This window comes from Peromyscus maniculatus, chromosome 6 (genome assembly GCF_049852395.1).
Source record: "Peromyscus maniculatus bairdii isolate BWxNUB_F1_BW_parent chromosome 6, HU_Pman_BW_mat_3.1, whole genome shotgun sequence".
NCBI classification, from domain to species: Eukaryota; Metazoa; Chordata; class Mammalia; order Rodentia; family Cricetidae; genus Peromyscus; species Peromyscus maniculatus.
This window is the reverse complement of record NC_134857.1, coordinates 46,141,123-46,213,211: the sequence shown is the minus strand read 5'-3', so window position 1 is coordinate 46,213,211 and position 72,089 is coordinate 46,141,123. Positions and strand designations below refer to the sequence as shown.

General features: G+C 41.9%; 1 protein-coding gene across 2 annotated transcripts; it reads left to right on the top strand.

Moving 5' to 3' along the window:
- The first annotated feature begins 36,369 nt into the window (after positions 1-36,369).
- Positions 36,370-58,631, top strand: LOC102914280 (vomeronasal type-2 receptor 1-like). Of its 2 annotated transcripts, none has more exons than XM_042280261.2 (6): positions 36,370-36,715; positions 40,011-40,302; positions 43,058-43,927; positions 51,741-51,971; positions 55,972-56,095; positions 57,649-58,631. In XM_042280261.2, the coding sequence occupies exons 1-6, from the start codon at positions 36,477-36,479 to the stop codon at positions 58,629-58,631; spliced, it is 2,739 nt and encodes a 912-aa protein (XP_042136195.2). In that variant the 5' UTR covers positions 36,370-36,476. The 2 variants fall into 2 exon arrangements, with proteins under 2 accessions (XP_042136195.2, XP_076430307.1); XM_076574192.1 differs by having other exon boundaries at positions 36,411-36,706.
- The last annotated feature ends 13,458 nt before the right edge of the window (positions 58,632-72,089 follow it).

Below are 72,089 nucleotides of genomic sequence, written 5' to 3'. Positions count from 1 at the left end.
AACCCTCAGACTCTGAAATTTTGTCTTTCATGTCAGCATTTACTCTCCAAAGTTTGGAGTGTCACACGAGAGAAACGATGGCTCCAGCCAGCGCTCACTTAGGAGTACACGGGACTCTGTCTCAGCACATCACTTAAGAGTGAGTGGACAACCTTTTCACTCGGCACAGCCAGTTTCCAATGGAAACGCATCAGGCAAGACAGTGATCCTAAAACAAACCCATTCTATTTTCATTTTGAAAATACTATAAGCTTCAAGAACTCGTTCAAAGGTTAGTTGACACTACTCCTTTGGTCCTGGCAGGGTCAGAGATCATCTGCCCAAGTTGCTGATGGGTGACATACCAGTCAGGTACTAACTAAACCCAGCCTCTCTGATTTTCCCACACTAAGTTTTTCATAACCCCCAGAAGCTCCTAGCTTTCAAATTTAGAAATTCTCAAAGCTCCCTTTCTCTGGGTTATCTGAGCAAACAACAGAGCAGAATGCAGCACAACTGGAATCTGCAGCTGACTTGGGGCTTTGTCATCACCCCACAAAGCACACTTCAGGTTCCTCCAGAAGTTTCCAGTCCTGGCTGTGCAATAGGGAAGTGTCTTTTCCCATGATAGCAGAAGCTGGCTGGAAAAGCAGTGTGTCTTTCAACCTTCCATCATTGACTGAAATGCTGCAGCGATGGGACCTGCACGCAGGAGAAGAACTCTAGAGTCAGTGGATCTCAGGAGGAATCCCGCGTCTTGGCGGCTCTCTCTCCATCTGACAGCAACAGGGAGCTCCTTGAACTTCCCACTCACTTGGCGGGATGCCCTGGTGTGTTGTGATGTTGTGGGTGTTTCATTTGAGGTGGTGAAGGGGAAGAAACAAACAGTCCATGGCCGAATCGTAATGAAATAAGAATGTATGCGTGAGACTGTCACATCACACACCCTCCATCCACCCACAGGAAACCTTGTTCTGAAACTGTGGACTCACCAAGCTCAAATAAGTGTACACTGCTTCTTAATACCAATTTTGAAAGTTCCCACAATGAATTCATTTGCTGTTTTTGGAGGGGGCTCCTGCTACAATGACTGGGAATTTCCATGTGTATAATTGTAAATACACCTGTAAAAGTAGCCATAACTTTTAGCACCAAAGGAAGAGTATTAATTCTTATGAGAAATTCAAGAATCCCACATCTTACTTTTTGCACGATGATGTAATACTTAACAAACCCAGTGATTCTGAATTGTATATAGGGTAAGTCTTAATGTTTTCTACTTATGCAAATTTATCTGTTTAAAAGCCACCCAAGGGGCTGTGGATGTAGCTTAGTTAGTAGAGTGCTTGCCACAAGGCCACAGCATTCACAAGGCTGTGGGTTTGATCCCCTGCACCACATAAAGCTGACATGGTAGCACATCCCTGTAAATCTCAACACTTGGAAGAAGGAGGCAGGGAGAGCAAAAGTTCAAGTCCACCCTAGGCTACGTAAAATCCTGCCTTAAAATAAATAAATAAAAGTAACTAACTTTAGTTGATGCTTGCTATGTTCTAAAAATTTTGGTTATAATTTAATAAGTTATAAAAGGTACAGAAGAATTGTCCAGTAGAAATATCCCATAGCTACATATGTAATTCAAAATTTTCGAGTAGCTATATTAGAAAAAGCAAAAAAATCAAGGTGAAATCAATTTTAATAATACATTATTATATTTAACTATAGGCACAATATTTCAATGTGTAATCCTATATCACATGATTCACAGATCATATCAATGTGTAACAAAAATTACTGAGATATTTTACCTTCTTTTTTCATAATGAAACTTTGAAATCTAGAAGTAAATATAATATTTTAAACTTAAAGGAAATTAAACTGGAAAGCTAAAATCTCATCAGAAATACATAATCTATACTCAGATTTCATAAAATTCATGATTGAAATAGTTCAAACACATTTCCAAATTGTTTCAGACTTGCCTAACTTAATTGAGCAGGCTTTTTATGTGGTGGTATTCTAATTGTACTGAAATGTGATTTTAATTGTATGTTAATAAATAAAGTTGCCTGGGGGTCAGAGCTATTAGAGCCATAGACAGAGCGTGGTCTTGGTGGCGCACGCCTTTAATCCCATAGATCTCTGTGTGTTCAGGGATACAGCCAGCATTGGAGACATACGCCTGTAAGACCTAGAGGGCTGTACATACAGACAGTGATGAGGCAGTCACGTGTTTGGGTTTACAACCAATGAGAAGGCAAAATACTATGAAAAGACAGACACACAGGAAATAGCTCTCTTTCGGGAAGCTAGGACCACCGCAGGAGGAAGGATGAGATTTTAGCTCTGAGCTCTGATCTCTTGGCTTTCTCTTTTACATTGGTTCTGTGTTTCTTATTTAATAAGACGGTTGGTTACATCTACATTTTTAACTTGACTAAAATTCAACATTAAATATTTTGCTCCTCATCTGTGTCTGCCACAGCCCAAGTGAGTAGCAGTCACATGGGCTGACCTCTGCCTTATTTGACTTTGCAGGCTTAGACTGGGACGTCCTTGTCATCCTTTAAGCCACCACCGACCTCCTTAGAGTAGATTCATTTTAATGGATTAGAACTTTCGGCAAAGTAAATATTAAGAATTCCCCATGCTTATGCCATATCATCCCTTCACTTAGACCAACAACAGTAAAGTAATGACATACTTTCACTGATGTTTCTCTTCCTCCATCCACCAACTGCTGTCCAGGGTGATACTATCTACATACCAGAGAGGGAAGAAGCTTGCAAGCCAGGAGGAGAAGACAAAAGAGAAGCCATAATGGGGCCCGGAGCAGGGGCAGAAAGGAGGTAGAGGCTGAGGTCTCCACAGTTACAGACCTGCAGAACTTCGACCTCTACCTTTTCAGTGGAAGACTCCTAGGAAAGTTTAGATGTTTTCAGGACAAGTAGAAAACATTTTCTAAGCCTGTAGAAATGATTACAATCAGTTATGCCTGGCAAGTGGGTTCCGGTTTTTTGTTTTCAATTTCCATTAGTTTGTTTTTTGTTTGTTTGTTTTTTGTTTTGTTTTGTTTTTTGAGAAAGGGTTTCTCTGTAGCTTTGGAGCCTGTCCTAGAACTTGCTTTGTAGACCAGGCTGGCCTTGAACTCACAGAGATTCACCTGCCTCTGCCTCCCAGGTCTGGGATTAAAGGCGTGTGCCACCACCGCCCAGCTAATTTCCATTAGTTTGAAAGCAGCAGCTGAGCTGGCTCTGAGCCAGACTTGAAGCACCCTTTCTTCCTACCTGCGTGAGAAAGCATGTTTCACTTCTCCATCAATTAAATATGCTCAACCATTAAACGAGTTGATATTTGAAATATATACAAGGGAGTCTGTGGCTAAAATGCCCTCATAAAGCAGGATAGTTTACTATGAATGATTTATACTATGGATTCTTCTTCTTCTTTTTTTTTTTTTTTGCTATTTTTTCATGATCATTCATATATGGTGAGTGAATATATGGTGGGGTATGGGAGAGAGAGGGGCAGAATGGTTCACGCCTGTGCCTGCTTGCTACCTGGGGCCATGGTGATATCCAGACCTGGGCTGCTGCCAAGGGCTTTGTCTGGGTCCATGGCCCTACTGCAGCTATGGTCTGCATTGATGTTTGTGGCCCCTGTTACTACTGAAGACTGTGAGGATGCTCAGGGTCTGGACCACCACATGAGGCCATGTTGGTGCCTTAGAGCCATGCTACCACAGGGGCCATCCCAATCTGAGTGGCCTGCACTACTATCCAGAGCCATGAAGACATCTGGGCTGTGCTGCAGCAGAAGGTCCTATTGGGGTCCAAGGGACATGCTGCTGCCAGGGTCATGCCAGTTTGAAGGGCCTGTGCTGCCATCCGGGGCCATGGTATCATCCTGGACTGAACTGTCACTGAGGACCATGTCTGGGTCCATAATCCTGCTGCACCTGGGGTCTGTGTTGATGTATGTCCATTGCCTGTGTTACCATGGGGACCCATGTGAACCATGTTTTTTTTTTTTTTTTTTTTTTTTTTTGATTTTTCGAGACAGGGTTTCTCTGTGTAGCTTTGCGCCTTTTCCTGGAACTCACTTGGTAGTCCAGGCTGGCCTCGAACTCACAGAGATCCACCTGGCTCTGCCTCCCAAGTGCTGGGATTAAAGGCGTGCGACACCACCGCCCAGCCCTGAACCATGTTTTGAACCATGCATTGAGTTATGAGGGCCATGCTAGGCTGGCCCCATTCCTTACTGGCCTGGAGAGAGCCAGAGAACTCCTCACCAGAGAGCTGACTCAGCCTCTTGCCAGCCCTGGGATAGCAGGCCTTGATCATCCTGCGTGGGAGAGCTGGTTCTGTCCCTCACCTGATGGGGGTGGTCCCAACAACCTGGACTGACCAACTCACATATCACCCCGGCACATATCCAGGTCTTTGAGTTGGCCCACCCCAGCATCTACCTCATCTATGACCTGATAGAGTACATGAAGGGACTGGTCCTGCTGAACCATAGCCACAGGGTGATCACCATGGTTCTGTGTAACAGCAGGATATCCAAGAGGAGTTTCAGTGAAGGTCCAGTATTGATGGTGTACCAGAAACCAGAGGCCTGACCAACAACACATTATACAATGAACGTTTGTGAGTAAAGCTGTTTGAACAAGAGTGTACTTCATGATACACAGCAGCTCCCAGTGCCACTGAGACGAATGAAGAGGTAGTGGAGAGGAGGGAAAATAGAGGAGGAGTGAGGGGTTTTGTTTGCTTTTTAACTAATATTTTTATTTTTACTTTGTTTTTTATTATTTCTCTGTAAATTTTCCTTTGAGGGAAGACACTACAAAGATGAAAGGTGGATACAAAGGGACTGGGAAATGAGTGGGATTGGGGTGCATGATTGAGCTTCCCAAAGAATAAAAAAATTATGTTTAAAAAAAATTTCACACAATATATTTTGATTGTCTTCTTCCCCTCCTCCACCTCCTCTCAGATCCTTCCCGTCTCCTACCCACCCAACTTCATGTTCTTTCTCTTTCAAAACAAATGAAAATCTAAACAAACAGAAAAGTAAGACAAAAAATACACAATGAAACAAAAGGCTACACAATAAAGCCACAGTCCATTTTGAGTTGCCCAACTACTTCTGGGCTCGGATCTTGCCCTTGAGTGTGGTTGATATACCCACACTCCATTAGAGAAAATCTCCAGTGCCAAGAATGTGTCACACATCTTGTTGAGTCATTGTTCAAAGAGATCCTATAGACCACTTCCCCCTCCCCACCCCCACCCCCCCAAAATCATAGGCTATTGCCAAGGCTAATGGTTACTCTCCACAACCTACCTGATAGACAGGCCCTGTGACTGAAGATACCACTTACTTGTATGGTCAAACACGGAGAAACTGAGCTTTACCCATGTTGACTAGCTTTCATGGTGCCAGAAGGTACACTCTGCATGCTATCAGCGGAGAAAGGTAATCACCAATACCACCCAGCTACAAATACTACAAATAAAAGCAACCTGTCTCTAAATTATACTGGTGTAATAGTTGTCATATTTACCACTGGAAGAATGGACCACAAATATGCAATGAAACCCACTTTAAGAGCTTATTGATAGGGGATGAGGAAAAAGGGAAAAAGTAGGGTGCACAGGCCTGTCTGGAAAAAAACATGGTGGAAGACAGGGTAGGATGGTGGGCCTGCTTTTAAAGGTAGCTCAGCAAATGAGGCTTATGTAGCCATACCACACATGCACATAGATTACGTGGCAACATTGTGCATGCACATAGATTACACAAGACATAAGGCCCTGGGGTGACTAGGCATTTTGCCTGAATGCTGATGGTGCATGGCAGTTGTGGGGAGCCCCCCCCCTCACCAAGTGGCTAGAGGATACCAGAAATGCTAGTACCTGGGGTGACTACGCATTTTGCCTGAATGCTGATGGGGTGAGCACAGTCGTGGGACCCCAGAAGTGGCTGGAGAATGCCGGGAATGATAACAGCAGTGGTACAAATGTTATGGGAGAAATCAACCACTTTTTAAAATTGACTTAGGGCCTACTCCATGAGATGGAACACTACTAATATGGCCAAGAACCTGAGACAAGATAGGCCTTGAGCTCTAGAGGAAAACCTACTATTATTATTCTACTAAAGGAATACAGCAATAACATGACTACAAATGACATGTTTCTATGCCCATAGATCAGTGTTTTATGCCTCATCAGAGAACTTGTTTGTGAAATAGATAGTAATTAACCCAGGGATGATAATTAACCCACAACTGGACAAGGTGCAGAAAGTGAGGAACTTTGGAGCACTCAGTACCAAATCTTCCCCTGAAGTATCAAACCTTTCCCCTCAAGTATCAGGGATCTATGAGAAAGAAGAGAAAGAACTACTCTAAGAGTTAGAGGTGGTGGATGATTCCAAGGAAACAGCATCTTCCAGATATAACAGGACTGATACATACATGAACACACAGAAACCATGAAGCACACACCAGACTTACATGGGTTTAAATAATACGACTTACAAAGTTTATCAACAAAGAACTACATAGATGCTATGCAAAAAATGCACACACTGTAAGGACAGCCCCTCCTATAGCGCACAAAGTAGGAAATGATTTGCCAAAATAAAATTAGTTTAAAATAAGCAAATAGTGAGTCTATTTCACAATATCGAATCATGTAGCACAGTTCTGTTTCAAAGGGGAGCATATACTACATTTCCACATCCTCTCAGAATCACCACAGCCTTCTGCATCATGGATTAAAAAAAACATAAATGTTATCAATAACTGAATAACTGCCTTTCTGGTGAGTTTAATGCTTGTTTCTTTAATGGTTGACTATGTCTCATGACCTCAGTAACTTCAAAGAACCCTCTGGAATCATCGTGGGCCAAAGAGTTAGCCATTATTCACAGGGGACGTTGGAGCTAAGCTCTCCTGGCTCTAAGAGAATTTTGACAACCTCAGGCTTTGCCCATCCTCTCCCTTAACCCACTGCCATCATTTTAAAGGGATGTTTTCAAAATTATTTCTTTCAGATGCAGCCCTATGAGTAGGCAATGGCTTTCCGCATTTGCTACCTGATATCTGTGGATTCTTCCAGTTCCTAGAACAGAAGGTCTGGTGACTTTAGTCAGGATTCAGGGGCTGGAGAAATGAGCAAGGACATGAGGAACACAGTGGAGGGTTTGCTTATGTAACGCTGAGGATTAATCACCATGGTGGGAGTACACTGTGGAATCCATGCCATCTGTAAATGATCCCATGTGATAGAAGCCGCACATCATGCTATGCAATGTGGATTGCATCAATGCAGAGTCTATTTTGGGAGAGCGTCCTGAGATGCTTCATAGATATTTAGCAGCAATAAGCCCCTTATAGATTTGCTGTGGTTCCAGAAAACTGGAACTGGGAATATTTTATTAGAGGCCATGGTGGGTTGGTGGGAGAAACACTAGAAAACATGAGCTTGTATCTGATCTCCATGGCATGGTGGAGACACTGAGCAGGCATTTTACCCACTGAAGCCTCATTCTCATCTGTAAGAAACCGTCTGGATATATCTATGCCACGTTGTGTACAGAGAATGAAAGACAATAATCTGTTTTGTCTGGGCTGCTCTTGACCTTGAAGTTTTGTCCATCTATCACTTTCCATACATATAATTTTATTTTGCTATGTGAGAGATTACTCAATCAAAGCATGTTACTATATGAATCATGAAAGAATCTAATTTTGCAATTAAATATGCTCATCAGTGTATCCATGCTGACTTGCTCTTAGGTTCCAGATTTGTGCCCCAGCTTCTCAGTTACCTGTATCTCAAACTTTGTAACCCTAAGACGGACTCCTGAATCCCATCCCTACCGGTCTTGGTTACTTTCAGAACATCTGACAGAGGCAAATTAAGGAAGGGGGAGTTTATGTTGCCTCCTCACTTGAGGGTACAACCCACTGTGGAGAAAGAAGCTGCGTGAGGAGAGCTCGAGGCAGCGGCATTGCTACATCTTCAATCTTCAGGCAGGATCCAGAAGTGACTAATACAGGTGTTCGGCTCACTTTCTCCTCTTTATTCATTCTGGGACACAGGCCACATGGTACCAAACACACTCAGGGTACATTATATCTTCCTACCTCAACTAATCCAGTCTAGAAAATTCCTCAAAGCCATGCCCAGAGGTTTGTTCCCGGGTGACTCTAGATCTTGATAATCACTGTTAATCACATGCCACCCAACCTGCCGCTTTCCCCTCTCAACTGACAGCAAATTTCAAAACTTTAGACTCCTCTTGGATTCTTTCCCGCTTCACATAGGCATTCTCTTTCCCCTTAAAAGAGTCATTGGAATGAACTTACAAAAGGCAAATTAGCAGAAAAGATGCAACTTTTTTGTATTGAATAAAAATTGTATTTAGATATTCATTGTTGTTAATGGATTGAGACTCACACCAAGATCTACAAAAGGATTATTCAGTCATTAAAATCTAATATGTACATGGCATATAGCTGACACAAAGCATACTATTAAATTATTATTAAGAAATTTTTTATTCATTTTATACACCAATCACAGATCCCCCTCTTCCCTCCTCCTGCCTCTCCAGCCTCCCCCCCCCAACCCACCTCCCATTCCCTCCTACAAGAAGGTAAGACCTCTCATGGGGAGTCAGCAGAGCCTGGTACATTCAGTTGAGGCAGGGCCAAGCCCCTCTCTTGCCTCAAGGCTGAAGACACACCTTTATTAATGGGAAGAAATTCAGAGCACAGAGGGCCACACATCGAGTACACGGCTCAAGAAAAAGATAAATATTGAAACTTTAAGTACCCTCTTCATGGATGAGCGGGAAGAGTGACTACAAATTTTTAGAGAACAGTAAATGAGTTTAGGAGGCTTCAATAGACTTCAAAAGCACACAGCTGTCTGCCAGCCCCTTAACAAGCAACGTGTTAGAAATGGTTCTCTTTGAAATATTTACAAGGACCAAAATACAAGACAATGTGAATATGGAAGAAAAAAGAAAAGCATGGCCAGGCTTGTGGAAGAATTCATTATTTCTTCCTACAGTCTGAATTAGTATTCTCTGATCAAGGAGCTTTCAGTAAGAAAACAGAAAACAGTCATGCTTCTCTTCTGTGGGTCCAGTGGGTCGATGCGAAATTTTTCAGAAGCCTCAGTCGGCACCAGGAGATGGAGGAAATGATTTGTTTTGCCAATGCTGTAACAAAAGTGCCTAACAGAACATCTTCAGTAGAAGAAGTACTTGTTTTTGATTAGTGTTTCAGGTGTCACTCCATCATAGTGGACAGAGTGTGGCAGAGCTAAGCAGTTCACACCATGGTGGACAGGAAGAAAAAGTGAATATACAAGGCCAGAGTGAGATCTCACCTACAAGGATATGTCCCTTGTCACATACTTCCTACTAGATAATCCCTCCTAAAGTTTATAGAACCTTCCAAAGACAACATTCCCTTTTCCAAAAGAGTGTAAACAAGGATGTTAAAACAAAAACGACTATGCTAACTTAGGGCCAGAATGCTTGTGGCCTTGAATGAACTGGTCAGCACCACTCTTTCATCCCTGAACGCAAACAATATAGCTCATATTACAATTTCATTTACAAATATTAATTCTTTTAGATAAGTTCATATTTTTACTTAAATTTCACTTCAGCTTTAAACTTCGCTTAATCATTAATCCTTGTTACAAATTACATCCCATGAGAAATGCAGCTTGGTAAGCCACGGAACCATACATTATAGGTACACCTAAGCATAGCTCTCCCCCTTGAGAAGCCTGCAACCAAAGCCTTCCTTGCATGCCTTCCTTTGCCTGTGGACTTTTCTCTACAGAAGCGCAGGCTTGAATTTAAAGCCACTCTTACCTCTTATCTCGGCTTAATAAACATCCAGAAGCTCTTTTGTGGCGTAGTCAAGGATGAAGCTTCCCTAAATGGAGGTCCCTGGGGAGCAACTCCTCATTTTACTGGTAGCAGACATCTGTTGCTGGCATTACCTTTGGGACCTCTGAAGCATTGTTGGTGAGTTTCACCTGACAACTGCTTACAGCTCAACCTTACTCTTCTGGCTTGTGCTTCCTTTTCTTTCTCTACTCCTACGCCAGAGACTCGCCCAATATTTAATGAGTACCTCTTGTCTTTCATAAAACCAAGGAAGCCACTCAAGACCCTCTTGAGATGAACCAAGTCTTAGGTGACCTCCAGGGAACCTAATCTCTTTAATAGGTACATTTTAGCATCTAAAGCACATAGAGATGCACATTTCCTGGAGGAGGTTCGAATCTTCTCTTTCTAGGCACTAACACTCTCCAATTGGCTCTTCTTCTCCCTTCTAACTTACAGAACTTTCGTAAACCTTACAGCCTTGCTTACTGAAACCTGTGCAGCCTCTCCACAGCCCTGCCTGCCTTACAACACTCTCATAGCCTCAGACATTTCCTTTTGTTAATCCCTCTGGTGAGATAAGAAATTTTGAGCCGAATTTGAAGCAAGCTTTAATTAAATACTGTCCAGGATGATGGATTGTGGCCAGGTCCATTCCAGAGTTCCCAGACAATGGCCACGAGCTATGTTGGCCAGTTGCTTATGAAGGCAAACCCACAAGGCTATGTACTTCCTGCCTTCATCCAATGGGGCCAAGCATACATTGGGATTTACTTCCTGCCTGTGAACCTCCTGCCTGCATGTGATCAAGCACATCTGGAGCAGTTGGGTCAACCAAACTTGTTCAGGGAAGTGGAAACAAACGGCTTGTAATCATATACGAACAACAGCCATCAGCACCTCAAGAAGCACCTCTCCTTGGCCAAGGGGCTTGCAGGCTAGGGGTGTGTTTTTTGTTTTATGAATCTCTTAGACACAGTAATTAAAACTGAAAACACATCTTTGGCTCTCACACTTTCCTTGGGCTTTCAGACCCTACTCCCTGCTTCTAGATTGTTTAGGGAAACAGTCTGCAGAATTAATAAATGAATTTGAAGCCCGTGGTTCTCACTTATCCGACCACTCTGGGTACACATCTCTAAAACTCAGGAGACAGACAGGACAGCATTCTCAAAAGCGGCTAGGATTCCTGGAGGAAAAATATCCTCCTGAGCTGTGGAGACAGCCAGCGCCTGGGAGATGACAACACAGTGCTGGCCCACGAGATCTAGCCAGGAAGGGGAACACACAAAAGAACACCTCAGGTTCAAAGGGGAAACTTAAGGAGCAGCCTGTAGCACGAATCCTAAGGGGTCTTAATAAAAGCCTGGAGCCAGGTATTGGGGTAAATGCTGAAGGATCAGAGAGAGATAAAGGATCTAGCCACTAGAGAGATTTCTTAACTCTACCGAATCCTCAGGCCAAAAGGGACTGAGCTCCTGTCTCCTCCCACCTTAGATTCCTCTCTTCGCCCAGCCATATCACTTCCTGTCTCCACCTCCCTAGTGCTGGGATCAAAGGTGTGTGCCTGGCCTCTATGGCTAACTAGTGGCTTAGCTCTGCATTCTGATCTTCAGGCAAGCTTTATTTGTTAGAGCACAAAAAAAAAATATCACCACAGCAGCCCACATTTTATCTGAACTTACATTTTTCTCCTTTCCCTTTTCTTTTGAGACAAGAGTGAATAAAAAGCTAGAGGTAATCAAGTGTCTATCTCTAAGAAATAATTTTATGCTGCATTATTCGTAGTTAGAGGCACACTATAATGCAGATATACCTAAAAGTCTACTTTTTGTGCAATTCAGATTAGCCACAGTATATAGAGAATGGAAAAGCTTAGATTAAGGGTTATCTAAAGTGACAGTACAGAGGGGCTTACCTCTTAGTCTGTTCCATGGTGTTTGTTTGTTTTTATCATGCTGTGCGGCTGCTTCTAAGGACAGTGGTTATTTAAGGTGGCTATCTCAAGCCAGTCCTAGCTGCAGTACAGAAACTTAAGAGTTAATTGCAAATGGCCAGACACTAGGAACGAAAAAGCACTTTGATGGCGGTTGGGCTGTCTCCCTCCAGTACTTATTCTTGTGTTCTGTGTTTTTTAACAATTCTAATCACAAAAATTACAAGCTTTCTTTAGTCTGAGTTCCTGCTGGGCCAGCACACTATCTGAGACCTTTGGAAGAGAGCCTTGGACGAGGACAGATACAACAGTTTCAGAGAATTCAAACGTGAGTTCTTTCATTTTTAAATGTCTACTCCTTATTGATAATTATCTTACAGAACCCATTACAAAGGCTTGGGCTTCAGCTCTTACAAAACAAGTTCAAACAGAGAAGGTTCCAGCTTGCAGGAATTTATACCTCATACAATCGAATGGATTCAGGTCAGAGTCATCTCAGGAAACAAGTTTTGAAAAAATCACAGAAATGAAATTCTTTGTGCAAATTATGAAAGTCTAAGGCTGTGCCCTCTAGAGCATAAGCAGGTAGGCTGACCATTCACAGAGACTGGAGCAGAGAGGAGATGCTCATGCCTCCAGCCCTCTTTTTCTGTATCAAATATCTGATATTTAGCTCTGTATTTGGCCTGTAGACATGAAAACAAGCGGTAGAAGTCCTGACTCTGGTATGTTACTATGTATAACTGGCATATAAATGTAATAACATATATAAATGCATGGAATGCGACCTGGAACATGCTTCTGAATATTAAACGCTGAAAACAGCAGATGTTTGTTCTTAGGGTGTCTTTTTGAGAGTTTTTACTGTCTTCTCCTATAGTCTTTAAAACAAATAGCAGGAGGAAAAGAGCATGAACTTTTCATAATTAAGCAGAAACTCCACATATACAAGGATGACAGTAAAACACAAAAACAATGGAGGGAGAAAAGAGGTAATAGCAATTCTAGTCCCTATTTACAACTGGTCCCCTTGCCTGTACAACAGAGACATTGGCATCCATGTTTGCCAATGCCCTAGTACCTGAAAAATGGTTCAGCCAAATAAAGGCTCAGTGGTCAACTGGTAAGAAGTAGGGAAAGAGAAGATAGATTTTCTGATCTACTCAGGCTACAAGGTTTGATACTCAGCCCTGTTAGAATAAGCATGCCTGTGGGCTTGTAGCTCTCAAAGCTATAATAACATGTAGATAATGTACTCCCAGAGAAGTCCCAGGTTCTTGTCCTAGAACAAGGAACTGGATAGAAACATGGCTAGAAGTGTTATGCCCAGATTGCAGGGGCCCCCTCAAAGACCACCATGGTGACCAAATTCATATGTAAAAGCAAAGAGACTTTATTCAAGATGGAGTGGTGAGAGCAGAGAGCCCCGAGCCCAGTTGGTTTTTATCATAGCAGAGGTTGAGGTGAGGGGATTTCCAGTGTTCAGGACCCTGATTGGCTGACAGTTGTCTAGGGGTATCTTGGCAAAAGGGTATAGGTATGTACTGGGCTAAGGGGTATCTGTCGATCTTATCTATAACAGTTGGAACGTTAGGTATTTTTCCCCTGGATGGAAATGTTAGGTATTTACCCCTTGGATGCTGATAGTTTGTGGTTTTTCTGGAACCAGGTTTCTGAAACCGAAACTTTGGCCTACTCTCTGACTGGTTTCTATTGAGCCTGTTATGGCAGAGGTGTAGCCAAGCTGCCCTGTGTTCTGCCCAGATTAGGACCCCCAAAGAGACCACTGGAGACCGAAGATGTCCAGAATACAATAGCAAGGTTTATTTGATTCAGCACATGTACGTAGTTCAAGCTAGCAAGGAACTCTCATCCACCACACCCAATGCATCGAGACAGGGAGGAGAGTTCCTCTTTCTTGGGGAAGTTAGTTTTTATAGGCAAAACCCACAAAATTCCTTAGAGGGGAGGGGGTTAGTAAGGGTCCATCCTTGATTGGTTCAGTTTTTCCCAGGCCTGGACTTTGTCTTATTTTAGCTTATCTGTTTGCCCTGTCAGGAGTTTTACAACCCATCTCCAGGGTCTGGTCATGTTATCTCTGGAGAGGGGCATCTCATGGATAATCGGTCACCATCAGACATCCTGACTTTGTTCTTTTGAAAACACCTGACTTCACCCTCTCCAGGAAGGGGGAAATGACTCAGTTCTGTTTAAGATATCTCTTTCCTCATCTCTTTTGAGTTTCTGGGGGAACTGTGTCTGGGCCTTTGGTGGTGGGGGGGGGTCTTTCACATGGGGCACACAAGAAGCAGAAAGAGACATGGTTTATTAAGATATTCTATAATGACAATGGGGGAGAGGAGCTAGAGCAGAAAGAAGTTGTCAATAGCTTAAATAGAAGGCTGTACACAGGGCTGGGACTTTTGTGCCACATTGTATAGGATTTGGGGGACATTTGCAAAAAAGCAAAGGCTTTCAAATAAATACATGTTCTATCTGTTACATGTAGTTCTTTATACAACTTCGTGCATCACATGTCTCCTAAGCATCTTAAATCTCTACTCAGAGGTGTGAATTTTATGAACTACAGGTCATCTGCAGACACTGGAGAATCAGCTCCAGTGGATCTGACCAGGTCTTTGACAGTGGGTCTTCCTAATATACTCATTTTTTTTTACCTTTGTGTAAAGCCTTCTAGACCTTTCTCTCTACCCTGTCCTCCTACATTAACTTCTACCTGAGAGTTAGAATCCCAGAAATCTTTTGGGAGAACTGAAGGATGATGATCCATCTCCTTGTAACTACTTACTGTTGAGAGGTATAGCCTCTGCCTAAGAGGAATCACCAAGCTATCTCCCAGCCTATCCATCACCTGGAAAGGAAGATCTGGATGCCCTGTGATAGGGAGTGGCTGAAATCTCTGCTTTATGAAAGAAGTCTGTAATTATGTCTTAAAAGACACAAAAGTAGAATTTCTCTTTGAATATGAGGTGCATCTTCAACCCCATCCTCAACCCCAGGCTGCTGCAAGCGTATCAAAAACTATCAAGTCTTGCAGCTGCCCTTATCATTTTAACTTGTGAGTTTAGTAGTGAGGTCTCTCAGGCTGTAAAAACCAAACCAATGGTTATATATTAGAATGTGCCAAAACACAAAGGAGCAATTCCAAGAAGGAGCGGTAGAATAGATTAAAAGGTAATATAGTACAAGGTTATAATATATATATGACTGCTATATATATATATATATATATATATATATATATATATATATATAATTATCAACAGTGGGAAAAGAAAAATACTTATGAAAACTAAAACATAAAGTAATATTTCAATTCCTGACATATAAATAGGACTTTGTATGTCATAAGTTAAATTTTTTTTGTTTGAAGAAAATTTTAAGTCTTTTAACAGTTGACAGTTATAAATACTTGTCTTCAAAATGTTCCTGAGCCTGGAGACTCAAGAGGGATAGGTTGTGTTCTGGAGAATAATTTCCTGAGTTTTTAGTCTAGATGATATCAGGCCTCTGTCTCCTAAAGGTAGACTTTCCTGGGAAGGTGTCAGCAAATGTCAGACGATATTTATGCCCTTTACAGGGAGCATTTGAGTGCAATCTACTGTCAGTCTCCCCTACAAATGTGTCTTTTACATAACTTAAGGAACATTCCAGCTGCTAGGCAGTTATAGAGAAAGAGGAGATAGGGCTTTCCTATAGTATGGATTATGGTTTAATTGCCTTTTTTTAAGAGTTACATATGACAAGAAAAGTTAATATCTGTCTTGTGAGTCAGGAAAACTTATTTTGGGGGCAGCAGAATTTTTATGTTCCTCCTATATCAACTAGTCATTTCAGTAAGCCTACATCCTCACTGCATGGCCCATTCCTTCTCTCTCTCTCTCTCTCTCTCTCTCTCTCTCTCTCTCTCTCTCTCTCTCTCTCTCTCTCTGATGGGCTTGAGTTTCATGTTGGGACAGAGCATCTTCTATGCTCTGTATTTTTATAGCTGCCATGTCTTATCAACATCCTAGATAGCCACAGGTCACAGAGCAGTTGGACAAGCAAGCTATGGGTCTGAAGAGGACACCAGCATTACTTCCTATTATGTGATGTATAGCGAGCAATTCCCAAAGTTGGGGGTGAGAGCAACAACTCCTGAGGCTTTGGGGAATCTGATCAACACTGGTTTCTACACGAATTCATTTAGTAAGGGGCCCTAGGTTATTGATTAAAGGAGAGACTCAAATCCCAATAGTAGAGAGAAAATTATCACCTTTACCTTCCGTGTCAAGAGTTACGTAAGTACGGTACCTCAGTGGCTCTCTATAGATGCTTGAATGGGGACGTGGGATGGGAAACCTCAGGTAACGTCCCTCTTCAAAGACAGCTGTCACTGAATCTGAAGGCCTACCCTCCCCAGCTGTAATTCTCCTCTTTGCAAAAAGCACTGTGTGGTGGTATTGTGTTCCCCAAAATATTGTGTACTCTAATAAATTTATCTGGGGTCAGAGAACAGACAGCCACTAGATACAAAGGCTAGAAAATGGTGGCACTCACACCTTTAATCCTAGCATTCCAGACATAGAAATCCCTCTGGATCTCTGTGAGTTCAAGGCCACATTGGAAATAGCCAAGCATGGTGACACACACCTTTAATCCCAGAAAGCCAGCCTTTAATCCCAGGGAGTGGTGGTAGAAAGCAGAAAGATATATAAGGCGTGAGGACCAGAAACTAGCAGCATTTGGCTGGTTAAGCATGTGGCTGGTTAAGCTTCAGGCTTTCGAGCAGCACAGTTCAGCTGAGATTCATTCTGGATGAGGACACAGAAGCTTCCAGTCTGAGGAAACAGGACCAGCTGAGGAACTGGCAAGGTGAGATAGCTGTGGCTTGTTCTGTCTCTCTGATCTACCAGCATTGACCCCAATAACTGGCCTCGGGTTTGATTTTATTAATAACAACTTTTAAGATTCCTGCTACAGCACTGTTTCTTAGAAGCTTGCTGATGTTGGTCTTTCCAGGCAGGGTCTTGTTTCCCACAGCTGTGGAGAGCATTATCCCCTTTAGAATTCTCTTCAGCCTAGGGTCTCACCAAGGGGCAGGTTATTTCCCCTGGGGAAATGTGTTGTTCACAGGAAAGGCTAGCAATTGGGTTTTTCCTTCTGTCTCTAATTGCTTTCCACCAGGCCCTTTGAACTGTTTCTTGTCTGCTGAAATCCTAAAGCCAAATTTAGAAGTTAACTTAGAGTATGTGGGATCCCACTGACTATTTTTACAGTCTCCTCCTAATGTCTGGAGCAGACTGACTAGTTAAATATGTAACAAAAATCTGACTCTGTGTGTGTGTGTGTGTGTGTGTGTATGTGTGTATGTGTATGTGTGTGTGTGTGTAGTATATATTCACTCATTGTATGAGTAAAATGAGGACATGACTGCTCTAAGATGTGGTTGAGGAGAAGGTTTTTATTGTAGTTCTGAGGAAGAGTGCAGCCAGAGGCATCTGGAGATTTCAGAGCAGGGAGAGAAAGTGATGGAATGAATATGGTCGGCACGTGGAACCAGGCCTGAGAGGAGAGAGCAAAGAGGAGAAAGGGCCAGTAGCGAGGGGGCCGGAGAGAACCACGAGAGCAAAAAGAACCAGGAGAAGAGCCAGGAGAACACTTGGCTGAAATGTCAGGGTCATATAGGGAAGAGAATCTGGGGTCGGGAAAGCAAAGCCCCTGGGCTGGAGAGCTTTAGGGTAGAGGGTGAGGTGAGAAGAGCTGACAGGAGCCACAGGTACTGTGTGAGGTGCTTTGTTTGGTACACCAACAGGCACCACAGTTAGCCATTTGCCCTGAGTTTCTTCGGGACCTGATAATGTATGCATATGCTTGGAGGGTGGGGCTTGCCCTATTCCTAAGCGTATGGACTTCAGATATCTGCCTTTCTTGCTTTCCATCTTACCTTTTGAAACAGGATCTCTCACTGAACTTGGAAATCACCATTTTTAGCCCAGTGGGTGGCCAGTAAGCCCCTGGGATCTGCCTGTCTATTCTTCCCCTTAGACTTCTTGCCTTACGCTGACTTGCCTGGATTTTACACGCACAATGGAGAGCCAAACTCAGATTATGTTTCCACACAAAAGTGCTTTACCCCTCTGAGCCATCTCCTCAGCCCCTGACGTAGGATTTTTAAAGTAATCTTTAATTAGGATGAAATTGCCATCTAAAATCTCTTTTTATCTATAAGCTTTTTTTTTTTTTTTAGACTCCTGTTCCTGGCTTGGAAAACACAGGCAGCCCAGAGCTTGTTGAGCCAGACTCAAGTTTCAATCATCTGGGCAGCTGAAACTGTCTCCTTTCATTATTCCTTCCCAGCAGAACAGGGCAAATCCACAGAGCAATTTTTATCTACTGAAAAACAATTACAGCTGGGTGGGGGGGAAGAAAGCCACACAAGCCTCAGAAATTTCCTGAGAGACAGGACACGTGGAATCTGGACAGATTTAAGCACCCTGGTCCAGCTGGTCCTTAACTGAGAGCTTAAGTCCATTGTTCGAAGGAAGATGAGTCTGGAGAGGCATTGGGATGTGAGAATCAAGGCCCCTCAGTCCCAAAGAGAATTCAACATTTCAGAGGGAAAAAAAAAATGAGAAATGAGGTTTTCAAAGTACATTTTAAGTGAGACTTCCAGTTTTTCCTATCAGATCCACTGAAGGAGTGTCTCCAGAAGTAGTGAGATCCAGAGCCTTCATCTTCCTGGTTTAGGCCTAGAGATGGAACTGAGAGCCTCGATGAAGCTTGGCCAGTGCTTTACCACCGAACAGTATCCCATCCTGAGTGTCATTCTGTTTGTTTTATCTGTTTTGGTTTCTAACCTACATTGTATAGGCTTTTATATCATTTTATGTTTCTGTTGTTTGGGCTACTCACCAACCAATTCCTATCCCATCTCTCTGAGAACCAGGAACACGCGCCCCTTTGGACCCCTTGTGGTCAGGTAAGGCCACATGAAAGGTTCTGGCCACTGAGTTGGGAGAAGGGCCAACGTCTCTTGACTGAGGTACTGAACGGCCACCCTTACCTAGTAAGATTGCCCGAAGTTGCTTTTCTGCTCCTGCTGTGGAATCAGCCCATCATGGTTCCCCTGAGCCGGTGACCAGAGCCGCCTGTCTGCAATGAACTTGGAGATTAAAAAGTAATTTTAGTGGTACAGCCCATAGCTCAGACAAGCAGATATCTGTACTCTAAAAAAACTGTACATAGCAAACTTCTGGAAGCTTCTGGTAGACAATCTTTTAGACATCTGTTTTAGGCTGATGATTTGAATGCAATCTTGGGTCTTTCTGGGTTTGGGGATGAACAGCATCTCAACAGCTTAAGGCAACAAGCAGTAGGCACTTCCCTATATTCATTTCATCATGGGGCTAAGGATTGCTAGAGTATCAAATTGTTCAGTATTTCCTTAAAGTTGAGTCTTTATGGAAGTGTGTGAATGTGTAACAGGCCACCAGACCTCAGTATAACTGACTCCATGATGGGAGTACCATTCATGGCATAAAATTCAGCACATAGACAGCACTACTAGCCAAAATGAAAACAAAGAATTAATCCATCAAAGTCCATAGTTCTGAAAAAGTCTCTAAATGAGCTAACCTCATTTTTTGGCTTCTGTAGTTCACTTCTGGCTAATTGTTCTTATTAACAAAAATATGTCAACCGAGGATATGGTTTGTGTGCTTAAAATCTCACCATAAGAAAGGCTTGGGATTATACTGGGATAACAAATGTTAGTCAACCACCTACATTCCAGAACCAGGCACTACCCCATCCCTCACCCCACCTTCAATAACTCAGCACCAACAGCCCCATCATTACTAATGGCCAATACAACACATTACCACCATCGACACTGTATTTTCCCTATGCGAATGCTCCAGATTCAGCACCCAGGACAGCCTGGCCACACTGCTGCCATGACATATAATAAAAAACCAGCTAAAAAGTATACCTGAGTTTTCATTTGCTGGCAGACAGCATCCAGATCCAGGAAAAGCCCTAAGTTGACACCACCCAGGGGCCAGCATCCAAGGGGAAGAACCTGACAGTCTAAACATTCCAATCATTAGATCAGATAGCCAGATGTCCCTGAGCCCAGCACACACCTATTCCCCTTTCACCAAGACACCCCTAGACAAATGTCAGCCAATCGGGGTCTTGAACCCTGGAAATTCTCTCACCCCCAACCTCTACTATAATAAAAACCCTACCCGGCCCAGGCTCAGTGCTCTCTGCTCTCACCACTTTTCTCACCACTTTGTAGGACAGAGTCCAAGCTTGAGCTTGAAATAAAAGCTCTTTGCTTTTACATATGAGATTTGGTCTCCATGGTGGTCTTTGGGGGGTCCTGAGATCTGAGCATAACACGTATCCTGTATAAAGCCCTCCATCAGAACCTGGTCCATCGCTGTCCATGCCCACTCAGAGGCAGCCATTTTACATCCCCCCCAGCCCCTACCAATAAATCTCTTTCATGAGGTCTGTTATATGGTGTGATTTCTGTGGCATTCCTTGGTCCTGATCGCCAAGATATTCTGTTACTACAAAACCCTCTCACTGAACACCCAGTAGGATCACTAGCAAGCTAATAAAATTTTCTATTGGCTTAAACTTAGGTCTGAATAGGCTTCTCTGGCGGACCCCTCACAACAGATTAGCCTCTGTGGGTTTCATCAAGGGAGAATATGATCCTGTAACATTCTACTGCTTGGAAACTGCACTGGAAAAACTCAGTATGATCATCATCTTGAATTGGGCCACTTGTGTTGTGGAATATTACTTTAACTAGGCAAAGATGTGTTACTTTTGTTTATGCTGCATTTGTTTAACTATGTAAAGATGTGTTGCTATTTTACCTTGCCTGCCTAAAGCACCTGATTGTTCCAAATGAACATTATTTGATACCACAGCAAAGCTGGGACTCAGTCATGCTGCAGCTTCTCATGGTTTGGCTTGTCTTTGGAGATTCTCTTCCCTGTGTCTACCTCACTCGACTGAAGAGTTCCCTTCATCTTTCCCTTGGCCGAATACAAGCAGATATTATCCTGGCAGATATTATCCTGGCAGATATTATCCTGGCCAAATGCAGCTGGAGTGGGGAGCCCTCTGTCCACACCAGCTCCTCACCAGCTCACAACCTTGGCTCCTTTTGCTTCCTGGACTGTCCTGCCCTCACCCCAGCAAGAAGTCAATTAGAGACACAAGCAGGACTGCCCACCCCCGCCACCCTCCACTCCTCCAGCCCCTGCTTTCTGCTCTTTGGACCGCAAGGCCCTTCCTCGGATCCCATGTACAGAAAAAGGGTTATTCATGTTAATTGTCCTGAAAATGTGCCCCTGAGCCTGCAGCTTGCAATTATCTGGGAACCTGTGAGAAAAGCAAAGTCCCAGGCCCCAACCTAGACCTACTGAGTCAGAAATACTGGATCTGAAGCCCAGTATCCTGTTTAATGATCTGGCCAGGTGATTCTGATATGTGCCACACAGATTATTAACATTTCTAATAGGCAATACAGATGTGTATGAGCTAATGTCCACATGTCCCAAACAACAAATTTCTACCTTCAGAGGAAATGATTATTCTTTATCACAAATTGGAAATCACAACCAGTGGTCCAAAACGGCCCGCCATCTGTTCTTTAAATTCTCATTGGAATACAGCCATACTCAGTAACTGACATATCATCTATGGCCGTTTCTTACCACATGATGCCATTAAACAGTTTCAACAGAGACCATATGTCCTATAAAGCTGAAAGTATGTGTCAAACAAGACTATTATCTCTGGCTCTGCCCTATACAGATATAATCTACTTAGGAGAAACTATGTGACTCCTTGCAAATGGAGTTAAAGGAAAAATAACAATTATAATATTATGGGTAATGGGGCACTTGCAGACTTTCTCTACATAGAAATGAAATTGTCTTTGAAATCATCTTTTCCTTACAGACAGAAATATACGAGCACCCAGTTCTCTGAGCCTTAAACATGGCCCTAGCTGGGATCAGAGGTCTGGTGGAGGTTGTTGAAGCAGTGTGTCCTTGGCCAGTTCAAATCTGAGGTCTAGATAGGTAGTAAAATTTGCAGATGCCCAGGAATAGGCAGACAAACACCCTAGATTGTCAACTGGAAGTATGCAAAGCTAGTTTGTAGCAGTTTGTGCATTCATTGATGACAAATTACTCTTTAAGTCAGCATGCTGAGATTCTTCCAGATTGGCATGTTGAAAATAAAAGGATTTTTGAATTTTACGTATATGTGGGGAGTGTGTGCACATGAGTGCAGGTGCCCAAGGAGACCAGAGGCATTGAACCCACCTGAAGGTGGAGTTACAGCTGATTGTGAGATATCCAACATATGTCCTGAGGATCGAACTTGGGTCCTCTGAAAGAGTACTACACACTCTTAGCCACTGAGCCATCTCTCCAGACCCTGAACTAAAGGTTTTTAACATAGATCTTTTTATAGAGATCCTGTATTTTATTAGTTTAGATTCGTAAAGGGGAGAGGATGTGAACTATGACACTCTGTAACATGAATTCTCATTCAGGCTATCATACTCACCTCAGAGATGTCTCATGCACAACCCAATGTCATCTTTCTCTGTGGCTGCTCCCTTACTCCATTCACCTGTCATCATTGAAATTAAAGCCATGTACCACTTAATGACACATATAGTCTGAGAAACGTGTTGCTATGTGATTCTGCCACTGTCAAACATCACGGAATCTGCTTGCACAGACTAAGTCAGTTACATCCTACATTTATTGCCTGATGCCTTTGACGTGATCATTGCTGTATCCCCAGGAAGTGGGGGGTGCCAAGACAATGTCCAATAGGCAGAGAATTTTGATGAGGAAATGAGTCAATTCTCTTCAAAATATTTTTAATGTCCTGCTTAGAATGTGTGTCCCACTGTAAAGCAATCCCAAACCAAACTAACTCGGTAGTCTCTTATTTTAGGGAGATTGTTTACAGGCCCATAGTTATCATCTGTTTTCTCATTTTTGATTCATCAACCTTTTTATTGTATGGATTCAGTGAATAAACACTGAATGTTCTCATGATGATGGGCATCATTTCTTGTTCTTAGCCTCAAAAGAAAAGCTTTCAACAAATCACCTAGTCAGACATTTACTGTAGGATTTTTGAGACATTATCATCATAATAGGAAATGTCTCCTCTACTTCAATAACATTTTAGCATGTATGCCTGTCTATATAAGCAAATAATTTTCTATAGCAATGGAAATAATTGCAGAATATTTTGTTCTATTAAATGTGAAGCCATCTTTACATTAATTAAATTTAATTCAGCCATGAAATATTATACTGTTCATATATTGTTGAGTGTAATTTGCCAATACATTATTTAGGGTCTTGGTATCTGTATGACACTGTCAGCAACTGTCCTTTCTTCAGTGTGACTATCAGTCCTATTATCGAGATTAGTGAGTCTTATAACATTAAGCAATAACGTTCTCTATTTTCTGGTGTCTGCTTTCCTTCTAATATTTGGTAGAATTCACTGCTGAAGCCATCAGGCCTGGAGTTTCTCTTTCTGTTGGAGATGAGGAAATCATCAGGTCATACTGATTTGATTTCACAACTCAAAAGAATCAGAGCTTGACTATAGTTCTTTCAATGTACAACATACTTCCAATCTGCCCTTGCCTCTGGAATTTAGCTATACAGAGGACCACAGCAAAGCGGAGTCTACACACACACACACACACACACACACACACACACACACACACAAGCATTCAGGACTCAGTTTTTATACCTTACCCTAGGAAGGATATCAAGCATGCTATTCAATGTGCTGGCCTTCTCCTCTAAGAATCAGTAGAACCACCCTCTTCCCTGACCTGGGACAAAGCAAACTCCAAGCCTAAGCTCAGTCCTCCAGGTTCCAGCTTCTTTCAGACCTTGGTTCTCTGAGTCTACATGAAAGTGCGACACTTCTGATGTCTTCAAGTGGATGCACTTTGATTGCTCCCAGTGTCTAGACTGTTGGGACTGTTTGAACTTAAACCACTATTACCAAACAGTGTTTTCTTTCTGAATGTGTTTTTAAAATCTAAAAAGCAGACTTGAGTCCCTATACCCACATATAGCCTTTCAGAGAATGTCCCTATATCTACATGTAGCCTTTCAAAGAATGTCCCTATACCTACATGTAGCCTTTCAAAGAATGTCCCTATACCTACATGTAGCCTTTCAAAGAATGCATTTGAGTGGTCTGCATTCTTCCTTCAACAATACTACTTGTGCTAAAAGCTGTCCCGCTTCTCTTTGGTACCATCTTTGGCCCAGGAGCAACTTAGACCTCCTATTCAAATAAACTCAAAGGATATTCTTAAGTGTCTGTTGCCCAAAGGCTTTGCATAAGGTATAAAGAAAAATAGCAGAATGGTTCAAAATCTACTTCAGGGTGACATCTAGGCAGAAAAACTACAGAATACAACAGGTCCCATGAGAGATGGAAGTGAGGATACAGACACAGAAACTGACTGAAGCTTCTATAGAGACAGATTCTATCCAGAAGCATGGCTAATAAATTGCATCTTAGTCTTGGTTCTCAGGAATAGAAATTTAGCAACAAATAATGCAGACGGAGGGTGAGAGAGGTTACTCCAGCAAAGGAAAAAGTAAATGGGGCAACTTGGCAAGCTTGTGAGGAGGGCAACCACCTAAAGGAGACAGGCTTCCAGGCTCCATTTGTCAACCTGCTCAGCCTTCCAGGCTGAAGTAGCCTCTTCTGTGAAATAGTGATAGTAATATTTTCTACCTCTTGAGACAGCTTAAAGGAGATGCTGGCTGTAAAGAGCATCACACAGTATTTATTTACTACATTAAAACTCTCAATAAATATGTTTTAAGTATAGCATTATTGAGATTATTCAGAATTGGAAGGACATGAAAAAGAGATAGAGAAGTAACCTGTCTCCAAAAAAAGAAAGACTCCAGATCAGGCTCCACCAGGAAGGATTGTAGGGTCCCTATCCATACTCTTAGGGAGGCTGCTTGGAATGTGTTAATACTCGGGCGGTGCATACAGAGATGTATTCTCATAAACACACACTCACTTGCATACACAAAGAAAGGTTAAAATTCAAACCTAATTAATTGTGTCACAAGCGGTAAGCTGGGGTGGACTGTTGAGGAGGGACAAGGAGAAAGGAACGCATCAAACATTTGTGTTCAGCTGATCATTTAGAAAAGGTAAGGGTCAGAAATCTCTCATCTGCACTGCTGTTCCTTCATTGTTTCGTGTGCTATTTTTCATGTCACTGTAAGATAGACAGCTTGGGGGTCCAATGTTTGTACTGATTCTGAAAGTTTATGGAGCATTATTTGGAAAATTCGAAATCAGGGAAATAGAGGAGAAACAGAAGGTAGAAGGAAGATTTACTTTTTATGTAAGTTTTAACATGAGAAGCTTTGTGTAGGCAACAGAGGACACCTGAGCAAGTACGTCCTGAGTAGAATGTGTATTTTAACACGAGCAAGGCCATGTTAAGGATGCCAAGGCCTCGGGCCCATCAGACAATTGCCAAAGCAATCACACAGGCTCAAAAGAAAGGGCAAGCTTTCTCAGGAGACTGAGAATGAGTGTTTCCGGGCAATTAACGGATCTGTGTGTGCAAGACTAGCAACTGCAGCTTCCTCCTCGCGCAGGTTCACAACCTGAGACTGCTCGCCTACAGAGACCTCTTACCAAGACCACACACCTGCCTCCCATGCTGTAGCCAGGAGGCACACTGAGGGTCCAGGGTGCAGAGGTAGTGGGAGCAGAACTCTACCTGACCTCAGCTTCACTGCACATGTGTCTTTGTGTCTGTCTCTTCATGCTCTCACCACCCCTCCCAAGACAAGGCATACCAGCCACTTTTTTCATACAGAAAACCAAACTAACTATGTTACCCATGCCCAATTAAGGAAAGAACCACAATAGTTCTGATAGCAGAAGTATGGTAGAAAAAGTACCATGATGTAGAAAGGATATGTTTGAGGTATTCAGTTACTTAACTGTACAGGGACAATGCTAATATATGTACCAGTTAGAGAAAGTTCTGTGACATGGAGAGAAACAGAAAGTTCTTTTTTTTTTTTTTCAAATTTTCTCCTTTACTTTAATAGACTTTCTCCTGAAATTTCAGAGAACTTTTCTTTATTTAATGTTGTCTTGCCTACACTCATCACATGTAGACTCAAAAAAAGCAAGAATGCAGGTAATGCTAACTCAGGAGACAATGACCATTCAAGGGCCAGCTTTGCCTCTGGCCCCAAATACTATAAAGTCTCATTATATTTGTTCTTACACACAGACCAGTCCAAGATTTTGTTATTTAAATTTGTTTTCTTCCTCCTGCACCCATTGGGAAAAGGTAAGGAAGGCCCTGATCTCCCCACTGAACAGTCCAGTTCTCTAGCCCCTAGGCTCCGGGGGCACATTGCATGCTCTTCCTCCCCGCCCCCCAGCCATTGCAGCCCTAGAGACTGGGCAGCAGCCTGCTCCCCAGCTCCCCTTGTCAACCATCCCCTGAGGCGCCAGCAACCACTGGAGCCATACACCCCTCCTGTACCTCCTTCACTGGTTGGGAAGAAGAGTGACCACAGGCCCCATTTGCACCAATAGAAAGAAGAGCAACCCGGAGCTCCATCTGTATGCCTTAAAGGAAGAAATGGGGAGCTGGCAGTGTAAGAATACATTCTACATCATAAAGAGCAATAGTGTACCACCAGAACCTAGTGATTCTACAACAGCAAGACCGGAATACCTACTTTATGAAGATGGTAGAAGCTCTAAAAGAGGAAATAAAAAATTCTCTTAAAGAAATGGAGGAAAAGACAAACCAAAAATGGGAGGAAATTAATAAATCCCTTAAAGAAAGCCTAGAAACACGCCCCCCAAATCAAACAGGTAAAGGAAACAGTTCAAGACTTGAAAATTGAAATAGAGGATATAAAGAAAATATAAACTGAAGGAATTCAGCAAAAGGAAAATCAGAATAGATGAACAGGAACTACAGAGGCAAGCATAACCAACAGAATACAAGAGATGGAAGAAAGAATCTCAGGTGTTAAAGATACAGTAGAGAAAATAGATTCATTAGTCAAAGAAAATGTTAAATCCAGCAAATTTTTAACACAAAACATCCAGAAAATCTGGGACACAATGAAAAGACTAGACCTAAGAATAATAGGGATAGAAGAATGAGAAGAATTCCAGCTCAAAGGCACAGAAAATATATTCAACAAAATCATAGAAGAAAACTTCCCCAACCTAAAGTAAGACATTCCTATGTAGAGACAAGAAGCATACAGAATACCAAATAGATTGGATCATAAATTCATTTTCTATAAATATTGAAAATTAATACTACAAATAAGACTATTAACCTCTAGGGAAGTAGCTTGTGTTTATAAAAACAACCATATTCCAGTCATCTTAATATTTATTATTTAAACTGAAAACTTCTGAAAGGGATAAAGAAATTGTGCATCTGTTGTATGTCATTGTATTTCAAGCTAACTTTTCCTGAAGATCTCTCTCACACACAGTTTAAATGAGTGAAACAGTGAAGAAAATATTAATGGAGTGCAGTTTTAATTACTATGGCAATCTCACCAAATTTATTTCTATGCCAAAATTTCCCTATGTCAAGTTTCTAAAGAGTAGCATCTGGTGTGACAGACCTAGGCCCTCTACATATGTGTGACAGTTATGTAGCTTGGTCTATTTGTGGGACTCCAAACAGTGGGATCAGGGCCTGTCTTTGCTTGAGCTGGCTTTGGGGAGCCTATTCCCCATGCTGGATTACCTCACACAGCCTTAATACAAAGGGAAGAGCTAAGCCCTATGGCAACTTGATACGCCATGCTTTGTTGACACCCATGGGAGTCCCGCCCCTTTCTGAATAGAAACAGAGGAGGAGTAGATGGGGGGAACAGAGAGACGGTGGGGTAAGGGAACAGGAAGAGAGGAGGGAGGAGAAACTGGTCAGGATGTCAAACAAATAAAAATTTTTAATTAATAAAAAAAGAGTAGCCGCCGGGCGGTGGTGGTGCATGCCTTTAATCCCAGCACTCGGGAGGCAGAAGTAGGTGGATCTCTGTGAGTTCGAGGCCGGCCTGGGCTACCAAGTGAGTTCTAGGAAAGGCGCAAAGCTACACAGAGAAACTCTGTCTCAAAAAACCAAAAAAAAAAAAAAAAAAAAAAAAGAGTAGCCATGATAACATTGCTTTATTCAACAAATGCATTGAGATAACATAACTGTGCCTTTGAAATGGACTTCAAAATATAGGTATTGCTTTTCAAACAGGGTCAAGTTTTGCTCTTCAACGTCATTATGATGTCGACACGCTGGCCAGCTGCAGAACCAGCCTGCAAAGCTGAAGCAATGGAGCAGGTATAGGAATGAACATCAGAGCAGGCTGGAATGTGAATATTTTTCAATGCTTGGTGGCCATGCATGACACATATATTAGAAGTCACATCTGGAACACCAAGCAGACACCTGTTTCTTCTAAAAGGAAACTGGCCAACATCATGCTGTGGGCTATAAATACATACAACCCCAACAGCCAAATAAAAAACAAACTGACCAGCATGCCCACCCAGAGAGTAAAAATTCCTTCCGAGCCTTGTGTTGGTGTCAATCAGCAGTTTCTGATCATGTTTTCCCCTCTACTGAAGACAAGGGATGTCATTATTAGATCCAGCTATCAGTCTGTGTATTACGAGCAGGTGAACCCTGATGAGTATTCTCTAACTCCAAACAAACCTTTGTGTGTAGTTTTATAAAGTACTGCCTACCATTCTTTTTAAATTCATGCTATACAACTGAATATTTGATTGCCTATCACCTGCTTTTCCAGTTTTCAGTTTTCCAATGTTTAGTTTTATTGATTCTTAACATCTAAGTGATCAGTTGGGGGTACAGACTGTCTCAGAGCACACAAAACCCATTTCTGTAGCAGAGGTTTAAGGACTATGAAAATGTGAAACAGAGATGCACATGTGCCATCTTCAGACAAGTCATAACACAGGACAGTTCTTGGAAAGTTGTTCAATGAACAGTACATCATGTGCTGTATTCCTAGAAGTTAGAAGTAAGGAGTCAGTCCTTTGAGTTCTTAAAATATCCAAGTTTTTCCTTGTGCTACTGTTTCACTACTTAGCTTTCTTCCAATGTCATTTCTCACAATGTATAAACAGTATATCTTTAGGCTCACTACAAAAATAACCATAAAGTATTCCCATCACCTACTTTCCTGACTTGGCAATAGCCTGCAACATCTTTTTATGCATGCTTCTGCTACAAGCCGTAGGAAAATATAATGGAATTCAGCTACTATCACAAAAGCTACTACTTGGAATGGTCAAGGACTTTTCTGAAGGTCAAGCCATGGCTTAAGAAATCTTGGTGATATCTTAGCTTTTGTATATATATTAGCCAATTCCTGCCATGATTTCCTTGTATGCTTCTAAGAACTCATAACAGTGTGTTTTATCTGAAATACCTATCAAGCATCCAAGGCCAAATGATCTCCTGAATCAAGGTAAATTAAGCTCAGACTCTTCTTTTTTATACAGCCTTAGTGGTATTTATACTAACAGTATAGACTCCTAACATTTACCTATACACCTCTAGGAATGTAGTTTGAGCACATAAATTCCTTTTTCTGATATATTAACCAATTTTAGCTCTTAATTGACCTCCTCCTTTACCACTCCCCTTTTGGGTTGTAAAGGAAAGCCTGACAATCACTGCCTGAGAAAAACTCTTGTCTGCCTTTATGGCCCTGTAAGAATTCAAACCTGGTGACCTTGCTTTAGCTAGAGCACTGCTATTGCATGGGTATATAACTGTAAACCTCAGAGACTTAGAGAGAATTTTGACTGGAGAAGATTTTGACTGGAGAACTAGATGGAGAACTAGAAGAATGAGATGGAAGATGAGGACGATGGGTAAGAATGAGATAAGAAAGACCAAGATGGGGCAGAACTAAGATGAGAGAAGTAAAATAGAACTTAGAGGGGACAGCAGATAAGTGTAGAGAGAAGTCAGGCAAGAAAGGAGCTAGGCATGAGAACAGAATTGAAGCTGTGTAGAAAGAATTTTATTCCAGAGGAATAAAGTAGACAGACGAAAGAGCTCGGTATACTTAGATTCTTTTCCTGAAAACAATTTGCGCCATTTGTAGCTTCTCTTCTGGACCCCTGGGAAGAAGATTATTAAGGCAGGTCCTTAATAATATTCGAGATGCTTCTTTAAGAAAAGATCGGGAAATAGCCGGGCGTTGGTGGCGCACGCCTTTAATCCCAGCACTCGGGAGGCAGAGCCAGGCAGATCTCTGTGAGTTCGAGGCCAGCCTGGGCTACCAAGTGAGCTCCAGGAAAGGCGCAAAGCTACACAGAGAAACCCTGTCTCAAAAAAAAAAAAAAAAAAAAGAAAAAAAAAGAAAAGATCAGCCAGATGTGGTGGCATGCACCTTTAGTGCCAGCTTCAGGAGGCAGAAGTGAGAGGATCTCGCCGAGTTCACAAAGCCAGTTTGGCTTACAAAGTGAGTGCCAGGCTAGTCAGGGCTATACAGTGAGACCCTGTCTCAAAAATAGATAGATAGGTAGATAGATAGATAGATAGATAGATAGATAGATAGATAGATAGATAGATAGATAGATAGATAGATAAAGAAAAGAAGGGAGAGAGAGAGAGAATTAGAAAAGACTGTCTTCAGCAATTCTATCCTGGAGACATTTATAATTAACCCCTACCTTTGGGTTTCCAGGTTATTTCAGCTCCTATTGTTGGGTTTTAGGTTATTCCAACTCATCACTACCTTACTGTTTGCTACTTTAAATACCTTTCTATTTGGTATCTTAAAAGAACTTTCTCTGTTACACTTCTGAAAACTCTAACTCAGGTCCACTGAGTTAAGGCCAACATGCTAGCTGTGTTGCCTCCTAGAATCCTCAAGGAGCCAGTTCCCTAGCTTCATTGGAGGCTGGAGCATCCCAGTCTGGCTTAGTCAAGTTAGCTCCTACATGGTAGCCCTCTCTGCCTCACTCTAGAAAGACACCTGTGAAGACATCACTGGGCCCACCAAAACAATCAGAGCACTGTTTCCCTGGTGTCTTCCATCCCCACTGGCTCTTACAACTTTTCTGCTTCCTCATCCACATACCTCCCTGAGACCTAAGGGGAGGGATTTGATGGAAACATCCCCGTTAGAACTCAGTGTTCCAAGGCCTCTCATTTTCTGCACATTGTCCAGTTAGGGGTCACTGTGAGAGTTCCCATGTACTTTCAGGGAGAAGCTTCTCTGAGATACTGATCGATGGGTATAACAGAGTGTCGTTAGTAATAATGGTATAGCTACAGTCCTTTAGCAGAACAATTCGTTTTCCCCTAGGTCCCCGGCCTCGTCTCAGGTTCTTGACCACCCAAGCAGCATCAGGCATGGGTTCCATCTCATGGAACGAGCCTTAAATTCCATCAGAGAGTGGTTGGTGACTACCACCATGTTTATGCCACTGTTGTACCAGAATCTCTTGCAGGCGGGACACCATCGTAGACAGAAGTGTTTGTAACTCGGTTGGTGTTTACCCTTCTCCTCTGCTAACATGCAGAGTACCTTCCAGTACCAGTAGGGGTGCAGGTTCTAGTTAGGCACCAGCATGACTTTTTGTACTCATGGAGATGTGTATCACCTACCTGACTCCCAGCCTGGTGTGACTACTGGGTTCCCAGGTAGAAAGTGTTTTTAGGTATTGGCATTTGACACGAAGAAACGGGGGTGAGCTAGGAGAGGGGCCTGAGAGGGCTCACAGGAAAGAGAAAGGCTGCGTCCACTGCGAGGCTAGGCAGAGTCTTCATTCAATCCACCACACCCTGTCATTCTGTTCTAGTTTGGTTCTCTAATGTGATGATAAACAACATGATCAAAAGAAACTTGGCCAGAAAAGGGTTTGTTTGGCTTACAAGTTACAGACCATCACTGAGATAGGTCAAGGTAGGAATCTGAAGGTAAAGAATGCTACTTACTGGCTTGCTCTCCCTGACTTGCTCGGGTACCTATCTCATTCAACTCAGACCCACTTGTATAAGGATAGTATCTTCCTTGGTGGAATGAGTTCCCCTTTAGCAATCAAGATATGGCCACCAGACAATTTGGTGGAGGCAAATCCTTGGTTGAGATTTCCTCTTCCCAGGTGACTCTAGTTTGTGTCGAGGTGGCAAAATTTACCCAGGACACACCCTATCTGTCTATGGTGGCTAGCTTTCTCTCACTGTACGGTATTCCTCCCTGGAATGAAGCTCCTCCCTGGCTTTTAAAAGGAAGCCTTTTTTCCCCTCTAAGGCCTCATCATGATATCTCAAGTATGGCATTCCCCCTGTGTAATTCTCTCAACTCAAAGCCTGACTATGGCTGCCAAAGTTGCAAGGCCCTCCTAACGGAGCTCATTTCTAAAGGGTAATTTTGTGTTAGCTGCTTTCCCAAAGCAACATTGCCAAACTCTCCTTTCTAGCAGTGTCCATCCAGACTCACAAATGTCCTCCATTCTCAAATAGAATCAAAAGCTGCTTGTAAAATGGAAAGAACAAAGCAAAGTCTGGAAAGAACAGTGTTTTGCACCCATATGGAATGACTTAGAGCAGGAGACAACCTGATCTCAAAGCCTTCCTCAATAAAAAGAGCACCCTGAACACACATAACTAGGCAAGTGTTCATTTCGCTACTGATTCAAGACAGTTCGCAATGTTTATCACCCACAATGGCCAAAAAGCTGAAGTAGTGATGTTGGGAAGAGGTAAAGGGCATGTAACGTCTGACAAGCTGTGGCTGGCCAAACCTTTGAATGCTCTTTGTCTGTGTTGCTGAGAGTGCTGTGGGCTCAGGTGTTTTCCTTGCTTAGAGGCAGACAAGTCTGGACACAGTCTGTCACTATTCCTGGAGGGCAGCCTGATCTTTGTCAGAGCCCTTAGAGATCTGCAAGGATGAGACACAGCAAGGAATAACGGAGGAGCGTACGGTCGCATCTCAGACCCGAGAGGCTATGCGTATCCACATGCAATTAAACACCCGTGGGTATTTGCACCAACATTCATGTGGCCTCTTTTGCCCGAGTCAGGGATTCCTGAACCTAATTTCAAAATACAGGGGAAGAAACAATCCCACCTTGAGAGGCGATAAAACAGTTTTGCACTGCTAGCTTGGGCTGCATTATAGAGAACTGTGCCATTGAGTTTGAATCTTGTGAAGACTCACCTACAACCAGAGAATTCCTGACTCATTAGGATCCTCAGAGTCAAAAAAAAAAAAAAAAAACAGCAACAAGGAAAAATCTAGGCTCTTTCATATAAAGAGATAAGGGACCTGGGATCCCAAGAGAGGAAGAGAGGGCCAGCTAGTGAAGAGACTAAAGACCTCACTCATGTCCTTTCCTTTCATGGGTCTAAAACAGGACATGGGCTTTTGTGCCTGTATTTCAGTGTGCATTAGCCATGTGAGCTCACAGCTCTTCATTTGTGAAACGAAGAAAAGCAAAGCAGTCACCTGAGGAGTTTCGTTGGGAAATGAGGCATTGAGCATCCATCCACGTGCATTTCATAAGACCCCTCCCTGTGAATGCAGAGGTGGCTTTTTGTAGCCTCTGCTTTATCCTTGTTGAATTCTATGGCACTTGGAGGATGCAGTCACTGTGGCCCTGAATAAAACATACCAGTGTTCTGAAGATACCCCAACTGGATAGCTGATGCTGGTGCACAACTCAGAAGCTTCTAAAACCTGAAAATAATTCCTGACCTAGAGGAAGACTAAGGAATGAAGAGACAATTTGAAAATATAAAACCCTAGCTTTAAAATAACAACGTGACTTAACATAACATATGCTGATAATTTTATGGTCTCAAGAACAGCATTTCCTGAGAGGATTAGAACAATCACTGTGGGTGATAAACATACCATTGCCAAGGGGTATCCTTGGCAACCAAAGGGTAATTGCTCAGAAACAGCTGCCCTCTGGTAAGAAAGGGAGGCCAAACATGAGTGAGGAATCATTCCAAAGCATTCTGAGAAAACTGGACTAAGCCCATAAACTCGGAAGGGATTCCCATGCTGTCAGCAGTGAGAAATGGTTACACATCCAGTGTGACAATTTATTACATGAAGCCAAACTCTGAAGAGCTTCCAGGAAGCAAGTCCTGAGAGAATCTATCTATTCACTAAGTCTTGTCAGCAACATCTTGAAAGTATAAGGGAAGACTATGTGAAACATGCACACTTTGGAAAGTGAAAACTCTCTAGACACCTGATAAACTAGAGCACTTCGTCAAGGCAGGAGTATTCTGAAGGTGGAGAGTGAGTTAGAAATGAGAGCCTTCCTTTTTGGAAACTCTAGAGTCAGTGGGTGATGGACTATGCTTAGCCAACAGCTAAGAAATTTCACAATGAGGATGAGGTGAAGGCAATGACCATCATGGTGAGGTGTGGCCTAGGTGACTGGTGATCCTTACAGTAGTACATGAAAAACATATGCATGTTGTGGGTTATAGTTGGTGGAGCACATGTAGAAGAATTGTTTTTAAAAAATGAGGAGGGATTTCTTTCAGTGGTATATTTTCATTCGTTAGAGAAATAGAAACAGTTTTCTCATATCCAATGAGATAATATAGAGGAATATGAAAGAGTTAAAATTTACACAAAATAAAGCCCTCCAGTGTGTTATGTGAGCCTTGATTGGACCTGAAAATTAATATGGAAACACAAAGATGATTGGCTATAAAACAGTAGAAAAGATGAAACCCCTTCTTTTAATTTCTGTCTCACAGTGACTCCTTTTTAGCCTTTCAAACACACTTTTTTAGGAGAAAAACTAGTATATGGTAGTAAATTTCACTAGTAAATACTAGTAAATTTTAGAAATTTGGAATGTAATTCTAAGTGTTGCTTTGTTATCTGTTATTTTCTTCTTTCTTTCTCTTTTTCTTTTATTCCTCTCTCATATAATACATCCTGACTACAGCCTCCCCTCCCTCCACTCCTCCTAGATCCCCTCCATACCTCCCTTCTCCCCCAGATCCACTGTTCCTCCATTTCCCTTCAGAAAAGATCAGGCCTTCCAAGGATATCAACCAAACAGGGCACAACAAGATGCAATAAAACTAGGCACAAACCTTCACATCAAGACTGAATGAGGACACCCAGTAGGAGGAAAAGGGTCCGAGGAACAGGCAAAAGGGTCGGAGACACCCCCACTTCCACTGTGGGGAGTCCCAGAAAAGCCCCAAGCTAAACAACCACAGCTTGTGTGCAGAGGACCTGGCACAAATCCATGCAGGCTTTGTGGTTCAGTCTCTGTGGGACCCTGTGAGCCCTATTTAGTTGATTCTTTGGGCCGTGTTCTCGGGGTGCCCTTGACCCCTCTGGCCGTTACCTGTTATTTTCACTTGAATTGTATTGAGGTTTCTCTTTGGCCAGTGAATGCTTTAAGGAACATGGTCTACAGAACCCTGTATCCTATCAGGTGACTAAGTTATACCTGATTCCAAATTCCCTATGTAGCTTTTAGTTTATTACAATTTTAGTGTTATAAGTAAAATTTATACACCAAGAGTTTTTGTTTGTTTGCTTGCTTGCTTTTTTAGATCTCTACTGGTTCCTTAAAATGTCCTTTGGAGCAAAACCATGTGATCAAATGTTCTACACATTTTCCATGATCCAGAAATCCGTGCTCAATTTTATTCTGACTATGCACTACTAACTGTATTCTAAGTAGGGTGGGAGGGAATGTTTGAGAAGGAGCAGAGAGGGGGACTGGGAGACTGGGAATCATGATGAAGTGACCTGGATAAAAAAGATTTGTCTCTTGAGTGAGGCTAAGCAATCGAGGGAACAGAAGTTGCTGGGGGGGGGGGGGGGCAGTAGAGGAGTGTCTTCTTGGCATGCACAAAGTCCTGGGGCTGAACACAGATTTTCTAAGGTAGCTTAGCCGTTGATGAGGTTACTGTGGCAGAGAAACTGTATGACTTTCTTACCATCATACTAATAAAAATGGCAGTACACAGATTTGACTTGAAGTCTCTGTTCAATTCTTACAGTTTTCAATTCAGTTGTTTCTGTAACTGAAAGAGAAAGCTTGGCCTGCTGTCCCCACTTTCAGTCCTTTGTAAAGAGGCAGAATACTTTTTCTAATACTTTTGGGGGGCGGGGTGTAGAGAAGACGATAGGGCTGTCTGCAGTGAGACCGGATGAAGTTGACAGTGCTAAACACGAAAAGACAGTTTCTACAAATTACCACAACTTTCAAACTGAAACCCACGATTCTGCCACTATTTATCATTACAAAGCATGCAGGAGATTCAGATGTCTCTTCTCAGAGGATCGCTCAGCTCCAAGTCCAGATCCATAAATTGCAAGTGATTGTGAGATCTGTGACTAGGACCTGAAATTATCTAGCAAGGAGCAGCAAGCGGGTCACTGGGTTGAGGCACATACACACTCCAACACTCCATCAAGGCGCTTCCTTAAAACGTCTGTGATTTCAACACTTTTATGATCCTCCAACTTGCCATATTAAAATGGTTAGCAGAAAGAAGTGCTTGGTTCTTGGATTCACTGTATTTTTATGGGTTGAATTATATGCTCAAATGAATACCGAGACTGAGCCGAAATGCAGGTTGCTGCGCAAGTTTAATTTGACTGGATATGTAGAAGCCGAAAACCATTCGGTTGTTATTGGAGGACTATTTCCTATTCACTCTAGGACCATCCCAACAGGTGACTCTGATGGGGAACCAGTATCAGCCATGTGTGAAGGGTAAGTCATTGTTTGATCTCTTTTTCACATTAATGTGGGTGGCTGGAGAAGAGAGGTCAGCATGGAGCCTGCATTCTATTTGAATTTCTATGATTCTGGCTTTATCTCAGACTGTGGAGTAGAGGGGAGGGTTGCCTCAGAAAGTTGCTCCTCAGAGGGTTCTCTGTGGGCCAGTAGAAGCAGCAGCAGCAGCAGCAGCAGCAGCAGCAGCAGCATCTAAAAGTTTTTTAGACACATAGACTCAGGAGTTGCATCCCACATCTGCTGAAGAGTCTACACTTTCAGAAGACCTCTGTTGGTGAATACTGAGGTTTGAGACATGCAGGTGCTGCAGAATGTGGTTGCAGCTACACGGTAACAGCAACAATTACTGTAAATTGTTATAAACACAAGTTCAAGTGTGCAGTGTGGGAACTCTGGCTTGTGGCTGAGGCAATGTTCATGGCAAGATTCTGAGCTGCAGAAAAACTTTGTCCCTACTGCTGGCTCTTCCAAGATGTCATATTAAGAAATAGAATTCCTGAAACTACTGTGAGAAAAACAAAGTTGGGATAGGACAGATGTCTGGGAATATATGTACACACACACACACACACACACACACACACACACACACACACACACACACATCGGGAGAGAGAAAGAAGGGAAGTTTAGATATCAGATATACCAGAAATTAAAAGAAAACAATCATCTACAATTCCATTGGCATCACAAAGCAGCATTTTTTTTTTTTAATTTTTATATCCCTTTCTGGATCTTTTAAAGAATAAATTTATGATTTTAAATAGTATGAAAGAAGCACAGACACTGTTTATATTGGACATATTGCTTAATACAGCAGGCTTTTTCGTGATGTCGTGTGGTCATTATCACTGCAGATGCGTATTTAAATATATGTGCAGTTTCTCTCATCATTAATTCTATACCAATAACAACTCCTTTCCTTTTATACCATTCCATGCTTCATATTAGAGCTGCTATTGGAAGGAGCAATCATCTGTACTGTTGTTGACAAAGTGAAAAGTCTGTGATGAGTCCGTAATTGTCGTTTTCTTCATCCCTCTAACATGTTTGCATTCTCAGCGGGAAACAAAAGGCTCAAGCATTGAGGGTTTGCTTAGTTATCATAGCAGCAGACCTTCACTTAACCACAGCTTCCACATCTTTAGATTTTACCATAGTGCACCACACTGATCTTTCACAAACTGAATTATTTAATTTGGTCTCCAATCGTTCCTGGAACTTCTGAAGTTTATTTTCCACAAAATTTGAGGTTGTATTAATAATGGAAAATATTCCCACACAGCTGATGAGCCACCACTAGACATAGAAGATTATTCCAGTTTTTCAATATTGTAGATACTGGGGCAGATAGCCTTTTCCTTTTATCCAAAGACAACTATGTCTTTGGCTAATTTAAAGGTGGAGTTACAGGCTCAAAGCAGGTGGGTGTTTTTCTAGCTCTTGAAATGAAATGCTGTCTCTTGAAATAGATACCGCTGTACTTACTTTGAAGCTATACTATGCCATCAGTGTGAACTTGGAAAGTAAGTAACAGGATGGTAAAGGCTTTTGGGTCTGGTCCCTTCTGTTTGCTACTTTTCTTTTTTTTCAGTTGTGTTACCCTACCCCACTCTGCCTTCCAAAAATAAGGATCTCTTCAATCCTTGAATGTTACATCTTCTCCAGTTGTCGGAACTTTCACCAGCTGTCCGTCTGCAGCCCTCTCCCATCTCTCTAGTATCCTTCTAGCTTTGGCATTGCTCTTAATTTGCTCTGGCTGCATGCTCTTTGTATTTCATTGCTCATACATCTATTCCCATCGATGTTTGTTTGTTTGTTTTGTTTTGTTTTTTAATCACTTTGCTTGGTTACTTTTCTCTTTCTTCACATAAATCAACATTTTCAGGGAAAAGAAATTGAAATCAGGCTCTTCATTACTATATTCATAGTATACAGCACTGGAGGAACTCAACAGCTGCATACTAAATGGAAAAAAAAACAAACGCTAAACCAAAACACAAATTAAATAGACTGACCTGGGAAGGTGGCTCATTTGGTAAAGTCCTGGCCTTGTAAGAAGGAGGACCTGAGTTAGAGGCCCCAAGACCCCCACAAAATGTTCAGTGTGGTGGCACTTGGTGCAGTGGCACTCTGTGCTCGGTGGGCAGAGACAGGAAGATCACTAGGACTCGCTGGCCAGCTGGGCTAGCCACGTCAAGATCCAGGTTCAGTGAGAGACCCTGTCTCAGACAACAAGGCAGAGAGTGAAGAAAGGTGACATTGGTGTCCCTGCTTCACACACAGCAGAATGTGCAAACCCACAGGCAGGAAGGAGAATTCCAAATTGTGAAGAGAGATATTTGCTATTAGGTATTGAATTTAAAATACTTACTAAGCTGTAGATAGAAGGTTTGATACGACAACTGAGACTATGTAGGTAGAAAGTCTGATAGAGGGTAGTAAGAGAACACTTACTCAGATCATTGTTTTGCACAATTTTGTTAAAGTTTGGCTAGGTGAAAAAAGAGGGGATTAGGGTATTGTTTCCTGCAGAAGGCCTTAAAAACAATATGGTGATGGACCTCAGAAGAAATATTTCCCTCTTCAATGGCTGCAGAATTAAAAAGTAGGAGGCTCACATTTATGTTTTCATGTGAGAACAGCAAGACAACTTCAGTTAAACGCCTCTCCACAGCAAGATGCCTTATGTAATCAGAGTCACAGCATATAAAAATTTACATACTGCTTTTAATAACTTATGCCATAAGCATTAATGTATTAAAATTATTTTTGCATTATAATTAATGTTCAGAAGAAAATAAGTCAAGGAGGAGAGAAGAACCATGTCCCTACAGTGCTCCAATGAAATGAGAAAGCTTGTTCTAAGGGATTGTTAGGTGTATTTGGTAAAGAGAACTGTGACTAGAAGAACAAATTTTGAAAAGAGATCATCAGAAATTTGAAGATAGTGTAGCATGTAAAAGATATATAAAGCAAAAAAACATAAAACAGCCACTTATAAAGGCTGCATATGACTAATATCTAGATCTTTTTAAATTGTAATGTCATTTATGAAAAATTGACACACGCCGAAAACTGAGGTACCTGCTGCTGCTTCAGCAAAAAGCTGTAATCACTCATGTAACTGAAGCTCCTTTCCAGAGAAGTGCCCCACCCTCAACTGTACCCTCATCTCCCACCCCCACTCTCACCCCTACCTCCACCTCACCCCCACCCCCACACCCCCGCCTCCAGTGTCCAGTGCCTCACAAAAGCTTTTCCTTTCCAGGTTTAACTTCCGGGGTTTCCGCTGGATGAAAACCATGATCCACACCATCAAGGAGATCAACAAGAGGACGGACATTTTGCCCAACCACACTCTGGGCTATCAGATCTTTGATTCCTGCTACAGCATCTCCAAAACAATGGAGACTGCTTTGGCCTTTCTGACAGGGCAGGAAGAATTCAAGCCCAACTTTAGAAACAGCACTGGAAAATACCTAGTAGGAATTATTGGATCAGGGGGATCGTCCTTGTCAGTTGCTGCTTCAAGAATTCTGGGGTTGTATTACTTACCTCAGGTATCTCAAAATATTGTGCTATGTACTGAGAAAGAAATACAAATGCTCTGCCAGGTGGGGTGGCACACGTCTTTAATCCCAGCACTCCAGAGGCAGAGGCAGGCGGATCTCTGTGAGTTCAAGGCCAGCCTGGTCTACATATTACAGACTGAGTTCCAGGACAGCCAGGGCTACACAGAGAAACCCTGTCTCAAAAAAAAAGAAAAGGAAAGGAAGGGAAGAAAGGAAGGAAGAAGAAAGGGGAAAAGGAAGAAAGGAAGGAAGGAAGGAAGGAAGGAAGGAAGGAAGGAAGGAAGGAAGGAAGGAAGGAAGGAAGGAAGGAAGAGAAAGGAAGGAAGGAAGAAAGGAAGGAAGGAAGGAAGAGAAAGGAAGGAAGGAAGAAAGGAAGGAAGGAAGGAAGGAAGGAAGGAAGGAAGGAAGGAAGGAAGGAAGGAAGGAAGGAAGGAAGGAAGGAAGAAATACTGTGTGTAAAAATTATTGTGAATGACACTGAGGTCCAGAGAGGCTAAGATGCAGAGACTATGTAAAATGGGCTGAGTACTCCCAGTTACTCTGTTCAGCCAAGCCCCAGCAGCGCACACAAAGGCCTATTTAGAGGTGACTTGAGATTGCTTAATCCCCTGGAGCATCTTGCTTTGCACTGACTGAGATGTGATGTGGTGATGTGGATATTACATCTCACTGGTCACCGTGCTCCGTGCACTGTGTGGAGCACAGAAGAGCTCATCCATAAACACTCAGAGGTAGATTGATGGCTGGAATAAGAACTGGTTTTTGTTGGGGTCTCTGTTGATGTTTGTTGGTTCTGAGCAAAATCACCACACTGACATGCGAAAATGGGCCTGAGAATTTCATTAGCTAACTTAATAAGTTATTTTAAACCCAGAGAGGGTGTCATATGTCAGCACAAGAATAAGTGATTGCAAGCCGGGCGGTGGTGGCGCACGCCTTTAATCCCAGCACTCGGGAGGCAGAGGCAGGCGGATCTCTGTGAGTTCGAGGCCAGCCTGGTCTCCAAAGCGAGTTCCAGGAAAGGCGCAAAGCTACACAGAGAAACCCTGTCTCGAAAAACCAAAAAAAAAAAAAGAATAAGTGATTGCAAAGCATGAATTATTAAGAAAATAAAAAAGATCTAGAGTTATTTCAATGGCTGCTTCATGAAAGGGTCATGTATGAATACGAAGGATGAACAAGCTTATTGGGGCTACTGAGGTAATGGGAGTGTCCCTCACACAGTATTTCATCTTCCTTCCCTCCCTCTGTCCTCCACTCCCTCCTCCCTCCTCTCTCTCTCTCTCTCTCTCTCTCTCTCTCTCTCTCTCTCTCTCTCTCTTTCTCTCTCATGACCCACAGCCTCAGCCCTACATAGTATTTAAGTTAGAGAGGAGCTTCAAATGTGAGTGTGGGATGAACAGGAAAGAACCACGAAGCAGAATACGTGGAAGGTGGGTGACTCGGCACGTATCTTAGGGGTGGGCTTCATGAGTTCACCCAAACTGCAGCTGCTGTGAGCTCCACTTTCCACTAGACTCTATAGAACTCAAGCATAGCCTAGGCACCTCTGGATGTATTTCTCCATGAAGCCTTATAGTGAATCTGGCAGGGAAGAGGCAAAACAAATCTTCTGTTGAGTCCTTTGGTATTAAGAGACCTTTACATCTAAGTTATCGTTAATTTTCCTGTAGGGTCCAAGCAACAAGATCTTATAAGACAAATAATTTAGCAAGCCTTAGAAATCTGCTGTCACTGCTTCTCAAAGAGGTTTGTTCCTACATAATACCTCTCATGAATCTGCTCTTGGTGTGGTTAGAAAGGAAAATACAAACATGAGCCAATGGAATAAGAAGTGGGGGAAGACAGGGGAAAAGAGAACCCAGAAATAATGCAGCACTCATGAAGGAATCAACTGTGTGGGGCTACGGAGTTATAATACAGAAGGTCAGACGAGAGGTGATGCATTAGTGACATGAGGTTGGATGGGGAGAAGGTAACGCGTTTTGAGGTGCAAGTCATCAACACTGAGGGTCCGCTACAGCAGAGACACATGAATGATTGTCAGGAATATGGGCTCACCCAGTCTCCATGCTTATGTCCCCCTAAATGCTAAATACAAACAAGAACTACTGACCAAGTGAGGAGAGCATGCTTTTCCATTTATCTATGCACATTAAAAAAGAGAGTTTCTGGCAACTTGGAAAACAGTGCTTGGACTTCTGGTTGGTTAGCACGCTCTATCATCGCTCAGGGCAAGTTTCAGGACCTACATACTCAGGAGTCCTGACAAAAGGAAACTAGAAGAGAGAAGAGAGAACAGAAGGGAAGTAAGGGAGCAGAGGTGAGAGAAGGAGAGTGCACAGGAGACAAAGACTTGGACTCAGTCCATCATCTCTGCACATGAGATGCTGAAGTTGATGAAGCATACAGACATATTGACTCAGAGGAGTCACCAGTGTCCAGGAGGACAAAGGAAAGTGTGAGTGCCCTCCCTGAGCAGGCTGTGGTCCCGACTACAAAATGTAGTGCATTGACTATTTTCATCTTAACAACACAACCCTTTGTGTTGTCAGGGCAACCAAAGTGTTACCTGAATAGTCCCCACCCACCAGGCAGAAGCACCTGTAGAAAGTCATCGGCTACAGAAGGATGTGAGGGTCAAGAGAGAACTTTTCAGCTCCCTCCCTTTCAGAATATTCCGAGGCTGTCGTTTAAGATTTGGCTCTGGCTTCCTAATAACTATAAATATTTTCTATTGTAGGTGGGCTATACTTCCTCCTGCCCAATTCTTAGTGACAAATTCCAGTTTCCATCTTATTTTCGTGTAATACCCAGTGATAAGATCCAGTCTGAGGCCATGGTGAATCTTATCAAACACTTTGGTTGGGTCTGGGTAGGCGCGATTGCAGCTGATGACGATTATGGAAAATATGGAGTGAAATCCTTTAGGGAAAAAATGGAGACTGCAAACCTCTGTGTTGCTTTCTCTGAAACCATTCCCAAAGTCTACTCCAATGAGAAAATGAAAAAAGCTGTTGATGCAGTAAAGGGTTCCACGGCCAGAGTCGTTGTGCTTTTTACAACTGACATTGACCTCAGCCCATTTGTACTGGAAATGATTCATCACAACATAACAGACAGGACATGGATAGCCAGCGAAGCCTGGATTACCTCAGCCCTCATTGCAAAGCCTGAGTACTTTCCATATTTTGGAGGAAGTATTGGATTTGCAGTCCCAAGAGCCGTTATACCAGGACTAAAAGAATTTCTTTATGATATACACCCTAGCAAGGATCCAAATGATGTCTTGACCATTGAATTCTGGCAAACTGCTTTTAACTGTACCTGGCCCAACAGCAGTGTGCCTTACAATGTGGACCACAGAGTGAACATGACTGGCAAAGAAGACAGACTGTATGACATGTCTGATCAGCTCTGCACTGGAGAGGAGAGGCTGGAAGACCTGAAAAATACCTATCTGGATATATCTCAGCTCAGAACCACGAACAATGTCAAACTAGCTGTGTATGCTATGGCTTATGCCCTGGATCGTCTCACCAGATGTGACCTGGATGAACAAGAAAGAAAAGAAAAACAATGTTCGCATATGCCTGACTTTGAGCCCAGGGAGGTAAGTTATTTTACCCTATGATACAGCATAAGGAAAAATCAAGTTTTTGCTGCCAAATTCATCCCATTAAAACTGCCGATCTGCTTCCATACAATTTTATAGCACCAACACTTACCATAATGGCTTGCCTCAATGGCTTGGTTGTTTATTTTAAGTCCTTGTTTGTTACTAAATTATTAGATTTGTTGTCAATGATTAAAAATCTTGTCCCACAAAATAAATTATAATAATGCCTTTTTGCAAAATAGGGTCTTTTTCTTCACAGAAACTAAATTTAAAGGTATCTAGGAGAAGAATATGATTTAGTGACTCTGGTTTCTTCATTTTTTTCTGTTCCCTGTATACAATATAGGAATTGTAATCTAAGATAACTATTTGGGTCCCAAAACATCATGTTCATAGCAGGCAAAGACATGTATATCCCTCCAGTTTAGGATGATTCCTGGGCATTATATACAGTTTTCTTCCTAGTCCAGGACTTGTATTTTAATCATTGGTCTTATCTATCTTCAAGGAAAAACTAAAAGATGAAGTCTTTGTACAATATAGGAGGAGTCACACAAAAGCATGGATGTCGGGGGTGAAGATTATAGGGGGTTATCTGGGAGAGTCACATTCACATGGCCTGTCCTTCATCTCCTGTCAGACAATTCATGGTGGCACCTGAGTGGTCTCATCCAAGATTTCCTGCTTATTTCCATTCTTACCTCTCTCTGACTAGAAATACAGAGCTTGAGCATCCCTGCCCTGGCCCTGTCAGCCCTGCAGGAGGTCCACTTAGCGTCTCTAACTTGTCACTTCTTCCCTGCCTGATCATCATCTCTTTATTCTCGTATCACACTCTGTCCATTTAATAGCGGCCACAGTGGCTGGGACCCTCATGTATTGTAGCTAGAGTTTTCCTGCCTTGCCCACAGTCAGGACAAATCTCTGTCACCCGCCAGTCCCACAGCCGCTCAGACCCAACCAAGTAAACACAGAGACTTATATTGCTTACAAACTGTATGGCCGTGGCAGGCTTCTTGTTAACTGTTCTTACATCTTAAAGTAACGCATTTCTACAAATCTATACCTTGCCACGTGGCTCGTGGCTTACCAGCATCTTCACATGCTGCTTGTCCTGGCAGTGGCTGGCAGCGTCTCCTTCTGCCTTCCTGTTCTTTTATTTCTCCTCTGTTAGTCCCGCCTATACTTCCTGCCTAGCCACGACCAATCAGGTTTTATTTATTGACCAATCAGAGCAACTTGACATACAGACCATCCCCCAGTACAGCCAAGTGCAGACCATCTCAGACACCTGCACTCAGGCCCATGGTCCTAATCATCCTCTATGCAAACCTGCTGGGTAACGCCACAAGGAACCCAAGAAGGGCTCCCACAGGACATACATTAACATCCCACAGCAATGTATCCCTTTGACTTTCCTGTATGAATTGGCCTACTGCATTCAGTGCCAGCTCTTCTTAGTCCTCCCAGTCTCACCATCCCATCTATGACCATTCTTTGAGTGTTTTTCTTATCCTTGATACTTTGTTTTAAAGTTTTATTTTACTTTACTTAATGTGCATGAGTGTTTGCCCATGTGCATTTAAGTGCACCACAAGCATGGCTACACCCACGGAGGTCAGAAAAGGGAGCTCAGATTCCCTGGAACTAGAGTTATAGATGGTTGGGAAGCACCATGTGGGTGCTTGGAACCAAACCTGGGTCCTCTGCAAGAGCAACAAATGCTCTGAGCCACTGATCTATTCCTCCAACCCCTTATCCTTAGCACTTTTAATCAGTACTGGTCAGGCATTGTAAGACTGATTTTCAAGTTGGGCTTGTCTAATTTTTTATCATGATTAGGTTTGTTGGACCCCAAAGTTTGGGGTCTCAAGTGGGTGCCCCAGGAACCCAGACTCCAGTCCAGTCAATGCAATAGGAGGAGGATTTATTAAGCTTCTGTACAGAAGGGCTCCTCTGCTACCAAGAGTAAGAGTCGCATCTTACTGCAGCCCCATAAGGGCTTATAAAGGAAAAACCCACAAAACCCACAAGATTACAATTCCCATACAGTTTCATTTCACAAGATCATGGTCTGGGTACAGAGTGATCACAGAGGGGGTACAGTTACGTCAACAGGTACATTTTCCTGAAACCTCAAGGCAGGAGTGGAGTTTACACAAAGGTCACAGTGGTCCTTCCTGGAACACCTGCAACTATCCCAGTCACAGTTGATCACATCTCTTAAAAAATCTGCCGGGCGATGGTGGCGCACACCTTTAATCCCAGCACTCAGGAGGCAGAGGCAGGCGGATCTCTGTGAGTTCGAGGCCAGCCTGGGCTACCAAGTGAGCTCCAGGAAAGGCGCAAAGCTACACAGAGAAACCCTGTCTCGAAAAAAACAAAAACAAAAAAAAAATCTTTTTACATTGTTATATGGTTGCAGGGGAGATTGAACAATGGCTAAATCAGGTTGCCCTTGCAATTAGATTTTTAGTTTCTCATTTCCTGGTGCTTGAAGTTTCTCTTTTCCTAAGGCTTGGGGGTGTAAGCCTGAAGGGCTAGGGTCTTTCAAGGTTGGCATACATTTTATTTGGAAAAAATAACAGAGATGATATTGTGTCTTTTTGGAGATGGGGATTCATTTTATTTTATGCATATAAATGTTTTGTCTGCATGTATGTGTGTGTGTACCACATGCATCCCAAGTGCCCTTGGAGGTCAGAAAATGGCATTGACTCACCTGGAACTGGAGTTATAGGCAATTATGAGCTGCCATATCTGTGCTGGGAATCAAATCTTGGTCATCTTCAAGATCAACAAGTTCTAAAAATATCTGAGACATTTCTCCAACCCTAATTGTGTCCTTAAATATTGCATATCAGAGTTCAAATGGTATAATTATCTTTCATTATTGCTGTTAAGTGATGCCACCATTTTTCTCACCAGAAAAATACTATGTCTCTACTGAATTAATAGTTATCTTGTAGGAGTCAAGTGTGGTGACTCATGCCTTCTATTCTAGCTGAGACAGTATTGCCATGGGTTCAGTTCTAACACTGGCTATACTGTGAGTTCCGGGCACACTAGAGATACCGAGTAAGGGCCTCTCTCAAAACAAAATAACAACAACAGATAAAGTGGACACTTTCTGAGAAATGAAGAGCTTCCAGTTTCCTAAGTTAATTAGCCATTACCTCCCCTAAGCACTTTCAACATTCTGTTGCAACTGTTGTGAGACAAAACTTTTCCTGGGGAGATGTAACACATATGTCTTCTCACCCCAGATAGGGAGCCCACAACAGACCAAAAGTATGGACACCTCTAAATCCAACTTAGTGAGCCAATGAATTTTACTGAGGTTACTTAAAGGAATATGGGTGAGGGGTTACTTAAAGGAGCAGAAATGACTCAAAGACAACTGCATCACCAAGGCCTACATTAGCATGAGTGACAGCTCACAAAAATGGGGAACTGGAGCATACTGTACAGCTTTCTGTATGAGTCTCTCTGCCCCTCTAGACAACTCCCAAATAATGACACAGAGACTGCTTATTAATTATGAAAGCTCACCCTATAGCTTAAGCTTCTTCCTAACTAGCTCTTATAATGTAAATTAACGTATTTATATTAATCTATGTTCCATCACATGGCATTACCTCTCTTCCATCTTGCACCTCCTGTTTCCTTTTTGTATCTCATGGAATCTCCTACATGCCTAGACTCCTCCTCCTCTTCCTTTTTCTTGCCAGAATCCTGCCTATATCTCCTGCCTACCTATTGACCATTCAGCTTTTTACTACATCAATCACAGCAATATACCTTCACACAGTGTACAAATATCCCACAACATTCCCTCCTTTTTGTCTAAATAAAAAGAAAGATTTTTAACTCTAACATAGTAAAACTATATACAATAAAAACAATTATCAAATCAGAATTATATTCATAATATCCACTCCATTTGTATTTGGCAAATTTGGAGAAAGATTATCTATGCTATCTTAGTGAGTCCATAGTTTTATCCTAAACCATTTTCTATCATAATTTTTATTACCATCAAAAAATACCTCTTTAGACCTTAAAACATCTCCTTAGATGAAAAACTTAAGCTTTTATATTTTTCAACCATATAAACTTTACATCTCTTATATAAATTTCTTTTCTGAATTTGGTAACAAGGAAAACTGTAACTATAACTATTTGCTCTTAAACCCTATCAAAGACCTGAGGATATATTGCCTGAGTAAACAGGAAGTGCAGAACAAGCAACTTCCAAAACTATAGAAATGACAAAAACATCTGGCTGTCCGGACAGTCACCTAAGTTTCCTCTGCAACACTGGGGCATCCATCTTTGGCCTACAGGCCTAGAATATCTGACAGACTTTTTTGTGAGGCAAGAATTTTGAAGGACTGCCCTACCTTGTTTGTGCAAATTTTGGCAGTCACCTTCTTTTGTGTCCTGCTCGTACAACTTGGACATCATACTGTCAGCAGTCAAGGCACCCAGTGGCTAATTTTAGCACAAAGAAAGCAAACTCCATATGGAGGTTCTTTGATGCCCATCACCTTTTTTGAAGTAGATTGGTGCTGCCAGGAGCAGATGTGTCTCACTGTCATGAAAAGCCTTATGCCGTTAAAATATTTTAAAGGCCATAGGTTTGAAGATCATCTATCTATTTAAAAATATGTCTCTGATCTTGAAAACATACCTAATATGACTATAAGCTTGATTGCTATAGATAACTAACTACTAACCTGTCTTTCTTTATTATCCTAAATAGGTCTCAAGGACTAAAACTTTATATTTTTAAAAGAGCTGCATAGGTACAATATCTTTTTTTTTTTTTTTTTTTTTTTGGTTTTTCGAGACAGGGTTTCTCTTGTGTAGCTTTGCGCCTTTCCTGGAACTCACTTGGTAGCCCAGGCTGGCCTCGAACTCACAGAGATCCGCCTGCCTCTGCCTCCCGAGTGCTGGGATTAAAGGCATGCGCCACCACCGCCCGGCAAGGTACAATATCTTAAACAGAGTAGAAACATATATACAGTATGTTAAAACAAAAATAACCTTAAACTTGTATCAATATACAAAAATCCATACCAATATAAAATATTTGAGACTAGTGATTGTTTAATTCAATAATTCATCCTTTTATCCCATCATTTCTGTACTATATCCCCCCTTTTTCCCTTCAGAAAGAGGTCCTTAAATCTAATGTCTTTTGTTCAGCTTTTTTCTGATCATTACCAATAACAATGTATAACCAACCCCCCTAAATGATGACAAACATCCATAACCCACAAAATGAACAAAAACCACCCACCCTACCTCTTTGGAATGTGAGTGTCATGTTCTCTAGACTTCTTCATGCTCTCTGGGAGCAATGGCATCTTTACGAGACCATGAGAAAACTGGGATAATGGTCAAGTCCTATGAGAGCTAGCTGTATTATTTGTTGTCTAGTTTCTGTGTAATGGGAAAGTTCGGGGATTATTTGAGGTCCTGGATGGAGTTGTGACTGAGGCTGGACCATCTCAACTAGCAGCTTTGAAGTTGTTCTGGGTGCAGAATTTTGGGGAAACTGCAACTGAGTCATTCTGAGAGGCTGGATCACCTGGCTACTTGTCTTTATTTGTATCTAGTCCCCTTCCTCTGAAAAGAACACATAAACTTTTAAATGTTTTTTTTAATTTTTATTTTATTTTATTTTACAATATAATTTAGTTCTACATATCAGCATGGATTCCCTTGTTCTCCCCCCTCCCGCCCCTTTCTCCCAACCCACCCTCCATTCCCACTTCCTCCAGGGCAAAGCCTCCCCCCACCCAGGATTGAGATCAACCTGGTAGACTCAGTCCAGGCAGGTCCAGTCCCCTCCTCCCAGGCTGAGCCAAGCATCCCTGCATAAGCCCCAGGTTTCAAACAGCCAACTCATGCACTGAGCACAGTACCCGGTCCCACTGCCTGGATGCCTCCCAAACAGATCAAGCCAATCAACTGTCTCACCTATTCAGAGGGCCTGATCCAGTTGGGGGCCCCTCAGCCATTGGTTCATAGTTCATGTGTTTCCATTCGTTTGGCTATTTGTCCCTGTGCTTTATCCAACCTTGGTCTTAAATGTTTTAATATATATATTAAACATATATTAAAAATATACATATATCTGCATTAACACAAATATGGAGTGTGCAGTGTGCACAAGGTGGTTAAAGATGATTTGTGTGTGTGTGTGTGTGTGTGTGTGTGTGTGTGTGTGTGTGTGTGTGTTTGAACAGGTAAAAGACATCTGTTAATTTTATAAGTGTGTTTGGACTGTATAACCAAATCTCTACCCATGACATATGAATAATAATAAGTCATGAGGACTCTGTAGGCAACAAGATATATCATGTCTCATCTAGTTCCAGAGCTGTTCCCATAGCATAGGGATCAGCATATATATACATCACCTGCCTTGTAGTCTTTCTTGTCCTGCCAGCCAGCTCCCAAATAATGAAACAGAGACTTCTTATTAATTATGAAAGCTCAGCCTACAGCTTAGCCTTCTTCCTAACTAGCTCTTATAACTTAAATTAATCCACTTAAATTAATCTATATTATATAATATGGTGTTACCTCTCTCTCATCTTGCATCTCCTCTTTCTTATCCATGTCTCCTGGCATCTCCTACATGCCAAGATTCCTCCTCCTCTTCCTTTCTATCCCCAGAAATCCTGCCTATACCTCCTGCCTAGCTATTGGTTGTTCAGCTTTTTGTTACACCAAACACAGCAATACACCTTCACACAGTGTGTAAATATCCCACAATGTTCAGGCAGCTCAAAAGAGTGTCCTTTCCAAGTTGATCTAAACATCTTCCAGGCAGGCCAGCTGATTTCTGTGTCTTTCCAGCAGATGGACTGATTTCAGGAGTCTCCTTTGAAGCTTGGCTTCTTTGAGTCTTCTTCATACTTCAGCTCAATCAGTCTGAGTAGGACTCTTAGATTTTGTTGATACTCTTGACAGGGAGGGACCTAGTGGATCTGGTCAGTTTCAGGGACTTCCTGAAGCTGTTTTGAGTTGTTTACCTTACTACTTTAAGAGCTCCCCTATAAGGATGAAATGTTTTAATCTGGGGGAAAACTGTTACATAACAACAATGTAAAAAATCTGTTGAATCTAACTTTCAGTGCCTGATGGTCTAGTCTCTCCACAAGAGTGTGAGATTTTCAAAGGAAAGAAATAGTTGTGAACCTTAGTAACCTTACACAGGGCAAGTGGGAGGGGGAAGGGTAAAAGGACTGAAAAATATTCTAAATATTCTCCTGTCTCTTACTATGAATATATAATACTGCTAAGCCTTAGTATAATCTTATGTTAATCTAACAAAAACGCACAATTTTAATATGCACCAGAGGTAAGTTAAAATTTTCCAGTGGCCAACGTTAAGGAAAAACAGGTAAAATTAAATTAAGCAAATTATTTAACCCAATATCTCTAAAATACTATTTAATGTGTTGTCATAATTTAATGTGTTGTCATGTCATTAAAATAATGTTAAATTATTAATGAGGTAGCTTCCATTCTTTTTACATCTTTATAATCCAGCATGCATATTACATGCATAGCACATCTCAGTTTAGCCAATCACTTTTCATGTTTGAATTGTCACCTGTGACTAGAGGACATCAGAGTTGGTAACAAAAATAGAGGTGGCAAAAGAGTAAAATAGAATTCCATAATTCCATATGCATTCAAATCCACTTTCTTTATGAATCTTTATTTTCTGAGTGATAAAACATTCACACATTGCTGTTTTCCATTTTTCCTCCCTCTTCCTTCTTAGCTAATGATTTACTTTAAAAATTTGGAACTTGCTACCCCTGATGGAAGGAAAATGAACTTTGACACCAATGGAGATCCAAAGAGTGGATATTATGATATCCTCAATTGGCAACTAGATAATGCTGGGGAAATTGCTTTTGTCAAAATTGGAGAATACAGATTCCAAGAGACAAATTTTGAACTTGTTATTCCAAAGAACTCAACATTATATTGGAACACTGAATCTTCAAGGGTTAGTTGGTCTGCCATATTTTTTATTTATATATAGAAAGAAATGTATTGTTTTCAGGCACTAAATAAATGTAAAACACCTAAAGTTTTTACAGTATTACAAATCAATTTCCTTAGTGTAGCACATTTTTCCATATTGTTGTTGACCTAGAGTTTAAAAAATCCATGTAACACTAAAATTCATGGAAATTTTAACATAATTTATCAATGTATTGATATTTTGAGAATGTTTCAATAGAACATAGTAATTTTATTTTAATCTTCTCTATTAAATTCAGAGTTATATTTATATAATGAAGTTATTTTATAGGTAATTCAAACAAATTTAAAGTTTACCAGTAGCACCAAAAATGCATACTATGCCTTAAATGGTATATGGTTTTGTAGGCTTAAGTTTTCTAGGTTGTTGTTTTGGGGTTTTTGTTTGTTTATTTGTTTGTTTTTGTTTTTTTTGAGCTGAGGTCTTACTATGTAGCTCACGCTGTCACTATGCCTGGCTCAGAAAATGTATTTTATCTACCCTGTAAATAATTATCTCCCCAGATTTATATATAATTGATTAACAAATGCCAGGTTTATTCTGGATTCCAAGGTGCACATCCATGTAGAATCTAAAAATATCAAGAGGCCTGTAGTTACTTGTAGTGGGTAGCCATCCCAGCTTGGTTCTGGAAGTTCCAACCCCCATTGAGACTCTGGCAACTGTCACGCCTACGAGGCCGGGTGAGGGGAGGCGCCGGGGGACCGGAGAGCTGGATGGGCCAGCGCTCGCTCTGGGCGCTCTCTCGGTGCCGGAACGCTGACCGGTGCAGATTGACTGTGCAGAGCTCCGGAGAACACCGCTAGACTGCATTACACCTTCCCCAGACCCTGCGACCTACCCAATACTTAATTTGTGAGTTACGCCATTTAATAAATATCCTTTTAACTACGTGGAGTGGCCAAAATAATTTCTCCAATATCTGGCGCCCAACGTGGGGCAAACTCCAAAGGCTTGGGCGGCTCCCGCCGTCTCCTCCCTAGCTGGCGGGTACCTAAACCCGCCTGCAAAGTTCCATATAACCAGGGAACACCTACACGGTTCCATTCCCGAAAAAGGGAGCAGCTAGTCCGATCTCAATTCCCTAGCCTCCTTCTCTAAACCCAAGCATATTGCTAAAAGAAAAGTTTAAGAGATTATTCAGTCCCATATCAGAAGAGCCCTCAGGTATGAGACAGAAGGAAACCAATAAAAAGGGACCATTGTCTTCTAAATTCTAATTCTCTCCATGCTTACTCTTGATTTCTCAGAATCCTTTCTTACATGCTATGTCCTCTTTAAATCCAAACCTCCCATTTTTGATAACAAATAAGTTTTTCCAATAGCAATCTCAGAAGTCACCAAAAGGAAGATGGGGCCCCAACAACAACAACTCTACCCAATCCAGAATGATGCCATGGTAATCATCATCATACTACACTTCTTGCCAGAATTTCAGACAATCTTACCTATTACTCTAAAACTTGCTGCAGAACCTACAGTTAGTCTAACTGAGATTTAACTATCTGAGCTTTCTCACAGTACCCAACAGAGATAACATCACCCCCTAAACAACAGGAAGCAATTCTAAGAAAACGACGCCCCTTCTCCCTTAGGTTTCATAATTCTCAGGGTTATGGATGACGGTTATAGGGTTGGGGGTGGAAGAAAATATTAACTCAGGATTGTAAAAAAAAAAAAAAAAAAAAAAAGGGGTGGGGGGAGAAGAAATGGAACAGATAGGTATAAGATATGATGGTAAATCATTGTATACACTAGTAAACAAACTTAGTAAAATAGCAACCTTAGATAATTTGCACTGTAATTTGTACTCTTATAGATTCTTATATGTTGATACAAATGTAAACTATTTTTATACTCCTGTTTAAGATAATTTGTATATTGATACAAATACAGAACTATATTTGTTATAATGTACATATATTTCTACTCTTATTTGAAACATTTTTATATTGATACAAATGTAAATTTATATCTGTCATACTTTATATATGCTCTACTTCTGTTTAGGATATTCGGTATATTGATATGTATTTAATATTGTTGTCATATTGCATATCGCACTATATATTCCTACCTCTGTTATAAATATCTTGTGTATTGTCACAATTTTGAAGTCATCGTTCTTCACCATACATTTGCTTATAGACTGTTTACCTTATTTATGTGAAGCCTTAGTCCTTAGGTTATTTCGATACATAATATTTATAGATTTATAGTCGCCTATGCCTGTCATCTCTATAGTTACGTTAGTTAGGTTATCCAGATTTACAGATACATAGGTCAGATGGGCAGGTAATCTTCAAACACTTCATAGACCTGGAGAATATGGCATTTAAATAACTTAGAATTCTGTTGACGTGAGACACAATTGCTCCTGGCTGCACCAATTGATCCCGAGAGAATGTTGGGCTTCTAAGACATTTCCATTTGGAAGTTTGTCTTTTGGCACAAAATGGCCTACTGGGCAAAGAACTGCCCTTGCCTTGATGGCTGACAGTACAAATACAATGCTCTCCTTTCTGGACAAGCGGGACACAAGGAAAGCGACCACTGTACTCTGCCAAGACAGGGTAAGATGGTCTTTCAGAAATCCTGCTTCTGAAAATGGTCTGTCAGATACTCTAGGCCTGTAGCCAATTTGAATGCACCAACAATGCTGAGAAACATTAGGTGACTGTCCAGGCTGCCAGCTGTCTTGGTCTACTCTTGCAAGATTCCCGAAAGTTGCTTGCATCCATCTACCATTTCTCAGGGACCATTATGTTCCTTCTCAGGTCTTTGATGGGATTGAAGACTAGCAGTTATAGTTACAACTTAGTATATATAATATCTTAGATAGAACATATTAAGTATTAGGTTCAGGTTCTTTAGGATAGGACACCTTTGAATGATCTTTATAACATGCTGTTTACCTATGCTCTATACTTCTCTGGATTTTAGTATGTGTTTCTTGCTTGATATTGTTTGCATTGGTTGTAGTTACATCTTATCAAGGTCATTATCTCTCATTATTTCTGGACAATATTTGATAACCATTCCTTTGTATATAGTCTTGTATTAGTTTAGAACCTTCTTATTTAGACAAAAAGGGGGAGATGTAGTGGGTAGCCATCCCAGCTTGGTTCTGGAAGTTCCAACCCCCATTGAGACTCTGGCAACTGTCACGCCTACGAGGCGGGGCGAGGGGAGGCGCCGGGGGACCGGAGAGCTGGATGGGCCAGCGCTCGCTCTGGGCGCTCTCTCGGTGCCGGAACGCTGACCGGTGCAGATTGACTGTGCAGAGCTCCGGAGAACACCGCTAGACTGCATTACACCTTCCCCAGACCCTGCGACCTACCCAATACTTAATTTGTGAGTTACGCCATTTAATAAATATCCTTTTAACTACGTGGAGTGGCCAAAATAATTTCTCTAATAGTTACTCCTGAAATTTCTAAATGTAGATAGCAAGAAAACGTTTCAAGCTATGCCTTCTCTATACCATCTTTTTACCTTCAGGACTTTTCTCATGGAACAGACCTACCGTTCTACGAACCAATGATGATAGATGTCTAACTATAATAAGGAATATTTGGGGATGCCTTTACTGACAATAAATACCTTTCAGGAGCTGACAATGATTATTGGGATCGCAGGCTTCATCAAAACAGGAACAGATTTAGCAAACTGGCCCATCCGCAGCATCTCACATGATATTAGTTTGGTCTTGATCACCAAGATTACAAGGAACAGTCATTAGAGTTTGTTCGGCATTTCCAGGGCCAATCACAGGACTGTTCTTCAGTAGAAGTTCTTTCTAGGGTGCCCATATTCTCATGCTTTGTCTGATATCTTCACTCACTGTCCTGGGTTCATCTCCTCTATAAATAGGACACACAACTCTTTGGAAATACAACTGAGAACTTTCTTGGTTACACAGATAAGGCTTTATTATACCTATTGTCTTTGTCTTTCCTAGCTTCCAGATTCAGTATGCACAAAACTGTGTTCTCCAGGGACCCGGAAGGGGATTCGCCAGGGACAACCCATCTGCTGCTTTGATTGCATCCCATGTCCTGATGGATATGTGTCAGAGAAACCAGGTACAGATGGTCCTTTTTTCATTGGTAGTAACAAACTTAGAATAACCAAGTGTTGTCAGAGAGATCATGCAAATCTTTTTTATGAAGAGATATAAGCAGCCTGTAACAAAATTCATGAAACCCATAAAATTATCCAATATGCAGTATGAATAAAGAAATATATTAGCTCTCACTTTTGAAGTAAAAAAAAAGACCTACTACCATGAAGTTCATGAGGAAACACCAAACAAAACACATAAAATGTAAAATATGAATAAATTCATAAAATCTTCCAACTGCTTGTTTCTAAAATAGACTCAAAACTAATTATAGTCTGAGAACAGTCACCCACTTGTCTTAAGGTTCTAAGCACTGTGAACACATGCGTTGTGCAGCTGCTGCTGCGTGAACTCCTACCACAGTATGCTCAGTTGCTGCGCTCTGGAGGTGACTTAGGCAGCTTGGTTTTGTGAAGTGTGTTGGAGCAGGTTTATTTATATTTCTACTTTTTGTTGTTGAAGGAACAAAAAATGCACTTGTCTTTTGTCACATGACCCTTAAGAGTAACCATGTAGCCAGGCGGTTGGTGGCGCACCCCTTTAATCCCAGCACTCAGGAGGCAAAGCCAGGCGGATCTCTGTGAGTTTGAGACCAGCCTGGGCTACCAAGTGAGCTCCAAGAAAGGCGCAAAGCTACACAGAGAAACCCTGTCTCAAAAAACAAAACAAAAAAAAAGTAACCATGTAAGAAGGATAAAATGGTCGGTGATGGAAAACAAGCATCCTGTAACCTGCACAACTCCCTGGCTCCAGGTCCCCAGTCTCCACCCAGAATTCCATCCAGAGATGTCCAGACCAGGAGTCAGAGTGACTGACAGGGAACACCAGTCTTTACCTGGACCTTTAAATTAACACTGAGTAGACCCATCCCCTCATCTGCCACACACCCTCACCTCAAGTAGCCTTTCCTGTTCACCAGTGCTTCCTCTAAGAGCCTCCATCCAGACAGACTTAGCCTTCTTAGCCTCAAAGACCATGGTTGGTGGTTTGTTTTCCTTCTTACCCTCATCCTCACCACTCATTCAAATGAGCATCTGGAGTTGGAGACATTTGAATAGGCACACACATGATTCTCCTCCATGAGGAGATATTGATTGAGGAACTAAAAACACCAGGGGTTTAAACAGATGTGTCCCAGTCCTTTTGATTGTTTTACCTCAGGAGCCATGAGTTTCTCATTGGTGGGCAGTTCTGGGGTTGATAAGGACACATGCCTCTTTCCTCAATAGATAGATGGAGGAGAAAGAGAGGAGCACATCACTGAAAAAGACCAATTCAAGAACGCCTGAGATTGGGAAGAAATGCTCAATTTCTAAAATTGAAAACAACTCTCAGGCTTTCACAGCATTTGTAGGCACCAAGGCCATTTTCCACTACTAATTTTAAGATCACACACACACACACACACACACACACACACAGACCTTGCTCAAGTCTTTAGCTGTCCTGGGCTGTTCACAGTTAAAAGTGACAAGTGGCTTTTCTTGCAGTCAATTCTCTGCTCTTTCTCATTAGGTCAAAGGGAATGTGATCCATGTGGGGAAGATGACTGGTCCAATGCACAGAAGAGCAAGTGTGTGCCAAAGGAGGTGGAATTCCTCGCTTATGAGGAGGCCCTGGGGTTCACCCTTGTCATCCTCTCCATCTTTGGGGCACTTGTGGTCTTGGCCGTCATCGTGGTATATGTGATCCACAGGCACACCCCGTTGGTGAAGGCCAATGACCGGGAGCTGAGCTTCCTCATTCAGATGTCTCTGGTCATCACCCTGCTCTCATCCATGCTCTTCATAGGCAAGCCACTCAACTGGTCCTGCATGGCCCGCCAGACCACTCTGGCACTGGGCTTTTGCCTTTGCCTGTCTTCCATTCTTGGAAAGACTATTTCACTCTTTTTTGCCTACAGGATTTCCGTATCCAAAACTCGGCTTACATCCATGCACCCCGTTATTCGAAAACTCATTGTGCTGACCTGTGTTTTAGGGGAGATTGGTGTATGTTCAGCTTACTTGGTGTTGGAGCCTCCCAGAGTGTACAAGAACATTGAACCTCAAAATGTAAAGATCATCTTTGAATGCAATGAAGGTTCTATAGAGTTTCTGTGCTCCATATTTGGGTTTGATGTCCTTCTGGCCTTACTGTGTTTTCTTACGACCTTTGTGGCTCGCCAGCTGCCAGATAACTATTATGAAGGGAAATGCATCACTTTTGGGATGCTGGTCTTTTTCATTGTCTGGATCTCTTTTGTCCCTGCTTACCTGAGCACCAAAGGCAAATTCAAAGTGGCTGTGGAAATATTTGCCATTTTGGCATCCAGCTATGGTTTGTTAGGATGCATATTTCTTCCCAAGTGCTTCATTATTTTGCTGAGGCCAAAGAGGAACACTGAGGAAACTGTGGGTGGGAGAGTCCCCACTATAGACAGGAGCATCCAGCTGACCTCAGCTTCTGTGAGCAGCGAGCTTAACAACACCACAGTGTCGACTGTGCTGGATGAGTAGAGTTGTGAGTCCCATGTGATATGATGACCTGGCTCACCCTTCCCTTTCAGGTTGCTTCTGAAGCAGCTGCTTGTTGCTCTGGGGTAATATTGAGGATTTGGACCTTCATAATGTAGTCTTAGCATAGTGAATAAAATCTTAGTCAGTACAATGCCACTTTTCAAGGAGTATAATATGACATCATTGAAACTGGAAACTGTTTCATTAAAATATTTCATGGGGATTTTTAGAGTAGAGGATATGACAGAAACAACTTGTCTGAAGTGACAAGGAAGGGCTTAGGACCATATTAAGAAAACTTGCTTTCTTTTTTAAACTCATCCCAGGAATAAGAAAACTTCTCTAAGGAATGATGTCTGCCCCAGGATTTCCTAGAGAACAATAAGTGCAAAAGTGTCAGTTTGAAAACATTCCTCTAAGAAACAAAAGCAAATGGAGTTAAGACACCATAATAGAAGTTAAGTATATTCTATAGTAAAGATCTTGACTTCAAAGAAAGCTAACGCAGAATGAGTAATAAGATGCTAGATTTAGAGGAAAATTCAGTGATATTTGCAAAGTCATTACAGAGTGAAGTAGAATTTAATCCCTTTGTGGAAATGTTATACAATGTTTTCAATCTATTCATCTAGATAAAAATATAGAGATATATAGATAGACAGACAGATAGATAGATGATAAATTAAACAGGTAGAAGACATAATTTGTGGAAATACTGACTGACAAAACTGCAAGTGAATATTTGAGTTGCGAATGCTACAAGGAACAGAAAGTGTCTGTCTTTGAGAAAGTTTAATAATGTTTGTGAATCTCAATCAACCAAGCTGGACAGATGCATCCAGGCATGTTGGAGCATGTGGCGGGACTAGGATGGCTGGCTTAGCAGAGTAAGTTGGGAACTTGTTTACTGATTTTTACAGGATGATCATTCCAGATCAGGTAAAAAGGAATGTGCTTCCTACAATCTAAATGAGTTTATATCATGGGGCAGCAAGTTTCAAAAGTGCAAAAGTGATCATATTTGTTGGAAGCAACATGTCCACCAGCATTTTCTGGACATACATCTATTCATTCATCTATCCCCCAATACTTCTCCAGTGCTCTGCACCACAGCCCCTATAATGAGATAATTAGAGATGAGCACTTGTACAATCATATGAAGAGGAGGGAAATGGATTTCTTTGTTCATTTCTTAATTAGATACTTCATTCACATGGATATACTTTGGAAAAGAGAGGATGGTTTTTCTGAAAGTATAAAATAATAAGAAACTGAAAATCTGTGCCTTTTTAGGTTTCAGTTATTCGTACAGCTGGAGCATTCTCAGTTCTCCATCCTGAGGTTAAAGGTAAAATGGGAACTGACTTAGGTCTAACAAATTGGTTTGCTTATAAACTCAGAATATTTCAATGTCCATTTCTTTTCTGAGAGGTTGATCATTGTACTTATGGTCTCTGAAAAGAGTATCCTGGAAGTCTATCTGTTTAATATCAGAGACTCCATTACCTCCCCATGCCACATCGAAGTCACACTATCTGGTCTGGCACACATTGCTCACACTTGCACTTCTGATTATCAATGGGTTCTACAACAAAATGTCAATTGTACCACGTGTACAATGGCATTGTTTTCTTGTGCAACTTTATAAAGTACAATTTTTATCTAAAATAGTCAAGCTACCCCTTGTTAATTTAGCACATATGCATTGTTATTTAAAAAAGACTTGTGACAGTTAAAATTCTTTAAAGATCTTCCTGTAGAAATAATGATAGCCTAATTTATACTGTTGTTTTATTCTTTGTAACAAATGACTTATCAAAAATTAAAATATGCCTTGCAGCGGAGTGGTGGTGCACACCTTTAATCCCAGCACTGGAAAGGCAGAGGCGGGTGGATCTCTGTGAGTTCAAGGCCAGCCTGGGTTACAGAGTGACTTCCAGGGCAGCCAGAGCTGTTACACAGAGAAACCATTTCTCAAAAACAAAACAAAAAAAGTCTTGCAGCATTGAAAGATATTTTCTCTTTGCCAGATAATTCTATCTGCACATGTAAAAGAGTCTCAGAATGCGGTGTCGACATTTCTTGCTGTGGGTGAGCACTTGCTTGGACATTGTATTGGGCATTAGGGAGCAGCATAGAATTAATTCCAACATGTCACATCAAAATTATGTGGTTGCTGTCTTGAGAAGTAGCATGAGGATGAAACACATGACCGATAAAATTGCAAAACATCTTCCTTAGGGCTGACCAAATATATGCAGGACAGAGTTTTGTTTTATGCTGTGTTGAGCTACTTTGCTTCAACGCATAGACTCATGTCATATAATTACTCTTGTCAGCTGATTCTTTGGTAGTTAACACTTGGAAGAAAGTGTCCAGTAAGAAGTGAGTATGTTAATGAAAGAGCCGATACATCTCAGATGAGCCTCCTTGAAGTAGCCCTAGCCTCACCTCTTCCGGCTCCTCCCCTCCCGGTGGCTCGCCAGCATACATGGAAGCATCACGAGTGTAGTGACTTAGCTAGACATTAAACGCCCTCCAAACTGCTTCCTCTTTTCAACAGTTGTCCCCTCCTTACCCACACCATTTAACACAGCCCAGCTCCACTTCTACAACCCTCAACCTCTCCCGTCATTCACTCACTTCCTGGTTTGCTTCTCTGTTGCTGTTATAAAACAGTAACCAAAAGCAACATTGGATGGACGGGGTTTACTTCATCTAATAACTCCATTACTCACAGTAGGAACCTAGAAACAGGAACCAATACAGAGGCCATGAAGGAACTCTACTCTCTGACTTGCTCCCATGGCTTGCTTTCTTTCTTTCTTTCTTTCTTTCTTTCTTTCTTTCTTTCTTTCTTTCTTTCTTTCTTTCTTTCTTTCTTTCTTCCTTCCTTCCTTCCTTCCTTCCTTTCTTTCTTCCTTCCTTCCTTCCTTCCTTTTTTCATTCCTTCCTTCCTTCCTTCCTTCCTTCCTTCCTTTCTCTCTCTCTCTTTCTTTCTTGGTTTTATGAGACAGAGTTTCTCTGTGTTGTTTTGGTGCCTGTCCTGGATCTTGCTCTGTAGACCCAGCTGGCCTCGAATTCACAGAGATCCACCTGCCTCTGCCTCCCAAAAGCTGGGATTAAAGGCGTGTGCCACCGCTGCCTGGCTCAGCTTCCTTTATTATACAACCCAGGACCACATGCCCAGGGTGCCACCACCCACAGTGGGATGGGTCCTCCCACATTTATAAGGAAAATGACCCACATATATGCCCATGGACCATCTGATGAAAGCAATTCCTCAAGTGAAGTTCCCTCTTTCAGGTCACTCTCTTTTGTGTCAAGCTGGCAAAAACTAACCAGTAAACTTGCTTCCACATTGCTCACACTATAGTCCAATAATATTTCATACACACACACACACACACACACACACACACACACACACACACAAATCCTCAAAAGCCTTGTGTGCACCAGATTTGGCATCATGCACAGGAGATTTTCAAAGGCAAGGCACTGTCCTCTCACCTCTTGCCACTTACCATATTTTGGCACAAAAGATAATAAACTGAACATCAGTGTACGTGCAATACAGCTATGATTCTAGTAAGACATAGAAGAGACAGCTGATCCAGGGCCAAGGAAGGCTTTGCAGGTGACATAGTGAATAAATTCCATTGGGAAAAGAAGGACTGTACACACGAGGGAAGGCTGAGATGGCACATGTGTTCTACCCAGCCTAGTGCTTCCAGCATCATAAATGCTGGCAGTGATGGCTTTTTCTTTTTAATTATGCTACTGTAGGGCCCGGCCTCTTTCTATATCTCTGGACATGTTCTGCCTTCTACTGGGACTCTCTTCGCTCATTTGGTGTCACTATCACTCTGTCTGAATTTATTTTGTGCAAGTCACCTGAGTCATGTCTATCTGTCTATACATCTATACATCTGTCTTTATGACCTTATTACCTAAAACATACTTTGCCCATAACTGATGCTAAATATTTTAATGGGTGGAGGAGTAAAGAACAAAAACAGCCAAACACGTACTTCGCAAGGTGCAGGTGCAACATTTCAAAGTAAAATGGGGAGGAAAGTTTCCGTGTCTACAGAGCAGCAAGAGTGAATGAGGGTGGTCAGAGGCTTTAGGGAAACACTGCATTTCCAAGATAGTAGAGCCAGAGCAGTATGTACATCAGACGAGGAAGGCAGAGGAGAGGGTAAGTCAAAACGGGAGAAGGAGGGTTTGAAAGGGGTTTTTCCTATCATTCATCTATTTTCCCAGTGTTTTTATCTGAAGAAGCAGGAATAGTTTCTGTCCCCACTCCCCGTCTTCTCCCCATTGATGGCCATTGTGAACAGAACCACTGGCCGGGCTCCTCTCCTGGCCGGCCCCCTCCAGGAAGTGATGGGGATGCTGCTGTTCTCTATTTGCCTATTCTCTGTCTCCTTACTCTGCCCTGTGACACCAGAGGCTTTGTCATGGTTCATCTTGTCAAGTTGACAGAATCTAGAAGCTTGGAGATGGACCTCTGGGCATGCTGTACGAGATTATTTTAGACCACAGCTGCAGCCTGTGTTGATGTCCGTGGCTCCTGGGGGTGAAATTCGGGTCCTCGGGTTTGTAGGCAAGCACTTTACCAACTGAACCGTCTCCCTAGGCCCCACATGATATTATTTCTACAGGTACAGAAGTAGGCTTTATTCACCTGATATTGTCAGAGAATGAGAACCTTTACTCAACTAATTTTTCCCAATACCAGAAACTTCCTACAGGTCTTTACTTTGACATTTTAATTGTTGACAGTTCTAGTTAGCTTACAAAACAATTATGGAATTTTATGGATAGGTATATCATTATTCTTTGGTTACATTCCTTCCGCATTATTCTGTCTCCCACTCTTGCAAATGTTAGCCTTCCCCTCCACAAACAGTTTCATTATAGCCTCCCTATCTCTGTCTCTCTCTGTCTCTCTCTCTCTTTCATCTCTCTCATCTCTCTTATTTCATCTAGATCCCATACTAGAGAGAGCATGCAACATCTGTATTGTTATTTTGACTTTTCAAATCTAAAGTGACAATTTGTCAACTCTAGTTTATCTTGGTAAATGCCAGCTGTTGTACTATTAAAATGTCTTTAGAATTACTAAGGCATGTAGAAATTTTTGCCTTGAAATTCAGAGGGTATGTTTGCTGCATGAGTTTTGAATTTTGATTTTTGTGTTATTTCTCCCCTTACTTCTTTCTGTAGCCTCTCATTGATGTAAATATCTCTTGAGGCTCTCGGGATACCTGGCCCTAATTTTCATCATTACTCAGATGAGGAATGGGGAAAAAAAGGAAGTCAGTCTTATATAGATTATGACCAAGAGAGACCATTTAGACCATGAATTGAGGTATTCTCCAAGGAGATATGAAATACAGGATTTATGGCATCTTATTTGTTCATTTGATTATTGACTATGTCCTGTCTAGCAAGGTTTAGAAAAAGCTGTCCCCCCAAAAAAACCTCAGTTGTTCTTTGTAGTAATGTTTCAGTCTGCTTAGGAAAGTTCCAGATGTTGAGATTGCCCCACGATGATCTTTATCTTGGAATAATCCTTAGAGATTTTTGAAAAGCAAAGTGTGTAGAATAGTTTTTCAAAAATGTTATGGGACCCTGATAGTTTAGATTTTATTAGGTTCTCAGTCAAAGCATTCTGTCACAAGTAATGTTAACAAAGGGAACAATCATTTCTCTTCATGGCAGGACTGCAGGCTTTTCAACAGATCATTTTTTAAATCTATTATTGCCTTGGAACTTTGGTCGGTTGTTAAACAGTCACAATTATAGTACTGTAAAGTGGCATTTCAAGGGGCAGCCTGGTATATTTGTGGATTTTAAATACATAGACTGATCCAGTTTATTTAACTCTATGGAGATAGTATTATTTTTCCGACTTATTTTCAGAGAAAGAAGATAAACATATAGAAAGAAGTCAGGTCACAGCAGATGGACAAGAATGAAGCCCTACACACCTAACCCCTGAGCACACACCTAGGGAAGTTCTGCTTTGTGCTCAGACCCCTTAGAATAACTGAGCACTTACTACTGCAAACAGTGGGTGTCTGCTTCCTTAGAAAAGAGCAAGGCAATTGAATCCATTGATTTCTAATGTTTCTTTGGCTCTAGTTAGAATCCCAGATGTTCTTAGATTAGTGCTAATTGCCTAGATGCAGATGCCATGGGTTTGGATGGAATGCTCCCAGGAAAACTTCAGGTGGGTTTGGATGGAATACTCCCAGGGAGACTTCTTAGCAGTGCCTCAGATTACAGAACCAAAATGTCTCATGCAGGCCTTTTTCTTGGCTGAGATGTGCTTTTCATGACACTGCTCTGCATCCCAGCCTCCTGACCCTGTCTCTGTCACATTCCAGACCCTTTGGCTAATGTGTGGAAGGTAGATGGGTACAGTGGCAGAGTAGGTAGGGTCAGAGACCATGGATATGTAGAGTTCCTTATAGTTTCCAAACCTTGTTTCTGGATAGGTACTTACAGGTCAATTGAGGGGGGTTCTTATTGGATGAAGAGCAAATCAATCTGGTGCTTACTCACTGAAAAAAAAAAAGTGGCATAAAAGGAGGGATTGTCTATAAAAGTATCAGTGAACAATGACCAGTACAATGTTGCATGCCTTGCTGGAGTGCAAACTTCTGAGAGAACTCTCCTCCAATACCCTTTCCCTTTCAGGATGACCTTATCCTCAAGGGTTTCTGTTATCACCGCTCTGTCTCACACTGACTAAGGACATTTTGATATTCTTCATCCCAGTCCACATTGCCTTGTTATGTAATCTTTAGGGGCCTCTCTCCTCTATCAAGACCTCCTAAGAACAAAGGCTTTATTAATCATGCTTTGTTGGTACAACATCTTAGTTTCTTTGTTGTGAAAAACACTCTGACAAAGCAATTTAAGAGCTTATGAAGCTGCTAATTCCTGTTACAGTCTATCTCTATGGGGAAACCAAGACAGCAGAAACTTGGAATAGCTAGTCATGCCAACAGCAGAAACCAATGAATTGATGCATGCACTCTGGTGCTCAGCTTGCCATCTTCACTTAATACGATCTAGGCTGCCTTGGTCAGACAACGAACCTGCACGCAATTAAATCTTCCCACATAAATTAACTTAATCAAAACAATCTCTTACCGGCATTCTCAGAGGCCAATCTTAACCTGGTGATTCCTCACAAGTGTGCCCATAGGCCTGCCTCTCATGTGTCAAGCTGATAATTAATACCAACCATCATAGACAAGTCCCTCCACTCCCTGCCCTGCAATGGCAGGAATTGAACAAAGAGCCTTGTGCATATAAGGCAAGTACTCTACCACTGAGCTTTATTTCCAGTCCAACATGTGCCTGTTTAATGTCATTACATACAACTAGACCCTAGTGTAGCTCTGAAAACAATGAAGAGATGCTGGTAACATCAAGAGGAGTGATCTTTGTAGGTGGTTCCAGTGGGATGCAGGTAGGTGTCTCATAGTCGCACCTACAGAGTATCCGTGAAAAAGAGCAGGAAGACAAATTGTCATAGACAGTCAGAACAGGGAACATGTGTGGAACTGTGTTTTGGCGCTCTTCATGTGAATTCACTTGGGCAGTCACAACACTACTCCAGTCCAGCTTTGGGAACACAGTTTCACCCTCTCAGCTCTACCAGCTCTGGCTTCAGTTTTCAATTCCAAACTGAGATTACTTTTAGAAGATCAGAACAGGGTGTAATGCATGTATCTCAGGTAGGGTTTCTATTGCTGTGAAGAGACACTGTGACCATGACAGCTCATACAAAGGAAAACATTTAATTGGGTCTGGCTTACAGTTTCAGAGTTTTAGTACATTACCATCATGCGGGACATGGCAGGATACAGGCAGACATGGTACAAGAGAAGGATCTGAGAATTCTACATCTTGATCTGTAGGCAGCAGGAAGTGAACTGTCTACCACACTGAGCATAATGAGACCTCAAAATCCACCCCCACAGTGACATACTTCCTTTAACAAGTGTTGTAGAATATTATTTTAAGGTGTGTTATTTTTGTTTATGCTGCATTTGTTTAACTCTGAAGATGTGTTACTTTGCCTTTCTAAAACACCTGATGGTCTAATAAAGAACTAAACGGCCAATAGCAAGGTAGGAGAAAGAAATAGGCGGGGCTGGCAGGCAGAGAGAATATATGAGAGGAGGAAAGAAAAAAAGAGATGGAGGAGTGAAGAAAGAAGTAACCAGAGAAGGAGGAGGACTCCAGGGGCCAGCCACCCAGCTACACAACAGAGTAAGAGTAAGATTTACAGAAGTAAGAGAACAATAAAAGCCCAGAGACAAAAGACAGATGGGATAATTTAAAGTCAAGGAAAACTGGCACAAAAGAGTAAAAAATAAAAACAACAACAAACAAGACCATACCTACTCCAACAAGGCCATACCTCCTAGTAGTGCCAGTTTTAGGAGGAAAAGGAGGAAAGAGGCACAGAAGAAAAACCTTACCTTATACTGTTTGAACTCCTTTCCCAGTGCTCCTCTGATTCTTCATAGAAGAGAACTTCCACTGCCTCGCGCCCTCTCCACAAGACTCACTCCCTCCCTTTCTCTCTCTCTCTCTCTCTCTCTCTCTCTCTCTCTCTCTCTCTCTCTCTCTCTCTCTCTCTCACACACACACACACACACACACACACACACACACACAATCAATCAATCAATCAGTCAATCAAACAAACAAAACACCCCCAAATTGAATCAAGGACAAAATACCCCAGACAGAGAAGAGCAAATATTGTCCATTTATAAGGACCGGAAATGGGCAGATTCAGAAAGACAGAAAATAGAATAGTGAGAATAGTGATTCCTAGGGGCAGGAGGTAAGAGGACCAAGGATTTAGTGTTTAGGGGATACAAAGTTACGTTTGGGATGATGACAAAGTTCTAGAGCTAGACAGTGGTGATGGTTACACAACACAGTGAATGTAAAAAGAATGGGCATGACATGTATGTACTACTTGGTTGCAGTAACATCTAATCAGAAACTGCACCAAAGTCAAGCAATGCTTGTTGCTATTAAATGATAAGTGTTGAAATAACAGTACAAGATACTAGGAGGAAAATAAAAGTGAATACTCTGGGATTTCTCCTTGTTTCATCTCATTTTTTGAGTTCTACACTATTTTCATATTGTTCAAAGGGTTAAAAGAAATAGCCAAAATAACTTGTAGAGTGCCCTAAACTCACCTGTGGGAGGAAAGTCGTGTGCCACTGGTAGATGCTTCTTTGGCTGTGAATAAGCTGGTGATGTTGCAGCTTTAAATGAAGAATGTGACTCGATTCTTCACCAAGCAACTAAACTGAGTAGAGTCTTTGCAATGCTACCTGGGTTTCACCAGGAAACAACTCTGTTGTTTTCACCCATGAGTCCTGTGGGCTCTGCTAATAGTTAATGAAGTAGTTCAGGCTTTTTTGAAATGACAGCATCTTCATAGTCTGAGAATAAATTACTGTTGGGCACTAGCCTTCCAATACCATTATTTGTTCTTTGAAAGGGTAAGGAGTGGAAGAAACTATGAAACTTCTTCCTGGTGTGGGGTTATATAATCTTTATCAGCTTTTCTGGTATAGAACTTATCTTTCCTTTCATAGTGATTACCTTCCCATTCTGTACACTATAACTATGATGACTTAAGTCCTCTAGCAGCTTGTTCTTCCTTTAGCGGCTACACTTTTAAGCAATGTGGGGGCTGTGAGAAAGCCTTAGAAAGACAGGGATATTGAAAACAGAAAATTTAACTGGCCAGGAAAGCTGTGGCCACTGGGGCAATGCTAGTGGCATAACTGTTATGGGAATGACCAACCAATCTCTGGTTCTTGTTGAGACCTGCCCAAGAGGAGGAAATTCATGCCAGATGCTGTAAACTTGGTAGGGAACTCTACAGTGCCAAACTGCATTCTAAATATTTGTTTATACTCATAGACAAATACTACTCTCGGCCCTAACCAGAGAAGCCATTCTGTGCAATAAATAGCAAGAATGCAGAGAGTCATTCTTGTTCAAGGTGCTGAGAATAAGTGGCTGTTGAATGCTTAGCCCTAAACAGGACACTTGTAACACGCCCTAACTCACAGGGAATGTCATGGAAGTGGGAGAGGGAAAAAAAAATAAGAACCAGAAGATAGGGAGAAGGGTTGTGAAATGCTATCTTCAGGACATGACCAACCCACTGTAAACATGATCTCATGGGAGCTGTGGTGGCCTACAGGGCCTGCACAATACTGAGTGTATCAATAGTCATGGGTCTTGGTGGGAACTTTTTCACTAGCTATTGATAGCAAGAGGCAACTGTTGTCTTTGGTTGTGTTCTCAGTAATGAGCACACTACATAGGTCTAACAGCTCCAAACCCATGGTCACACAGAGATTCCTAATTTAAAATTAGTAGGTAATAAAACAAAATGAAAACACATGGCTGTGAGAAAAAGATTTATTGGGAGAAGCAGGGATGATGGGGTGGGAGGGGGAAGAGGATGGAAGTAACCAGAATTAACCGTGGGGGGAGGCTCGCACATGTCCACATGCTATGGATAAATATATACATACACATGAAATTGTCAAAGAAAATTTCATTAATAAAAAAAAAAAGAACGGCTATCCTAGGTAAAGTCAAAACATGAATTTCTCAGGGTCAGATTGTTTTTCATGTACAAGCCGTCCCCAATGGCTTCATTTTCCCATTCTAAACGTCTTTTTTTGTAGAGTAGTTGCTGTTCTGATTTACCAGCTAAATTTATTAATAAAGTAATTTATAATAATGTGGTTCCTCTCTGGAGAGCAATGTGTTTCACACAGATGGTTTCTATAATAAAGGACTGGTGCAGGAGAGGAATGGACTTTTATGGATGCTTAGAGAGCTCAGGACAGTCTACCCCATGTTGACTAAGAAGTGAGGACCAGGAAGAGTCCCCCACCTGTCTAGGAGAACTCAGCTGCACACACTGGGGTGCAGCACATGCTGGCTATTCCTCACTGCCTCCCTTCTGACTCTGCATTGGGCAGGAGTCTTCTCCCTCAGCCTTCTCACACCCCCTCACTGTCTTCCCGTGCTCCCCTTGACTCTCAGTGGTGGTTGTGAGGGTGATGTGTGCATGCAGATCAGGTGAAGGGGAGATGGACTGCTTCATGAAGAAAAAAATCAGTAGGCTGGAGAGACGGCTCAGTTGATAATGTGCTTGCTGTGAAAGCATGAAGACCAGTGTTTGGAGCCCTAGAACCCATGTAAACTCTGCATGGTTGTGGTGGCCCGCCTGTGAGCCCTGTACTTGGAAGGCAAGACAAAGGATTGCCCACAGCAAGCTGGCTAGCTAGACAAATTGTATCAGCAAGTTCTGGGATCAACTGAGAGACCCCCAACTCAAAGAACAAGATGGAGAGTAATCTTGGAAGATTCTTAACATTTGCCTTGGGCCACCAAACACATGTGCCAGCACATGTGAACATATATGAATATACATAACCCACATACATATGCAAAAAAAACCCTTACTCCAGATGTACATCATGAATTGGGTAGTACTACCACGAACTCTTGTGTCAGGCTTCAGCAGGCATGCCTCCTTGCCCCTAGTTCCAATCCTCTCCACATTCTGTGCTGTGTGCTGCTCTTTAGATGCAGATGTGGTGTAAGACAGTGCTTCTTAAAAGGGTCATGACAAAGAGGAATGCTTCCTTCAAACAAGTGACAGTGAAGCTTGAGGGGGCAGTTGGCCGCCAGCCTGTTTCTGAGGCTTGGGTAGATCCCATCCTTCCCCTGCTTTGAGAAGGATGCGTTCTCAAGGCAGCCCTCAAGCCTAGGGCAATTTTTCATGTTACCTTGGTGAGCAAGGCTCTGTGATTCAGGGGATGCCTCATGAAGACAAGCTCTTAGACAAACACCTATAATTCTAGATCACACTCTCCTAAGAAATGGGACGTTAGAAAGCACTGTTACTAAATTTCATTAATTCAAGGAAAGCCAAGTTAAACTCATTGTTGACCCTGTGAAACATCCAGGCTCGAGTCACGATGAAATTGCTGTGTATGATGCATCTTCCTGGTGCTTCCTTCATTATACTTCTCCCAGTTTCCACAGAGCTTCAGTTCACCTTCTCTCAAGACACCTGTTAATTACCCTTATTTAGGATAATTCACTTAACCATTTGGGAAGGAGTTTTAGGGGGGAGGACCATGACTCTTGCCTCCTCTTCAACTTGACCTTTGACTTTGAATTCTTTCCAACATAGTTTGGCCAGGGGTTACTTTCTGCTTCTTTTTTATAGTGGGGTTTCTTTCCAGGATAAAAGGATTAGGGAGCAACAATGGCTATGACAACCGACATTGTTTCATGTGATACCTAACACAAAGTAAACATTCACTAGATTCAGGTTCTCTTCCCAGTTCCCCGACAGCATCTGTTGGTCAGTCTGAGGGTGGGAGGGAGATGCAAGCCCATCAGCTGACACAAATCATAGGAGATTTTTCTCGGGAGTAAAAGGAGATGAAACATGATAGCCTTGCACCATCCATGCAGGTCCCATGTGAGCTTCAGAGCCCTGCAGTCTGGGAGCAAGGGAGGCTGCTGCCATCTTCTTCCTAACATGGGCAAATGCCATTGCAGCCTTCAGCCCAGGGCCAGCTGCTGAGGCCCTTCATTATCCGTGAGGGAGTGTTGGGCTGTGTTCCCATGGAGACCCGGTACTATTTCTAACTAAGGTTAATTAAGAGAGGGCAATATCAGTGAACATGACAGCACATGTTAAAAAGACAAGAAAGCAAAGGCATCTGTTTGTGTCAAGTTGGTTGTGTTGGTGCACATATCTTTCTGTTGGTTTACAAGTCTCATTGAAAGCATAATTTTAAAATTCATTTTATTTTTGTTCATTTCCAGCAAAAGATGCAAAGTCAGAAAGATTTTTTTTTAATCTATTACAAAGTATTGAACCCTGAGGCAGCCATTAAGTACACACCCAAGCCAAAGTTAAATAAAAACACCAAGGCATAGGTGGTTCTTCTTCTTTTTTTTTTTTTTAATTTTTGTTTTTGTTTTTCACAAAGTCTAACTCTAGGCTACACAGGAACACACAATGTAGCTCAGGTTGGTCTCAAATTCAGGTCATCTTCCTGCTTCAATATTTCAAGAGCAGAGATTGTAAGTGTTTATTGGGTGATTTTTTTTCCAGGGGAGATATGAACAAATTTCTTTTCACCCCAGAACCCCAAATAAAGACCTGACAACTTACCAAAGAAAACAGTCCACCCAAGTGCAGATTGGTGACCCAGTGAGTTTATATAAGTTACAATACTATGTGAAAAGGGATACTTACAAGAATGTTGGTGACTCGGGCAGATGTATTGTTGAGAAGTCCACTCCAATATGGGTAGCATCTCTCAAAAGCTATACAACTAGAATTCC

Excerpts from the sequence above, each read along its gene's own strand:
- LOC102914280 (XM_042280261.2), top strand. The coding sequence starts at position 36,477 with ATGGTTAGCAGAAAGAAGTGCTTGGTTCTTGGATTCACTGTATTTTTA. Across the intron at positions 40,303-43,057 it reads GGTTGTATTACTTACCTCAG|GTGGGCTATACTTCCTCCTG; the intron begins GTATCTCAAAAT and ends TTTCTATTGTAG. Across the intron at positions 56,096-57,648 it reads ATATGTGTCAGAGAAACCAG|GTCAAAGGGAATGTGATCCA; the intron begins GTACAGATGGTC and ends CTTTCTCATTAG.